Raw genomic sequence first — 72,089 nt, 5'->3', positions numbered from 1 at the left:
ACAGCGGCTGCACCTTGCTGGAGCAGCTGGGAAGAGATACTCCACGACCAAGTGGAATATAAGAATCCAGTGTTCTGGGGAGGAAGGAACAAGATGGCGGAGGGATAAGACGGAGAGACCACTTTCTCCGCCACAAATTCATCAAAAGAACATTTGAACGCGGAGTAAAGTCCACAAAACAACTTCTGAATACTGGCAGAGGACATCAAGCTCCCAGAAAAGCAGCCCATTGTCTTCTAAAGGAGATAGAGGAAATCCAGCTCCACCCACCAGAACACCGACACATGCTTCCCTAAACTAGGGAACCCAGACAAGTCACCCATCCAACCCCACACACAGCGAAGAAACTACATAATAAAGAGAACTCCACAAACTGCAAGAAGAGGGAAAGGCCACCCCAAGCAAAGCAATATAAGCAAGATGAAGAGGCAGAGAAATACCCAGCAAGTAAAGGAACAAGATAATTGCCCACCAACACAAACAAAAGAAGAAGATATAGGGAATTTACCTGATAAAGAATTTCAAATTTTGATGGTGAAAATGATTCAAAATCTTGAAAGCAAAATGGAGTTACAGATAAATAACCTGGAGAAAAGGATTGAGAAGATGGAAGAAAGATTTAATAAGGACTTAGAAGAAATAAAAAAGAGTCAATATACAATGAATAATGCAATAGATGAGATCAGAAACACTCTGGAGGGAACAAACAGTAGAATAACAGAGGCAGAAGACAGGATAAGCGAACTAGAAGATAGAATTGTAGAAATAAATGAAACAGAGAGGAAAAAAGAAAAACGAATTAAAAGAAATGAGGACAATATTAGAGACCTCTGGGACAATGTTAAACGCTCCAACATTCGAATCATAGGAGTCCCAGAAGAAGAAGACAAAAGGAAAGACCATGAGAGATTACTTGAGGAGATAATAGTTGAAAACTTCCCTAAAATGGGGAAAGAAATAATCACCCAAGTCCAAGAAACCCAGAGAGTCCCCAACAGGATAAACCCAAGGCGAAATACTCCAAGACACATATTAATCAAATTAACAAAGATCAAACACAAAGAACAAATATTAAAAGCAGCAAGGGAAAAGCAGAAAATAACACATAAGGGGATTCCCATAAGGATAACAGCTAATCTTTCAACAGAAACTCTTCAGGCCAGAAGGGAGTGGCAAGACATACTTAAAGTGATGAAAGAAAACACCCTACAGCCCAGATTACTATACCCAGCAAGGATCTCATTCAAATATGAAGGAGAAATCAAAAGCTTTACAGACAAGCAAAAGCTGAGGGAATTCAGCATCACCAAACCAGCTCTCCAACAAATGCTAAAGGATCTTCTATAGACAGGAAACACAGAAAGAGTGTATAAACTTGAACCCAAAGCAATAAAGAAAATGGCTACGGGATCGTACTTATCAATAATTACCTTAAACGTAAATGGGTTGAAATTTTCAAAAAGGCTAGGAAACAATTCTCATAGCCATCAATAGTTCAGTGTTGAGTTCATGAATAGTTTTTAAAGTTTGGGACAAACTGTAGTATTTGCTATTTGAAGTACTATTTGTAATTGGCATATTACGATGTAACATTGGTCTTCATTTCCAACTTAAAACGCCTAAAAATGCCTAACAGGTTTTTAGATTTGTGAATTTTAGTTGAAATGTATTTTATGATGTTACTAAACCTGCAGAAATATTGAAATATTTCAGAGAACTTATTCACTGTACATTTAATTTATTTTATTTATAAAAGTTATGAACTGTAGAAAGTTTTACTTGTTGGGTCAAATGCTTGTTGTTTCAAATGCTTGTTGCATTTGAAGTGCTAGTTACAAGAAAATCAAATACCTTCAATGTATAAATGCTATTAAGTTTTTAAAGGACTCTGGAGTATAAGTAAGTTTGTTTAAAGAAATTTAGTCTGTTCAACTTGAAAAAAAAATAAATAAAAATTGGATTATTTGATTTAAAAAAAATAATAATAATAGTAATAATAATAAACATGCAGTAACAGTCAAATGTTCCTGCTGCTGCTGCTGCTGAATCACCTAAGTCGTGTCCGACTCTGTGAGACCCCACTGACGGCAGCCCACCAAGCTCCCCTGTCCCTGGGACTCTCCAGGCAAGAACACTGGAGTGGGCTGCCATTTCCTTCTCCAGTGTGTGAAAGTGAAAAGTGAAAGTGAAGTCGCTCAGTCGTGTCCAACCCCCAGCGACCCCATGGACCGCAGCCTACCAGGCTCCTCCATCCATGGGATTTTCTAGGCAAAAGTACTGGAGTGGTTTGCCATTGCCTTCTCCCAAATGTTCCTAACAAGCTCAAAATTACTCCTCATAGCAAATATACAAATTAGGAATAAGAGACAGAATTGATGCTTTTGAACTGTGGTGCTGGAGAAGACTCTTGAGAGTCCCTTGGACTGCAAGGAGATCCAACCAGTCCATTCTAAAAAAGATCAATCCTGGGTGTTCATTGGAAGAACTGATGCTAAAGCTGAACCTCCAAAACTTTGGCCATCTCATGGGACGAATTGACTCACTGGAAAAGACTCTGATGCTGGGAGAGATTGGGGGCGGGAGGAGAAGGGGACGACAGAGAATGAGATGGCTGGATGGCATCACCGACTCGATGGACATGAGTTTGAGTGAACTCCGGGAGTTGGTGATGGACAGGGAGGCCTGGTGTGCTGTGATTCATGGGGTCGCAAAGAGTCGGACACAATTGAGCAACTGAACTGAACTGAACTGAACTGAATTTAAGCATCTTGTCAAGTGGCAGAGCCGAGAGGTGAATTTTGTTCTATTAGTATCTAAACTTTAGCCTAGGTCACTTGGTCACAGGAATGGGAAATAGAAAAATTGAATAACAGAGGATCAACCTTACTTTTGACCTTCCAGGCAGTAATGCAGTATATTACAAAGTAAGCAATTAGATATAAGCTGTTATCTTGAAATTTTACATCAAAAGTATCACAAGAGTAGGGCTTCGTGAAAACTTCACTCAAGTAGAACTACTGGTTCTATGTGAAAAGATTAGGGAGTGGATCTGTGTGTGTGACGAGTTGACTCACTGGAAAAGAGTCTGATGCTGGGAAAGGTTGGGGGCGGGAGGAGAAGGGGACGACCGAGAATGAGATGGCTGGATGGCATCACTGACTCTGTGGACATGAGTTTGAGTGAACTCCGGGAGTTGGTGATGGACAGGGAGGCCTGGCGTGCTGTGATTCATGGGGTCGCGGAGAGTCGGACACGACTGAGCGACTGAACCGAACTGAATGAACTGAAAAGCTGTCAGCATAAAAGTGAACAAGATTGGATTTACGCACAAGGCATATGTTTTATCAAGGAAAATCAGAACTTGATACTCACTGGTATCAACGCTTTTAGCCTTCAACCTTCTTGCTCTGCTGCTGCTGCTAAGTCGCTTCAGTCGTGTCTGACTCTGTGCGACCCCATAGACGGCAGCCCACCAGGCTCCCCCGTCTCTGGGATTCTCCAGACAAGAACACTGGAGTGAGTCGCCATTTCCTTCTCCAATGCATGAAAGTGAAAAGTGAAAGTGAAACCTAGATTTAATCATGATTTTGTTTCTTAAGTATTGCATTATCCCTGGTAGCTCAGCTGGTAAAGAATCTGCCTGCAATGCTGGAGACTTGGGTTCAATCCCTGGGTTGGGAGGATACCCTGAAGGAGGCATGGCAACCCACTCCAGTTTTCTGGAGAATCCCCATGATCAGCGGAGCCTGGCAGGCTGCAGTCCATGGGGTCACAAAGATTCAGACATGACTAAGAACAGTTCAGTTCAGTTCAGTCGCTCAGTCGTGTCCGACTCTCCGCGACCCCATGAATCACAGCACGCCAGGCCTCCCTGTCCATCACCAACTCCCGGAGTACACTCAAACTCATGTCCACAGAGTCGGTGATGCCATCCAGCCATCTCATTCTCCGTCGTCCCCTTCTCCTCCCGCCCCCAACCTTTCCCAGCATCAGAGTCTTTTCCAGTGAGTCAACTCGTCGCATGAGGTGGCCAAAGTATTGCAGTTTCAGCTTTAGCATCAGTCCCTCCAATGAACATCCAGGATTGATCTCCTTTAGAATGGACTGGTTGGATCTCCTTGCAGTATAAGGGACTCTCAAGAGTCTTCTCCAACACCACAGTTCAAAAGCATCGATTCTTCGGCGATCAGCCTTCTTCACAGTCCAACTCTCACAACCATACATGACCACGGGAAAAACCATTGCCTTGACTAGACGGACCTTGGTTGGCAAAGTAATGTCTCTGCTTTTTAATATACTATCAAGGTTGGTCATAACTTTCCTTCCAAGGAGCAAGCGTCTTTTAATTTCATGGCTGCAATCAGCATCTGCAGTGATTTTGGAGCCCAAAAAAACAAAGTCTGACACTGTTTCCACTGTTTTTCCATCTATTTCCCATGAAGTGATGGGACCAGATGCCATGATCTTTGTTTTCTGAATGTTGAGCTTCAAACCAACCTTTTCACTCTCCTCTTTCACTTTCATCAAGAGGCTTTTGAGTTCCTCTTCACTTTCTGCCATAAGGGTAGTGTCATCTGCATATCTGAGGTTATTGATATTTCTCCCAGCAATCTTGACTCCAGCTTGTGCTTCTTCCAGCCCAGCGTTCCTCATGATGTACTCTGCATATAAGTTAAATAAGCAAGGTGACAATATACAACCTTGACGTACACCTTTTCCTATTTGGAACCAGTCTGTTGTTCCATGTCCAGTTCTAACTGTTGCTTCCTGACCTGCATACAGGTTTCTCAAGAGGCAGGTCAGGTGGTCTGGGATTCCCATCTCTTTCAGAATGTTCCACAGTTTATTGTGATCCACACAGTCAAAGGCTTTGGTATAGTCAATGAAGCAGAAATAGATGTTTTTCTGAAACTCTCTTGCTTTCTCCATGATCCAGCGGATGTTGGCAATTTGATCTCTGGTGCCTCTGCCTTTTCTAAAACCTGCTTGAACATCTGGGAGTTCACGGTTTACATATTGCTGAAGCCTGGCTTGGAGAATTTTGAGCATGACTTTGCTAGCGTGTGAGATGAGGGCAATTGTCCGGTAGTTTGAGCATTCTTTGGCATTGCCTTTCTTTGGGATTGGAATGAAGACTGACCTCTTCCAGTCCTGTGGCCACTGCTGAGTTTTCCAAATCTGCTGGCATATTGAGTGCAGCACTTTCACAGCATCATCTTTCAAGACTTGTAATAGCTCAACTGGAATTCCATCACCTCCACTAGCTTTGTTAGTAGTGATGCTTTCTAAGGCCCACTTGACTTCACATTCCAAGATGTCTGGCTCTAGGTCAGTGATCACGTTATCGAGACTATCTTGGTCGGGAAGATCTTTTTTGTACAGTTCTTCTGTGTATTCTTGCCACCTCTTCTTAATATCTTCTGCTTCTGTTAGGTCCATACCATTTCTGTCCTTTATCGAGCCCATCTTTGCATGAAATGTTCCCTTGGAATCTCTAATTTTCTTGAAGAGGTCTCTTGTTTTTCCTATTTTGTTGTTTTCCTCTATTTCTTTGCATTGATCACTGAGGAAGTCTTTCTTATCTCTCCTTGCTATTCTTTGGAACTCTGCATTCAGATGCTTATATCTTTCGCGACGCGAGAGACGCCGGCCCCGGCGGCGCAGACGCGACGCGAGAGACGCCGGCCCCGGCGGCGCAGACGCGACGCGAGAGACGCCGGCCCCGGCGGCGCAGACGCGACGCGAGAGACGCCGGCCCTGGCGCAACGAACCACACAAAGAGGTGCGGCTGTGAGGAGCTACCCCACGCCTGAGGCCAGGGCCGGCGGCCGAGAGGAGCTACCCCACGTCCAACAGGCGGTGGCTGCGCTGGCGCAGGAGGGCCGAGAGGAGCTACTCCACGTTCAAGGTCAGGAGGGGCGGCCTTGAGGAGATACCCCTCGTCCAAGGTAAGGTACAGCAGCTGCACTTTGCTGGGGCGGCTGTGAAGAGATTTTCCACGACCAAGGTAAGAGAAACCCAAATAAGACGGTAGGTATTGCTAGGGGGCACCAGAGGGCAGACAAACTGAAATCATAATCACAGGAAACTAGCCGATCTGATCACATGGACCACAGCCGAATGTGGTCCACTGGAGAAGGGAATGGCAAACCACTTCAGTATACTTGCCTTGAGAACCCCATGAACAGTATCAAAGGGCAAAATGATAGGATACTGAATGAGGAATTCCCCAGGTCGGTAGGTGCCCAGTATGCTACTGGAGCTCAGTGGAGAAATAACTATAGAAGGAATAAAGGGATGGAGCAAAAGCAAAACCAATACCCAGTTGTGGATGTGACCAGTGATAGAAGCAAGGTCCGGTGCTGTAAAGAGCAATGTTGCATAGGAACCTGGAATGTTAGGTCCATGAATCAAGGCAAATTGGAAGTGGTCAAACAGGAGATGGCAAGAGTGAACGTCGACATTCTAGGAATCAGTGAACTAAAATGGACTGGAATGGGTGAATTTAACTCAGATGACCATTATATCTACTACTGTGGGCAGGAATCCCTTAGAAGAAATGGAGTAGCCATCATGGTGAACAAAAGAGTCCGAAATGCAGTACTTGGATGCAATCTTAAAAATGACAGGATGATTTCTGTTCGTTTCCAAGGCAAACCATTCAATATTACAGTAATCCAGGCCTATGCCCCAACCAGTAATGCTGAAGAAGCTGAAGTTAATCGGTTCTATGAAGACCTACAAGACCTTTTAGAACTAACACCCAAAAAAGATGTCCTTTTCATTCTAGGGGACTGGAATGCAAAAGTAGGAAGTCAAGAAACACCTGGAGTAACTGGCAAATTTGGCCTTGGAGCACGGAATGAAGCAGGGCAAAGGCTAATAGAGTTTTGTCAAGAGAATTCACTGGTCATAGCAAACACCCTCTTCCAACAACACAAGAGAAGACTCTACACATGGACATCACCAGATGGTCAACACCGAAATCAGATTGATTATATTCTTTGTAGCCAAAGATGGAGAAGCTGTATACAGTTAGCAAAAACAAGACCAGGAGCTGACTGTGGCTCAGATCATGAACTCCTTATTGCGAAGTTCAGACTTAAATTGAAGAAAGTAGGGAAAACCACTAGACCATTCAGATATGACCTCAATCAAATCCCTTATGATTATACAGTGGAAGTGAGAAATAGATTTAAGGGACTAGATCTGATAGATAGAGTGCCTGATGAACTCTGGATGGAGGTTCGTGACATTGTACAGGAGACAGGGAACAAGACCATCCCCATGGAAAAGAAATGCAAAAGAGCGAAATGGCTGTCTGAGGAGGCCTTACAAATAGCTGTGAAAAGAAGAGAAGCGAAAAGCAAAGGAGAAAAGGAAAGATATAAGCATCTGAATGCAGAGTTCCAAAGAACAGTACACATTGCATTTTACCCATCTAACTGGTCCAACAATTGACTGTGAGACTCCTTTGGGGCAATATTGATTCTGCTTAGGGAAAACAGATTTTGAAGAACTGATAGGAGGTCTTTGTCCCAGTGGGATAAGAAGATATTGGGCTCTTGAGTCTCTGGTCCCTGAAGGGCAAGCAAGGCAGTCTTCCCCTGGGGAAGTAAAAATTCAAGCATAAACTCTCTGTTCTGAAAGCCAGAGTGTAGAAGAGCCAGACAGAGGCAGAACTCTCCCTCCCTGGCAGAGATCACTGTCTCCATCCAGTAAGTCTGGCTCCAGCAGAAAATGAAGGCACCAAGTCACCACTGTGATAGTGGACCCCTTGCTAGAGCAGGGACTTCACTGGGAATAAAACTGGGCTTGCAGATGGAAGACCTGCAGGGTTGAAGTTTGAGAATAGGAGTTGAAAGGATGTGAGAGCAAAAAGCGGCATATGGCCAAGTGAAGATGAGCACGCCAAAGTTGGGTCCAGATTCTGTGCGTGCTGGGGAAAGGTTTGGTCCATGTGGGAGTTCATGAATCTGCAGCAGAGTATCATGTTGAAGAGATCCTGAACCTCTTTCATTGAACTTTTCTGGGAACATAAGGAACAACACAGATTTAGAAGAGAAAGAAAATGCCATATCACACTCCCTTGGTTATCATTACTTAGAAATCTTCACTAGTTCGCCCTTTATTGCCATTCCCATTTCATAAAAGTATCTGATCCACTTTCTGCTCTCTCCTTTATTTCTCTGACTCCCTTTGCCTTCTCTCTTCTCAATCCAATCTATTCTGTTGTAATTTCAGAATTCTCTTTTTGCATCTTCTCTCCACCATCTATTTTCTGGGCATATATGCTTGTGTTCTCCCCCACTTCTGCTCTTTCTCTTCCATTCATTTGGCCAAGAGTCACTCCACCATGTGCAACTTCCTCCAGACCAACAGAGACCCCGAGGGAAAGCAAGTTTAGAGCACCATTCCCACTCAATGCTTTTCTCACTCCTATCATTATTATTTGTCTCTGCTTATTTCCCTTTCTTGTCTCCAGATCTTGTTGAACAATATTGACAATAGACCAATACTTTTCCAAGATTAATACTAATTCCTACTCATCATTTATATACTTTAATTTAGTAAATGATATAATATGCTTAAAATTGATTCCAGAATTGTCTGAGTCACTACTAGTGTATTCTGTTATCAGCAAGAGGAGAATTGGAAGATCATTTAATCTCATCTACATATCAAGTGGGAAGGCCATTGGCTGCCTGGCAGACACTAGCTGGACAGGAACTTTTGTCCGGGGAAGCAGAGGACCAGGAGGAGTGAAGACAGGAACCCTTGGAGAAGATGCTGCTCCTTCCTCCTCTGAGAGCCAGCCCTGGTCACTAACAGGGACTCTCTGATGAGGAGAATCTGGGAGGAGACAGCTGAGAAGGACTGGAACTGCATTTGAAGACTAGAATTCATAGCTGGAAGCAAATCCACTATGTGAACCAGTACAAAACAAAGTATGTTTCTATCTTTATGAAAATATTGTTCTGTTCTGGGTTCACAGTTTGGTTAAATGTTCCTTTCCCTTGCCACCCTGCCCCTACTCCAAAGCTATTTCTCTTCTATCATTTCTAGTTTCAAAACTATTAATTTTATCACGGGCGACTTTTTTTTTAACAATATTGAGGAGGTAAGTATATTATCACAGAATTATTCATTAGGACCAAGGGTAACCTAGAAATTATTAAAATCTAACACATTGGACTAGGATTAGACAGGAGTAGGATTAGCCTAATACTGTGAGAATGGTTAAGATTTTGAGAATCAGTTTCCTTGTTTGTAATGGAGTGATAATAAAGTATATCTCACAGGAGGGTGAATGATTCAATGAAATGAAACCCTAGATATTTGATCACAGTTCCCAGTAGTGGTATGAGTTCAAAAACTAAACAATATGTGATTTTATGTTAGTGAGCCTAGTGAGAAATGAAGAGGGACGTTCTTAAATTCCTGATATAAAGTTTCTAAACCCACAAGATAACACTTTAACAGAGACATCTGTCTGTGTTGACAGATTTAAATGCAATGAGCTAAACTATTTCAAATGGCCATTGAGTTGAATCTCATAATTTTTTTACTATTCACCTATGAGACATTTAAATTATTTCCCACTGTTTCCTGGTATAAACAATGCTTCAAGAAATATATTCATGCATATTGCTTTTGCACATGCTGAACTCTTTTTTGGTGTTCAAAAAGGCTGGAATAAAGCAAATTAAAGTTCTAAAAATAAAAATAAATAAATACAATGGACTACATGATTTGAAGGATCCTAGAAAGAACAGACCTGTACATTTAGCCCACCTACAGTCTTCTCTGCACCCTCAGTCACAATTCAGGAGAAGGATAATCTTAGAATCTTTTTCATTAAAGTAAAAGAGGATACCAGTTTACTTTTTTCACAATTTTTTTTCTCCAGCCTATTCCCCGTATATGTTAGTCAGCCCTCCCCTATACAATCATAATAGTTTATGCAAGACTCTGTCATTGCTTATAGCACTTTTTCTTGTATTATCCATTGTCCTTAGAATGGCTTTCGTTTTCCCTCTTTCAAACTTAAGGACATTTCCTAATTAAGCTTTGTGACACTAGTCCTTAACAGCATGATGAGGGAATGTTTAAATGACAAGAAAACAATATTAACATTGAACAAGTGCCTGGAAGTGTATGGGGGTGGGGCGGGGAGGATGGGGACTTGTATGTGGATTACTGTATTGAAGATGGAAAGAGGAAATCCAAAGGAGATGGAAGAGCTTTAAAAGTGGACATCATCACCCTCACATTATTGCAGTCAGAAAAATTATTTTTCATCAGCCCAGCATTGGGGCTTCCCTGGTGACTCAGCAGTAAAGAATCTACCTGCCAATAGAAGAGACTCGGGTTCAATATCTGGGTCTGGAAGATCTCCTGGAGAAAGGAATGGCAACCCACTCCAGTATTCTTGCCTGGTAAATCCCATGGACAGAAGGTCCTGGCAGGCTACAGTCCCTGGGTTTGCAAAGACTTGGACATGGCTTGGAGATTAAACAACAACAGCAGTATAGCTTGGAGGATTTACTGAATCTCATGCTAAGGTTGTTTCTTCAATAAGTTAGGAATTCTACTGATACGAAGGTTAAAAAATGGAAAAAAAGCAATTTTAGGAAGAATCCATAGGAAACAAATTAAAATGATTTTTAAGGGAGAATCCAGTTAACTAACTCTGTTTTTGCAGTATAATATTTTTAAATATATAACTCAAAATAAATGTGGCTGAAAGGTCAGTTGGGGGTGGGTGGAAGTTTAAAGCTATTTATGTGAGTCCCTAGTTTGTGAAAGTCTCTGCTATTTCATTACATGCATTGTTATAGTTAAATTGTGGATGGGACACATTCTTTGTGGTCTTTTAAATAACAGGAAGAAACTTGCAGGTACAAACTTGAACAATAATTTGTCACAAAATATAGTTTTCCAAGTAATTTTCTATGTCTTTTAGTTTCTATAAAGACTTAATTAATTAAAAAATAACCTTGAAAAAATCAAGCATGTATAAACAAATCATATAACTTCATCCCCTTACATTCTCTAAAGTAATAGGAATAATTGAGTAGAACATCGAAAAGGATAACAGATAAATTCTCTTGATTCAAGATAGCCTGCTAGGACCCACAAATCACTAGGTAAAGCAAGTTATATTTTCATATACCTCAAATCAATAGCTAATTTTTAATCTTAACTTTACAGATCACTAAAAGAAGGATATAGAAATAAATGACAAAATATGACAGTACACCAAAATGGCAACATCTCCACTGAGATTTCAGACTTCCTCCTCAATTGTTTTGCTAGGTCCCCAAGCTGGCAACTCTGGTTGTCCCTGCCCCTTAGCCTCCTCTTTCTCCTGGCCATGGGGGCCAACACCACCCTCTTGACCACCATCTGGCTGGAGGCCTCTCTACATGAGCCCATGTACTACCTGCTTAGCCTCCTATCTCTGTTGGACATGGTGCTCTGTCTCACCGTCATCCCCAAGGTCCTGGCCATTTTCTGGTTTGACCTCAGTTCCATCAGCTTCTTTGCCTGCTTCTTTCAGATGTTCATCATGAATTCCTTCCTTGCCATGGAGTCCTGCACATTCATGGTCATGGCCTATGACCGTTATGTGGCCATCTGCCATCCACTGAGGTACCCATCCATCATCACTGACCAATTTGTTGTCAAGGCAGCCATTTTTATTTTGGCAAGAAATTCCCTTACTATTCTGCCCATCCCTATTCTCTCAGGACGACTCCATTATTGTGGAAGAAATGTCATTGAAAACTGCATCTGTGCCAATATGTCTGTGTCCAGGCTCTCTTGTGATAATATTACCATCAATCGTCTCTATCAGTTTGCATTTGGCTGGGCACTGCTGGGATCTGACCTCATCCTCATCTTCCTGTCCTACACCCTCATACTGCGGGCTGTGCTGAGACTCAAGTCAGAAGGAGCTGTGGCCAAGGCCATAAGCACGTGTGGCTCCCACTTCATCCTGATCCTCTTCTTCAGCACCATCCTCCTGGTCTTTGTCCTCACCCATGTGGCGAAGAAGAAGGTGTCCCCTGATGTGCCCGTCTTGCTCAATGTCCTCCACCATGTCATCCCTGCGGCCCTCAACCCCATTGTCTATGGGGTGCGAACCCAGGAGATCAAGCAAGGAATCCAGAGGTTATTGAAGAAAGGATGGTAATTAAGACAACTAGGTAGAATGGTTTTTAAGTCAGTAATATATGAGTGGACTTAAGTTCATATCTGTAAGTTTTAATCTCAAACTGGATGAACTGACTGTGTCCCCTTTAATAAAGCTGCTGGTGCATCTAGAGTTTCTCTTTCTCTCAATCCTCATCAGAAATCTCCTTGGCCCTTCTCCTTTTGTCCCACACTTACCTTATTTTGCCCAAAGTATTGAGTTTTCTTAGGCAGATTCTAAAGTGAGAAATTTATGTTCATAAATATATAACTGTTAACATGACATAAATTTTATATCTTGAGAATAAAACTGTGGATACTTTGTGAGCTGTGACGTATAATGTGTGCTGTGTTCTTATTCTTATATCCACAGAAGTGAGCAAATTGGAGACAAAGACATGAATTTGAGGCCTTAATGTTAGAAGGTTATTACTAGTCTGTAATTGGGTATTTTCTGTGGATCTTCAACCTCATTACTGGCTTTTCTCTAACTGAGTGTTCTCTCTCAACCTGCAAGCACATTGCTGACTTCCTTTGTCATTCTGTCTCTTCTCTTCTAGCAAAGATTTCCTTTGCAACGTGTATTGCAAAAAGCACTTCCCTGTAGCTCAAATGATAAAGAATCTGCCTGCAATGTAGGAGACCAGGGTTCAGTCCTTGAGTCAGGAAAATTCTCTGGAGAAGGGAATGGAAATCCACTCCAGTATTCTTGCCTGGAGAATGCCATGGACAGAAGAGCCTGGCAGACTACAGTCCATGGGATTGCAAAGAGACTAAACCAAACCACGTTACAAAAGGACAAGATGTATGCCTCTATTGTTCATGTGTGTAACAATTATCAGAGTTTTTTTATATTTCTTTAAGACTTCCCTGTAGTTCAAATGGTTAAGAATCTGCCTAGATCCTCTGGAGAAGGGAACAGCAATACACTCCAGTATTCTTGCCTGGAGAATCCCATGGACAGAAGAGCCTGGCAGACTACAGTCCATGGTACTGCAAAGAGTCAGACATGACGGAGTGACTAAACCTCTTTCTTATATTAAGAGATGCCTAATTTTTATCCCCATGAATCTACACTTGACCACTTATCTTTGTGATTCAGAGTGTTAAAGTGTAAGGTATGCAAATATAGCTTTGCTAATAAGTTAAAGATTTATAAGCATTATAATATATGATTCAGTAATAATACTGAAATATAAAACAGATTATATGATTATTGTTTCCTATGATTTGGATATCTTCTGAGCATACATCTCCTGTGTCTGAGAATTCTGTTAACTATTAAGCTACAAAGGCAAATAGGATTTTATTATTGCTATCAAGAGCTCAAAGTTTCATTTGGAGGAATATAAATATTAATTCCAGGAATATATTCTACTCAAATGAAGAGGCTGAGAAATGAAATAATGTGCCTCTATGGGTATTAAGATGCTGGGCAACCAAGGAAAGCACTGGAGAGTGTTAGAAGGTCTGAGTTGTAAGCCTTCAGTTCAGTTCAGTTCAGTCCCTCAGTCGTGTCCGACTCTCCGTGACCCCATGAATCACAGCACACCAGGCCTCCCTGTCCATCACCAACTCCCAGAGTTCACTCAAACTCATGTCCATCGAGTCGGTGATGCCATCCAGCCATCTCATCCTCTGTTGTCCCCTTCTCCTCCCTCCCCTAACCTTTCCCAGCATCAGATTCTTTTCCAGTGAGTCAACTCATCGCATGAAGTGGCCAAAGTATTGGAGTTTCAGCTTTAGCATCAGTCCTTCCAATGAACACCCAGGACTGATCTCCTTTAGAATGGACTGGTTGGATCTCCTTGCAGTCCAAGGGACTCTCAAGAGTCTTCCTTGTACAACCACAAAAAAAGTAGTTTTGGGGGAACAAATGAGGTGACGTCACTGTGCTTAACAGTATTCTATTATCTGATAACAGTGAACAGTTTTAGAAAACCCTTTCTAGATATAAACTTGTGTGCTCAATGACAACTTCAACATGTATTGTTTTGACCATGAACAGAAAATCTCCCCAAAGAGTTCAAAGCTATCCCCAAAGTCTAGTTCTTTCAGTCTTCACTGAAAGCACCAGGAATACATCCCTTGACCTACTTAAACATGCCTTCTGCAAAGCTATATCCATTTCCTTTTCTTCTTCACATCACAGTGAGAAATAATAAATTGGTATTTGCATTTTAAGTTCCTTCTGTGAACGACTACTTGAAAAGTAAGCATGCACTCACATAAAAAGCAATAAGTAATAGCAAGTTCAATATTTTAATCAAGAATAATACACTTCTTAAAAGTAAAATCAATTTTAAGATCCAAATATGTTCACACCATAGCTAATCTTTTTATTACTTAAAGAAGATATTCCAAATAAAACTCATTGACTCAAAGATTTCAATATAAGTATAATGTCTTAATTTAAAATGTGAATGCATAGATACCTGTTTCTATAGTTCCCATGTATAGCTTATCATTAAACTCATCGCATCAATTTGGAGCTATACCTCTGTTTCTTGACTCAACACCAATTTACATACATTCCTTTATCGCCAACACTCAGCACTGTGCCTAATACATATATTCAGATAGTTTTGATTAAATTAATAAATGTATAACCAAAACTAGTAAAGTATAGTTAATTGTTTGAAAATCAAAACATACATTAAAACTCTTAGGAGTGACACACAGCAAAAGGCTTAGCTAGTGTAATTTGTGCCCTCCATATACCTCAAGGGGGCTTCCTTGGTGGCTCAAATGGTAAAGAATCTACCTGCAGTGCAGGAGATCCAGGTTCAATCTCTGGGTTGGGACGATCCCCTGGAAAAGGGAATGGCAACCCACTCTATTATTCTTGCCTGGGGGAACCTGGCAGGCTGCAGTCCATGGGGTCACAAAGAGTGAGACACGACTGAGAGACTGACACATGAGAATTGTATTATTTGGGCTTCCCTGATAGCTCAGTTGGTAAAGAATTCACCTACACTGCAGAAGACCCTGGTTCAATTCCTGGGTCTGGAAGATCCCCTGGAGAAGAGATAAGCTACCCACTCCAGTTTTCTTGGGCTTCCCTTGTGGCTCAGCTGGTAAAGAATCCACCTGCAATGTGAGAGACCTGGGTTTGATCCCTGGATTGGAAAGATCCCCTGGAGAAGAGAAAGACTACCTACTCCAGTATTCTGGCCTGACTAATTCCATGGACTATATAGTTCATGGGGTCGCAAAGAGTCAGACACAACTGCGCAACTTTCACATATACCTCAAGGAAGGCTAAATCTTGGGTGTGTGCTCAGTCGTGTCTGACTCTGTGTGACCCCATGAACAGTAGCCCACCAGGCTCTTCTGTCCATGGGATTTTTCAGGCAAGCATACTGGAGTGGGTTGCCATTTCCTCCTCCAGAGTATTTTCCCAACTCAGGGGTGGAACCCACATCTCCTGGGTCTCCCCACTGAACCACCTGGGAAGCCCAACCAAATTTTACTGTTATTAAATTATGTTATTTGAGTCTTAGGTGAGTGACTCTCAAATTGTACCAGCTCTATAATTCTAATATTAGGTGTTTAGTTTTATAACAATTATCTTCTAAATGTTTAAGGGGATGTACACATGTATATGACTTCCCAGGTGGCACTAGTAGTAAAGAACCCGCCTGCCAATGTAGAAGACATAAGAGAAAGAGGTTGGATCCCTGGGTCAGGAAGATCCTCTGGAGGAGGGCATGGCAACCCACTCCAGTATTCTTGCCTGGAGAATCCCATGAACAGAGGAGCCTGGTGGACTACTGTCAGTAGGGTCGCAAAAAGTTGGACAGTGCTGAAGCAACTTAGCATGCAAGCGTGCATGCACACGTGTATACATTTTTAAATAAAATAGATTCAAAAACCATTACTATATTTATCCTGTGTGGTTTATGTATAAATACCTACAGATAATGGAGCTCTGCCCTTTCTTGGATTTTGTTCCATGATGACTTGCTTCTGGTCTGGAATCTAATCTGGAGAGAGCTCTGGTCTGGAATTTCATTGATCTGCTTTCTAATCTTGTCTTTTTCAGCTACAGCTTTTCAATGTTGAATAATTTACTTAGCCTCTTTGACTATTAGTATTTAATGGGTCAGGTCATATAACCTATTTCATAGTCTTCTTATGAAGATAAAAAAGAGGAAAAAACATACTAGTTAAATTTAAAAACTGTTCAAGTAATGTTGGTAGCAAACTCCTGGAGATAGTGAAGGACAGAGAAGCCTGGTGTGCTGCAGTTCATGCTGTCCCACAGTTGGACATGACTTAGCAACTGAACAACAATGATGGTAGAAGGAGCCATTATTTATGCCACCTCTTCTTTACCCCTCCTTAACAAATAATAAAACTGAGCCTCTTAGTGTCTTTCTGATGTTATATAGCAAGTAAGAATCTCCAGTGGAAAGGGTCTAAAAAGGAACAGCTTGCCAATTATACAAGGCATTTCTTTAAAGGGAAAGCCTCTTTTAGCTTTTTAACTCACTGGTCCTTAGCAAGACTGGCTTGACATCTTACAACTTCCAAATGTCAGGTAATGATATCCAAAAACTCTCAAAAAATACTAAATTCACCTTGCTTTTATGAGTGTCAATGATAAATGTTATAAAATCACATAAACTGAAATTTATGTAAGAAAGAATCTTAAGTGAAGGACATGATGATTACAAAATAGTTTTGGAAAGCAAGTGGTCATTTGTTTTCCTGGAACTGACTTTGATAGAGAGTTATTGGCATGAAAAGTGCTCTCACTCGTAATAATCCAACAGGATAAAAAGGAACCCTATGTCACTTAAATATTATTAAAGTAAGTATATCTTGGTTATCAATCAAATGAAAAGATCTGGACAGATTTGGGAATGTCCAACTTTAAAAGCTACCTGTATGACTTGTAAAAATTGACTGGAAGAGGTGGTGCATGAGAGGGTAAAGTCCAAGAGATAGGTGGTAATTCAAAAGTGATGACCCTGCCTTACAGTCAGAAGCACATATAACTTCTGGTGAGACCACTGTTTATTAAGATGCTATGAGCAAATAAAACTACAAAAAAGGAAATAAGCACAAAGCAACAAGTGTAAGTGAAAGTGCTCCAAATGGTAGGCACAAATCTGAGATCAAACTGATTCTGATATAGACAGTTCTGTGGAAGAGGGTCCAAGGTGAGAAGCAGTGGTTGTTTCAAGTATTATGTTAACTAATGGCTTTCCAATACAAAAGATAGTAGGGAGGCAAATAACAATGACAGTGTAATAACAGTCAAGTGCTCCTAACACGCTCACATTTATTCTTCACTACAAGTATGCAAATTAGGAATATGAGACAGGTGATTTAAGGAACTTGTCAAGTGAAAGAGATGGAAGCTGAATTTGCTTCTATCTAACCTTCAGCCCAGGACACTTGGTCACAGGAGCAGGGGCTGAATTGTTAGAAAAATTCAGTAACAGAAGGTGAACCACCCTTTTGAACAGCCACACACTAATCGCAGTATATTGCTAAGTAAGCAATTAGATAAAGAAATTATCTTTTTTACATTAAAACTGTCACAAGAATAGGGCTTCTTGAAAACTTCACTCAAGTAGAACTATTGGTCACACACATGAAAAGATTAGGGAGTGGATCTGAGTGTTTTACAGTCACTAGAAACTGTCAACATAGAAATGCACAGGATTAAATTTAAGCACAAGGCATATTTTTATCAAAAGTCAGTTCAGTCACTAAGTTGTGTCCAACTCTTTGCAACCCCATGGACTGCAGCATTCAAGGCTACGCTGTCCTTCACCAGCTCCCGGCGCTTGCTCAAACTCATGTCCATCGAGTCAGTGATGCCATCCAACCATCTCATCTTCTGTCATCCCCTTCTCCTCCCACCTTCAATCTTGCCCAGCATCAGGGTCTTTTCCAATGAGTCAGTTCTTCACATCAGGTGGCCAAAGTATTGGAGTTTCAGCTTCAGCATCAGTCCTTCCAAAGAATATTCAGGACTGATTTCCTTTAGGATTGACTGGTTTGATCTTCTTGCAGTCCAAGGTACTCTCAAGAGTCTTCTCCAACACCACAGTTCAAAAGCATCAGTTCTTCAGTGCTCAGCTTTCTTCATAGTCCAACTCTCACATCCATACATGACTACTGGAAAAACCATAGCTTTGACTAGACGGACCTTTGTCCACAAAGTAATCTCTCTGCTTTTTAATATGTTATCTAGATTGTTCGTAGCTTTTCTTCCAAGGAGCAAACATCTTTTAATTTCACGTCTGCAGTCACCATCTGTAGTAATTTTGGAGCCCCAAAAAATAAAGTCTCTCACTGTTTCCAATGTTTCCTCATCTATTTGACATGAAGTGATGGGACCGCATACCATGATCTCAGTTTTCTCAATGTTGAGTTTTAAGCCAACTTCTCATTCTCCTCTTTCACTTTCATCACTTTCACTTTAGTTCTTCTTCACTTTCTGCCATAAGGGTGGTGTCATCTGCATATCTGAGGTTCTTGATATTTCTCCCAGCAATCTTGATTCAAGTTTGTGCTTCATCCAGCTTGACATTTCACATGATGTACTCTGCATATAAGTTAAATCTATTTGTCACTTCTACTGCATAATCATAAGGGATTTGATTTAGGTCACACTTGAATGTTCTTTGTTTTTCCATACTTTCTTCAATATAAGTCTGAATTTTTCAATTAGGAGTTCATGATCTGCACTACAGACCGTTCCCCATCTTGTTTTTGCTGACTGTATAGACAGAAGATATCTCCATCTTTCGCTGCAAAGAATATAATCAATCTATATTGACCATCTGGTTATGTCTATGTGTGAGTCTTCTCTTGTATTGTTGGAATATACATTTCTGAAAAATAAAAAAGAAAAAAACGTTTTTGATAAAAAAGATACTTCTGATTTAAAAAGATATTTTCATCAATACATTTCTGAAAAATGAGAACTTGATACTCATTGATATCAAAGCTATTTGCCTTGACCCTTCTAGCCCTAGAGTTTTGTGTTCTAAAATTAATCATTCCTTTACTTCCTAAGTATCCCATTTTATCCATTTAACTGCTCCAGGAAAATTAACTCTGAGACTCTTGCTATTCTTTTGGGGCATTACTGACTTTGATTAGGGAAAACAGATCTTGAAGAATGAGAGTAAATCTTTCTCCCAGTGGGATAAGAAGATGCTGGGCTCTTGATTCTCTGAAGGGCCAGCAAGGCAATCTTTCCCTTGGGAAGTAGATACTCAAGTACACACTCTCCTTTCTGAAAGCCAGAGTGTAGAAGAGCCAGACAGAGACAGAACTCTCCCTTCCTGGCAGAGATCACTGTCTCCATCCAGTAAGTCTGCTCCAGCAGAAAATGAAGGTACCAAGTCACCATTGTGATAGTGGACCCCTCTCTAAAGCAGGAACTGCACTGGTAATAAAACTGGGTTTGTAGTTGGAAGACCTGTAGGTTTTAGGAAAGGAGTTTGAGGACAGGACTTGAAGGGACATGAGAAAGAGAAGTGGCATGGGGCCAGATGAAGATAATGATGCCAAAGTGGAGCCCAGAGTCTGTGTATGCTGGGGAGAGGTTTGGTCTTTGTGGGAGTTCATGAATTTGCACCAGAGTATCATGGTGGAGAGAACTTGATAATCCTTGGTTGACCTCATCTGAGAACACGAGGGAGAATGCAGATTTGAAAAGGAAAAATCGTTTCCTATCACACTCCCTTGATTATGGTTACTTAGGAATCTTCACTAGTTTGCCTTTTACTGCCTTTCCCATTTCATAAAAGTACCTGATCCACTTTCTGCTCTATCCTTTATTTCTCTGGCTCCCTTTGTCTTCTTTCTTCTCAATCCAATCTGTTTTGTTATAATTTCAGCATTCTCTTTTTGCATCTTCTCTCCGCAGTCTATATTTTTGGACACATGTTCTTCTGTTCTCCCCTACTTCTTCTACTCTCTCTCTCTCTCCCATTCATTTGGACTAGAGTCACTTCACAATGCACAGCTTTCTCCAGACCCACATAGATCCCCAGGGAAAGGAAGCTTAGAGTACCATTTTCACTCAATGCTCTTCTCACTCTCATCATTATTATTTATTACTCCTTATCCCTCTTTCTTGCTTCACTCAGGTCCCTTTGAAAACATGTGACAACAGACTCAATAGTTTTTTAATATTAATGAAAATTCCTATACCTTCTATATACTTTAATTTAGTACCCCAAAATAATATTGATAAAAGTCTGCAAAAGTCTCTGTAGACCAAGAACAATAATCTTATAGGACAAAGCATTAAGAAGGGTCCCTGGTGTAATGGCCTAAGAGATCACAGTTGTTGCTCCAAGGAAGCTGTCTACAGGCTTGTTGGAACAACAAAATGAGTAGTGAAGTCTTATTAACCTATGCGATGTAACCTAACAATTGGGGAAAAACAGGGATGAACGATATGAATACAGAGAGTTAAGGAGGAGAGGCATGAGGGCACTGTAGAGAAGAGATACTCTTCAAAATAGAAGAGAAACTTCAAGTTAAGGTGCAACTCGGAAGATGGACTTCTAGTGGTCTGACACTCATGGATTCTTCTGATTAAAATAGTCATACTCACCATTATGATCATCTTTTCATCTCTGGTGTTGGAAGTTAGACCATGTTCTCTAGGTGTCTACACTTAGTTATATCTTGATATATCTGCTGCTGCTGCTGCTAAGTCACTTCAGTTGTGTCCGACTCTGTGTGACCCCATAGATGGAAGCCCACCAGGCTCCCCTGTCCCTGGGATTCTCCAGGCAAGAACACTGGAGTGGGTTGCCATTTCCTTCTCCAATGTGTGAAAGTAAAAAGTGAAAGTGAAGTCGCTCAGTCGTGTCCGACCCCTAGCGACCCCATGGACTGCAGCCCACCAGGCTCCTCCATCCATGGGATTTTCCAGGCAAGAGTACTGGAGTGGCTTGCCATTGCCTTCTCCACTTGATATATCTAGGTGCACTTTATTTTTGTTTTAATCACATTTGATTTAGTGGACCTCTTGGTTCTGGTTATTGATATATTTCATCATTTCTGAAAGGCTCAAAGCCTCTATCCCTTTCTCTCTTTTCTTCAATCTGGAACTTGGACTTTATTTGTTAGACCTGCTTACTCTATCCTCAGTTCCTCGTACACTTTCTTTAGCATTTTCCAACCCCATGGACTGTAGCCCACCAGGTTCCTCTGTTCGTGGAATTTTCTAGGCAAGAATCCTGGAGGGGGTTGCCATTTCCTTCTCCAGGGGATCTTCCGGACCCAGGAATCAAACCCGGGTCTCCTGTATTGCAGGCAGATTCCTGCTTTGCAGGCTGATTCTTTACTGACTGAGCTACAAGGGAAGCCACATCTTCTACTTCGCTAATTATGTTTCAAATTGTGGTTTATATGTTATTAAGCTTATATCTTAAATTTTTTAATTATTATATTTTTATTTCTAGGAGGTAAAACTGGTTCTTTTTCTAAACATTACCTTTGCTTATATTTTCAAGACTCTCTCTCATTTCTTTTTTTAAAAAGCCATTGGAAAAAATGCTTCAATATTAATATCAAATAATGACTATCTCAAGATTTTGTAGGTTGAATTCTATGATCTATTGTTTTCTGGGGTTTTACTCCTAATCTTTTTTCATTTCAATAATTGTTTTACTGCAAACAATTTCTTCAGAAGTCTATATTGAAAGTCTTTGAGGCCTGAGATAAAAATTTGTTCCTCAAAAAGGATTTGGATTTAATCCTGTTGCTTTCTCATGCTACTGCCCATAATCCAGAATAACTTTAAATATCTTTTGAGCCAAAGAGCTGGTGTGAACTCAGGATGCAAAGTCACGTAGGAGCAGCTTGTACATCAGAATTTACAGGAAAGAATTTTCCCAAGTAATGAGATTTGAAGTAGTTGATTTCCTTAGAAGTTCCCAGTGCAGATGAGGAATGGAGATGAAGGTGGGGACTTATTTCTAGTGCACAACACCATTCAGTATGTAGTGTTGTAAAGTCCTACCATATGGGAGCTCACATAGTAGATTCCCACCCTGCTTGAAACCGGATTTTATCTTCTGTCCCTGAGTTCCATTAAGTAAGAAAACTGGTGCTGATGAAATGCCACCAGTGTTCCCAGGCTGAAAGCCAACATTGATGTTTCATTTCAATGTCTGAATTTCATCTGGTCCTTAATCTGATAAATCTTTCTTTTCTGTCTGTTCAAGGATCCATTCAAGGCATTTAAATACACATATAGACACAGGTATTTATGGGAATAGGTATATGTAAGGACATGGATGTGGGTATGGATGATGGGCATTGATAGAGACATAATATTAAAAATGTTTTTATTAATTTTCATCAGGGAGTTGCTCTTGTACCCAGTCCATCATACCTCTGCATACTTTCATCTTTTACTCCCTCAAAAACTTGATTGTGGATGCCATCTACACTTTCAGTTCAGTTCAGTTCAGTCGCTCAGTCCTGTCCGACTCTTTGTGACCCCATGAACCACAGCACACCAGGCCTCCCTGTCCATCACCAACTCCCAGAGTTCACTCAAACTCATGTCCATCAGGTCGGTGATGCCATCCAGCCATCTCATTCTCTGTCGTCCCCGTCTCCTCCCACCCCCAATCCCTCCCAGCATCAGAGTCTTTTCCAGTGAGTCAACTCATCGCATGAGGTGGCCAAAGTATTGGAGTTTCAGCTTCAGCATCAGTCCTTCCAATGAACACCCAGGATTGATCTCCTTTAGAATGCACTGGTTGATCTACACTTTAGAATGCATTTATTCATATTTAGACTTTAAACTATAATGTTTTTTCAGCCTTTGATTTTATTTGATACTTAACTAATTTCTGATCCATTAAACATCAACAGAGCAAACAGACTTGTGTGAGTGCCCTCCAACATTCACACAAGAGAAAATGGAAGATGACACACAGATGAAAGAACCATAGGAAACATTTATTTATATATTCAACGAAAATTTATCAGCTACTTCTGTATGTAAAAAATGTGCTAGACACAAGAAATGAGAGTGGAAGAGGTGGCTTGTGTCCATATCTTCAAGGATCTTATAAGTTAAATCCACATTTGCAAGAGCCTATGGTAGAATTAATACCTTCTCTCTTCTTCAGCTCCCTAAAGACATCTTTCTCCCTGAAGTCACTGCCAATGCTGCCTTATAGCAACAGCTCCCTCTCTACTGAAGTCTCTGAGTTCCTCCTGAACTGTTTTGTCAGGTCCCCCAGATGGCAGCTCTGGCTGTCCCTGCCCCTCTGCCTCCTCTTCCTCCTGGCCATGGGGGCAAACACCACCCTCCTGATCACCATCCGGCTGGAGGCCTCTCTGCATGAGCCCACATACTACCTGCTCAGCCTCATCTGCCTGCTGGACATGGTGCTCTGTCTTACCGTCATCCCCAAGGTCCTGGCCATCTTCTGGTTTGATCTCAGGCCCATCAGCTTCTCTGCCTGCTTCCTCCAAATGTTCATCATGAATAACTTCCTGCCCATGGAATCATGCACCTTCTTAGTCATGGCCTATGACCGCTATGTGGCCATCTGCAAGCCTCTGCACTACCCATCCATCATTACAGACCAATTTGTGGCAAGATCTCTTGTCTTCATCTTGGCCCGAAACACATTTCTTACTGCACCTATTCCCATCCTCTCTGCACGGCTCCATTATTGTGGAAAAAACATAATTGAGAACTGTATCTGTGCCAACCTCTCCGTGTCCAAGCTCTCTTGTGGTAACATCACCCTTAACAAAATCTACCAATTAATTTTAGCCTGGACTCTGCTGGGCTCTGACCTCATCCTCATCTTCCTCTCCTATATCTTCATCCTCCGAGCGGTCCTTAGACTCAATACAAAAGGGGCAGCTGCTAAAGCTCTGAGCACCTGTGGCTCTCACTTTATCCTTATCCTCTTCTTCAGCACCATTCTGCTGGTTTTTGTTTTTACCCATTTGGCCAAGAAAAAGGTTTCACCTGATATCCCTGTCTTACTTAATGTCCTCCACCATGTCATTCCTGCAGCTCTCAACCCCATTGTCTATGGTGTTCGAACTCAGGAAATTAAGCAGGGGATTTGGAAATTATTGAGGAAGGGTAGTGACAGCAGAAAGTAATTATGTTCTTGCTGCTCTCCATGAAGAATACTCAAAATCACAATTGAAAAGCAAGGACGGGGATGTAGAAATACAGTTCTAATCTTCTTCCTATTCTTGCCTAATGATATGAAGTTTGCAGTTTCCTCTTACTCAGAGTCACATCCTAGTTCTTATCATTCCATGGTATCCTGGCAGAGACAAAGGATAAAGATGTATAATCTCTCATCGTGCTAGCCAGACCTGGGGTCATGAATTTGACCCCTAATTTGACCTAACTGTCTGCTTCTAATTATCTCCCAAGTAGAACTCGTGGAGATGAAAAAAATCTATGCTCACTTAAAAATGTGTGGTCAAAGCAAAATAGCTCTTAAAGACTGTGCTTTGACTTTGGAAGAGTAAATATAAGATTAAAAAGCAACTGCTTAGAATTGTTTAAAATAGCTGTTACATTTTAATATTTTTCTTTAGGCATTCAAAAATATTTATAAAAGTTATTTAATATTCAACATAGTATTAGAAAATGGAAAACTAACTAAATAAATCTCGGCCTGTTATTTGAAAGCACATGACCTACCGAAAAAGACAAAAATATGTAAAATTAATTGTATTGCAATGTCGCAAGAGTTTGATTGAAACACATGAATAAGGCACTTTGGTAACCCAGAAGAGAGAGACATTTATTTCTCTAGGTGGAATTCATTTACCTCCCTGATCTCCTCTTTTAATCCACACCATCTAAGTTGCCTCCCAAGTACTTTCTCAAAAACACAAACTACATTCTACCTTTGGGACTTCTTACTTTTTGTTGCTCTGTCCACATAGCTCTTTCCCTTGGGTCCATTCAGTCTCTTTGACTGCAATATTTAAAACAGTATCCAACAATATCCCCCCAAACACAAACAATTTTCTAATCCCTTGTCTGTTTAGCATTTATCACTAAACATTTATCACTGTTCTGCATAGCATTTATCACTATCTAGTGACCACAAATTTTGCCAATTTATTTGTTTTTTAAGTCTACATTCACTAAAGTTTATTTCTTAAAAAAAGTTTCTTTAATTAATCTCAAAAATATCCAAGCAACTCCTGCAGCTCAATTACAGAAAAACAAATAACCCAATCAAAAAATGGGCCAAAGAACTAAACAGACATTTCTCTAAAGAAGACATACAGATGGCTAACAAACACATGAAAAGATGTTCAACGTCACTCATTATCAGAGAAATGCAAATCAAAACCACAATGAGGTACCATCTCACGCCAGTCAGAATGTCTGCTATCCAAAAGTCTACAAGCAATAAATGCTGGAGAGGGTGTGGAGAAAAGGGAACCCTCTTACACTGTTGGTGGGAATGAAAAATAGTACAGCCACTATGGGGAGCAGTGTGGGGGTCCCTTTAAAAACTGGAAATAGAACTGCCATATGACCCAGCAATCCCACTGCTGGGCATACACACCAAGGAAACCAGAATTGAAAGAGACACGTGTACTCCAATATTCATTGCAGCACTATTTATAATAGCCAGGACATGGAAGTAACCTAGATGTCCATCAGTAGATGAATGGATAAGAAAGCTGTGGTACATATACACAATGGAATATTACTCAGCCATTAAAAAGAATGCATTTGAATCAGACTGGAGCTTATTATACAGAGTGAAGTAAGTCAGAACGAAAACACCAATACAGTATACTAATGCATATATATGGAATTTAGAAAGATGGTAACAGTGACCCTATATGCGAGACAGCAAAAGAGACACAGATGTATAGAACAGTCTTTTGGACTCTGTGGGAGAGGGCGTGGGTGGGATGATTTGAGAGACTAGCATTGAAACATGTATATTATCATATGTGAAACAGATCGCCAGTCCAGGTTCGATGCATGAGACAAGGTGCTCAGGGCCAGTGCACCGGGATGAACCTTAGGGATGGGATGGGGAGGGAGGCGGGAGGAGGGTTCAGGATGGGGAACATATGTACACCCATAGCAGATTCATGTCAAAAACCCACTATAATATTGTAAAGTAATTAGCCTCCAATTAAAATAAATAATTTTTTTAAGTTTCTTTAGTCAGAAGGAAATGATGTCAAATGTAACCATGGATCTACACAAGTGAACAAAGAGTATCAAAATTTGTTACTACATGTGTAAATAGATTAGATTTTTTATTATATAAATGTATTTTTAATAATTGTGATTTTAAACAAAATTAATAACAATAGTTTTATAAAATGTATACAAGTAATAGTGCAAATAAGAAAGGGAGAAATGAAAGCGTATTATTGTCAGTTTCTTCTGTTTTATTCAAAATGATATACTATCACCCGAAGGCAGACTGCCATTAGTTAGAAATGGGTAGGATAATCTCTAAACTAACCCCCAAAATAAAATTTCTTTAACTCACTTGGACACAAGAAAGATAGAATAAACTTTTTTTGAATATTCAATCAGGAAGAAGGAGCAGAGAACAAATTCAAAATGATAGATTTAAGCCCAACCAAACAAAAAGGCCCAACCATAGCCATAGTCATAATCACATTGATTATAAGTAAGCAGCCCAAACACCCAATTAAAATTCAGAGTTTATCAGATTGGATTACAAAAAGGAAGACCCAATTAAATGCTGCTTACATGAAATACACTTCAAATGTAAACACAAATAAGCTAAAAGTAAAGAAACCAAAAGAAAAATTGAATGGTCATATTAATACCCAGAAAATATAATTTCAAAGCCAAAAACAACAACAGAATATACATCATTTCAAGTGTACACTGAACATTTATGACAGTTAGCCATATTCTAGGCCGTAAAATGAGTCCCATATAATTAAAAGAATTCAGGCTGTACAAAGTATGTTCTCTGATCATGATGAAATTAAATTAATACCAATAACAAAGTGATATCTGAAAAAATCGCAAAATATATGAAAACTAAACAATACACTCTTAATTCATGAGAAGAAGAAATCAAAGTAGAGGAAAGAAATGATTTTTAATCAAAAAATTTAAAATACAACATATCAAAATCTTCGGAGAAGGCAATGGCAAGCCACTCCAGTACTCTTGCCTAGAAAATCTCATGTACAGAGTAGCCTGGTGGGCTACAGTCCATGGGGTCGCTACTAGTCGGACACAACTGAGCGACTTCACTTTCACTTTTCACTTTCACACATTGGAGAAGGAAATGGCAACCCACTCCAGTGTTCTTGCCTGGAGAATCCCAGGGATGGCGGAGCCTGGTCGGCTGCCGTCTATGGGGTCGCACAGAGTCAGACACGACTGAAGTGACTAGCCAGCCAGTAGCCAGCCATATCAAAATCTTTGAAATGCCGCTAAAGTCATATTTGGACAGATATATATAGCACTATACACAGCATTAAATGTGTACTTTAGAAATGCAAAGTTTCTAAATGTGAGACTGGATACTATAGAATTCCCAGGGGAAAACATAGTCAGAACACTTAAATCACAGCAATAGTTTTTTGGATTTGTCTTCTAAAGTAAAAGAAATAAAAGCAAAGATAAATAAATATACTTTTTTTTTTACTTTTTTTTAAAAATTTTTATTTTTTGTAATTTATTTATTTTAATTGGAGGCTAAGTACTTAAATCATCAATAAAATTAAGACACACCCTGAATGGGAGAAAATACTTGAAATGATATGATAAAATAGGAACTAATATCTAATACATATAAACAACTCAACAACTCAACATCAAAAAAAAACTGAATTTTAAAAATGGACAGAAGAACTGAGTAGACAATTTTCCAAAGAAGAAATGCAAATGGTCAACAAGAACATGAAAAGATGCTTCATATGGCTATCATAGGGGAAATGCAAATCATAAACCACAGTGATGAAATATCACTTCACACCCCTCAAAATGACTATCATCAAAAGAACACAAATTGCAAATGTTGGCAAAGACATGGAGAAAAGAAATCCATGTACCCTGCTGGAGGGAATGTAAATGTGTGAAGTCACAGTGGAAAACAGTATGGAGATGTCTGAAACACTAAAAAAACAGAACTACTATATGATCCAGCAATTCCATCCCCAGATATATGTCTGGGGAAAAAAAAGGGAAACAATAATTCAAGAAGATACATGCACCCCAATGTTCACAGCAGCATTATTCACAATAGCTAAGATATGGAAGCAATCCAAGGGTCCATCAACAGAAAATGAATAAAGATGATGGACACCCAAGTGTGCTTCAGCAGATAAATACATAAAGAAGATGTGTGTGTGTGTGTGTGTGTGTGCGTGTTGTGCTATGCTAAGTCACTTTAGTCATGTCCAACTCTTTGCGACCCCATGGACAGTAGCCCACCAGGTTCCTCTGTCCATGGGATTCTCCAGGAAGAATATTGGAGTACTCTGCCATGTCCTCCTCCAGGGGATCTTCCTGACCCAGGGATCAAGCCAAGGTCTTTTGCAGCTCCTGCACTCCAGGCAGAATCTTTATTACTAGTGCAACCTGGAAAGATATACATATGTGTGTGTGCTATATATATACATATATTGCTGTTGCCCAAGAATACTGGAGTGTCTGGAGTGGGTAGCCTATGCCTTCTCTGGGAGATCTTCCCAACCCAGGAATCAAACAGTGGTCTCCTGCGTTGCAGATACTTTACCAGCTGAGCTACCAAGGAAGCCCTATATCTATCTGTCTATCTCTCTATCTACATATAAATATATATATAGTTGTTGTTCATTCACTAAGTCATGTCTGACTCCGTGACCCCATGGACTGCAGCACACCAGGCCTCCCTGTCTTTCACTATATCACTATCTATATCTATATGTACCTTGGCACACTACTCAGCGATAAAAAAGAATGAAAATTTCTAAGTTGAAGCAACATGAGTGCTTTTGGAGGATATTATGTTTAGTGAGATAAGTTAGAGAAAGAAAAATGCTATATGATATCACTTCTATATGGAATGTAAAAAATACAGCCAACTATTGAATATCACAAAGAAACAGACTCACTGATATAGAGAACTAACTACTGGTTGCCAGTGGGGAGGAGCAAGATAGGAGTAGGGGATTAAAAGGTACAATCGACTATATATAAAATAAATAAGCTACAAGGATGTATTGTACAACACATAAAATATAGTCATTATTTTATAATAACTATAAAGTATAAAAATTAAAAATTCTGAGTCACTATATTGTACACCCACGGGAAATGCACTGTACATCATTGATACCTTAATTAAATAAAGATGTGCATACAAGTGTAATATTACTCACTATTAAAAAAGAATGAAATTTTATCATGTGCAACAACATACATGGACTTAGAGGGTATTATGCTTGGTGAAATAAGTCAGAGAAAGAAGAAAAACACTGTATAATATCACTTATATATGAAAACTAAAAAATAAAAGGAACTGGTAATTATAACAAAAAGGAAACAGACCAATCAACATAGAGAACAAACTAGTAGTCACCAGTGAGGAGAGGGAAAGGAGGAGGGGAAATATGGAAGAGAATTAAGAGATACAAACTTCTATGTACAAAATAAATAAGCTACGCAGACATATTTCACAGCACGGGTAATATACCCAATATTTTATTATAGCTGTAAGTGGACTATAACTTCTAAAATTTGTGAATCGTTAATTGTATAACTGAAACTTACATAGAATTATAAATCAACTATACTTGGAAAGAACAAAAATTTAAAAATAATATGTCTATATGTCATAAGTGAAAAAGCATTCGTACCTACACATTCTTTCTAGGTCCATAGAGAGGTGTACAAGGATGTAGACAGTAGCAGGATATTTGGTAAATTAATTGCACATCATGTGAGTGTTGTTTATTTACATCAAAAAGCATAATGAGTACAATGGAAATTGAACCACAGTAAAAAATAATGAAGTCAACTCACACAGAGCAGCAGATTTTTAAAATTTTATATTTGAGCATAGTTGGTTGACAATGTTCTGTTAGTTTCATGTGTACAGCAAAGTGATTCAGTTACACATATACATGTATCTATTCTTTTTCAAATTCCTTCCTATTTAGATCATTACAGAACTGAGAAGGAAATCTTACTGTCATATTAAGCCTCTGAAAAACACATGGTATTTTCTTAGAAATATGTTTTTCAAATTCATCTTGCAATTTTATAAATAACATGATAAACATCATCATAAGGTAACATCTACCCGTGGCTCAGAGGTGAAAGCGTCTGCCTCCAATGCAGGAGACCCGGGTTCGATCCCTGGGTTGGGAAGATCCCCTGGAGAAGGAAACGGTAACCCACTCCAGTATTCTTGCCTGGAGAATCCCATGGATGGAGAAGCCTGGTAGGCTACAGTCCACGGGGTCGCAAAGAGTCGGACACGACTGAGCAACGGAGCGGAACCCGTTTAAAAGCATAATTTTGGATGTCCCTATCTATTAAGCATGTGCATGATTCCCATGAGAACTTCTGAGTGAGTTTATAGGATCAATGGAATATGTCAAATGTGAATATGCAAATACATATAAACAGGTAAGGATGTATGTAAGACCCATATGCAGGAGACAGACTAACTGCCAACAGAGCACATGTCAATGTGGGGCTAGATTCCCAGAGGTCTTTTCTTCAACAGAGAAAACGAATAATTTCTTCTACCACCTCCCAACCTTCCTGTCTCAGAATGACCTTAAGACCCAAAGGGAGCAGCTGTGGAGGAGTTCGCAGAGCACAGAATCTCTGAGGCCCAAGAGGTATACCTACCCCAGGTATTTGGGAATTATACAAGGCTCCAATATCAATGGAGTCAGACCCCGTGCTTATATCTTCAGTGAGTCTGCATGAAGGAAGATATACCAGCATTAACCAGAAGATAGGAAAAACCTGTCTCTTCATTGGAGATCTGTGCTCCTTGCCATTCCCGGGATGGTCCTGCTGAAGTAATCTGAAAACAGGCAGTAGACACGCTACTGTGTCAGGTGAGTAGGTTCAGGTGAAAGCTCTGCTCTGGGACCTTGTTCTCTCTTTTGCCCTTCTTTTCTATGATTTTTTTTTTCTTGGTGATGACAGAGATGCAGAGGAGGTGAAGTTTGTCCATAGGAGACTAACGGGTGGTGGGGAGCTTGAAAGTACAACATCTGGACCCCACTTATGAAAATTGGAAGTATGGACACTGGGCACAAAGTATTCATGCAAAAGTACTGGAATCATGGGGTAGGAATTAAATTTATTCTATATAACTTAAGAAGGTGAGAACAGAGATCACAATTGGGAGTCAGGGGGGTATCAGAAAGTAGCTCCTCAGATGCCAGTTCAATCTAAATAATATCTAAAACTACAGCTACCAAAACAACAAAGAGATGCCCAAAGATCAAAGAGGTATCTGCCACTGGATATCGTCAATAATGTCTGTAACTACATTTCAGAGACACGTCTTACAGGTCTGTCTGAGTTCTGTGGAGTTAGTGAATGCTAACAACCTTAACACTTCATGAAACGGGGCTTCCATAGTGTTATCTGTGGCCTCTCCTACAGCTTGGGGAAAAGCTCTGGTGGCTTCATATCCACTTTGGACTTGGATATCCTACTTTCCCTGCTTCATCCTACCCTTGGCTGGAACCATTAGCTCCAGGTTCTCAGCCCAAGTGCTCTTATTGGCAAGTTCTAATGGCACAGTCTGAAAGAGAACACAAGAGCAGAAATTAATGCTTCTTTATATTTAAGGCTGAGTGGGTTTTTCAATGTTTTTTGAATGACATATGCATTGAAGAACACATAGGAACGAATATTCCAGAGAAAATAAAGGTCAGAGAGTGGAGAAAAGAGACAAATTAATCTTGCTTCTTTCTTAGAAATTTCATCCTACTTCTAGAAGTAATAATTCCAAATCTCTTGAAGAAAAAAAAAGTAAACCATGCATCTTTATTCAGGTTCCCCATGGACACTCATATCTGAATCACCAGTTGTTCCAGTTAGCTGTAACCTCTTAAGGCTATTTCAACATTTTTTTCTGCTTCCATGCATGGATTTCTTGATTCTTTAAGGGAGCACTTTGAAATCTCTACCTAACAAAAGCTTCCTGAAGATAGTGAGATTTGGGGCTGTGACTTGTAAAACTTAAATGTAAAACTGTTTCAGAGGAAGAAAGGAGAAAGGATCAGTTGACAAAATCTGAAGGATGGAGGTGGTATTTAGAGGGGACATTTGGAACTGGGAAGCCTGGAGTTCTACACTGTGTGGTACAAGCAGAGTTAATAGAAGCTCAGTCATTGTGACACTGGTATGCTTGTTAGATTTTTCTTTTTGCCTCAAACTTATAAGTGAATGAGTGTATTCTAAGAGAAAGAGGCAGAGAAAGGCAGAGTTGATTGAATGTAGTGCCCAGAACATGTAGAAGGTCCTTTGGTTACAACTCAACATGTACAGATGTGAGAGTTGGACCATAAAGAAGGCTGAATGCCAAAGAATTGATGCTTTTGAACTGTGTTGCTGGAGAAGACTCTTGAGAGTCCCTTAGACACCAAGGTGATCAAACCAGTCAATACTAAAGGAAATCAACCCTGAATATTCATTGAGAAAACTGATGCTGAAACTGAAACTCCAATACTTTGGCCACCTGAAGCAAAGAGCCAATTCATTGGAAAAGACTCTGATGCTGGGAAGGAGGGCAGGAGGAGGAGGAGGCAACAGAGGATGAGATGGTTTGATGGCATCATTGACTCAATGAACATGAATTTGAGCAAACTCAGAGATAGTGAAGGACAGGGAAGCCTAGCATGCTACAGTCCATGGCGTCAAAAGGAGTCGGACACGACTGAGCTATTAAACAACAACAACACTGGATGTTATATTTATAAGGACGTTCCTCTTAAGGACATCCTATACTTCCAGTATCTCTCTCTCCCTGTGAGCGACTCCATCAGGCAAAGCCTTGAAGTACCAGACAAGATGAACTGAGTAGAAGTGAAGAGTGTGTGGTGATGAATTTTTTTTCAAAAAAGAGAATATGGCTATGGAAATTGTTTTAGAATTTTTATTGAATCCTTAGGCATTTGCCACTTAGAGGACAAACTCAAGAACCCAATAACAAGAGTCATAGTATGATACTAATTAAGAATGAAATGGGACTCCATGAGCAGTGGGAAGCAGGAGTCAGAGTTGCAACTGAAAGGAAAAAGAAGATGCCAGACAGCTGGGAAAGTGCCCTTAAGGTTAGGGAGAGAGACTGAAAATATGAAAATAATATAGCCCATAAGATATGCACTTCTACCTGACTGAGTGACACAGGGCACAGCTGTATGCATATACTCCACAGCTCTGGAGCTGACTTTTGTTTTATCTATATCTAAACCCTAGCAGTTAAGCTGCAGAAAAGACACATAATACTGCTGAAAATTTTGTCCATTTGTAAAGGTAAATTACCAAGATAGTCAACTTGACACACTTACTTCAGAGTATGGTTACGATTATGTGACATGACATGTGTACACTTCATCCCCAAATTGTTAACGTCACTAATAATATATTCTGTTATTAGCAAGAGAAAAAGAACTGGACGATCATTTCGTTTCTTCTACATACCAGGTGGGAAGGCCATGCCTGGCAAACTCCAACTGGACAGGACCGTTTGTAAAGGGAAGCAGAAGAGATGAGCGAAGAGAGAAGTCGTGGGAAGGGACAACCCCCCTCCCTCCTCTGGAAACCAGCCCTGGTCACTAACAGGGACCCCCTGATGAGGAGAATCTGTGAGGAGCCAGCTGAGGAGGACTGGAACTGCATTTGGAGACTAGAATTCATAACTGGAAACAAAAACAGTATTTGAACCACTACAGAAGCAAAGGTAGGTTTCTAACAGTATGAAAATACTTTTCACTTCCGGCTTCACAGTTTGATTAAAACGCCCTTTCTCTTGCCACCCTGCCCCCACTCCAAATGTCCTTCCCCTGTATCAGTTCTGTTTTCAGAACTATTAATTGTATCATCAGTGACGTTTGCTTACATTTCCATAATGTTGATGAGGCCTGTACATTATCATAGGATTATTTATTAGGGCCAGATGGAATCTAGAAAGTATTTGAATCTAAAGCATTGAATTAGGACTAGACAGGTACAGGATTAGCCTAATACTGTGAGAACGGTTAAGATTTTGAGATTCAGTCCCCTCCTTTGTAATGTGGTAATAATAAAACATATCTCACAGGAGGTGAAGAATTAAATGAGATGAATCCCTAAATATCTGAGCACAGTTCCCAGCAAGTGGTAAGAGTTCAACAGCTAAACAATACGTAATTTTATGTTAGTGAACCTAGTGAGAAATACAAAGGAAATTTCATAAACTCCTGATAAAAATTTTCTGAACCCACATGATAACACTCTATATGAGACTGTGTAGACAGTTTTAAATGTACTGCTTTGAAAGTCATCAGAAAGTCCTGACCTACACATTTTTTCCAAGTTACAGATTTCTTTTGACTCTCTGGTTCGATTCCTGGGTCAGGAAAATCTGCTGGAGAAGGGATAGGCTACCTACTCCAGTATTCTTGGGCTTCCCTTGTGGCTCAGCTGGTAAAGAATCCACCTGCAATGTGGGAGACCTGGGTTCAATCCCTGGGTTGGGAAGATACCCTGAAGGGAAAGGCTACCCACTCCATATTCTGGCCTGGAGAATTCCATGGACTATACAGTCCATGGACTCGCAAAGAGTCGGACATGACAGAGTGACTTTCACTTTCACAATTCATGGAGTGGAGAATCTTAAACTCATTTATCTGTAATGTAAATGAGGGTACCACATCACTTTATTCACAATTCTCTTTCTCCAGCCTATTCCCCACGCCCATTAGTCAGCCCTCCCCTACTCTCTTCTGATAGTTTGCCCAAGACCCTGTCGTTGCTTATAGCACTTATTATCTGTTGTCCCCCGAATGGCTTTAGTTTTCCCTGCTTCAGAGTAGGGATGGTTTCTAATTCAATTCTGTGATCCTAGTATCACATTAGTGACCCTAGTATCACACTAGTGACCCTAGTATTTCCATGCCAAGAAGAAACTTTAAATGATGAGACAACAATGGCAACTTTGAGCTAGCCTGGAGGAAAGAAGGAATGTCTATCTGGATTACTGTATTGAAAAAGGGAAATCAGAGATGGAAAGAATCTAAAGGTGAATCTCACCACCCTCATAAACTAATGCAATCAGAAGAATCAAGTTTCATCCTGTTTACTATTAAGTATCAGTCCTGCAGAACTGGGTGGAATTGCTCATTCTCTTTTTAAAGTTGTTTCTTCCAGCAGTTAGGAATCCAACTAATATGAAGACCTAAGAAATAGAATGAACAAAAGGCAATTTTTAGGAATAAATCTGTAGGTACCAAATTAAAATGACTTTTTAGAAAAATGTAAATTCACTAGCATTATTTTTGGTGTATTTTTTTTTAAATAAATACATCTGAAAGGTCAGATTATGGTGGCTGGAGGTCTACAGTCATTTATCTGAGTCCCTAGTTTGTGCTCTGCTACTTAATGCATGTGTTGCTCCAACTAAATTGCAGATATCTTAGTCTATGTGAAAAGTGAAAAAGTGAATGTTAGTTTCTCAGTCGTGTCTGATTCTTTGAGATGCCTGGACTGTAGCCCACAAGGCTCCTCATCCATTGAATTCTCCAGGCAAGAATACTGGAGTGGGTAGCCATTCCCATCACCAGGGGTCTTCTGGACCCAGGAATCAAACCTGGGTCTCCCTCATTGCAGCAGATTCTTTACTGTGTGAGCCACCAGGGAAACCCATAGTATATGTAATCATTTTTAAATAATGAAGAAGAAATATGAGTGCGAATTTAGACGCTTGTTATAAAGTAGCTTTCTAAGTAATTTTCCCCTTCTCTTTAGTTTCTGTAAAAATTTAGCAATTCTATTAAAAATAGAGAGCAAAGGGGTTTCCCGGGTGGCTTAGTGGTAAAGAATCGCCTGCCAATGCAGGAGACATGGGGTTAATCCTTCATTCAGGAAGATCCTACATGTCATGAAGCAACTGAGCCTGTGTGCCACACCTACTCAGCTTGTGCTCTAGAGCCCGGGAGCCACAACTGCCTAGACCACGTGCCACTACTACTGAAGCTGACGTTCCCTAGAGCCCGTGCTCCACAGTAAGAGAAGCCACCACATAAGAAGCCCATGCCCCGCAACTAGAGGAGTCCCTGCTTGCTGCAACTAGAGAAAAGCCCATGCAGCAACAAGAACCAGCACAGCCAAAAATAAAGAAAGAAAATAGTTTTAAAAAGAGTGAAGTAAGTCATAAAATGAAAAACAATCATCATATATTAATTCATACACGTGGAATATAGGGAAGTGGTACAAATGAACCATTTCCAGGACAGGAATAGAGACAAGATGTAGAGAACAGACTTTGAAATAAAAGTGGTGTGGGGGAGAGGAATCCGTAGTTTGGGACTGACATATATACACTAACATGTGTGAAATAGATAGCTAGTGGGAACCTGCACTATCTCACAGGGAGCTCAGCACAGTGCTCTGTAATGATTTGGAGGAGTGGTATGGGGGGATGGTGGGTAGAGTAGAAGGAGGACTCAAAAGGGAGGGCATATATGTTTACCTGCTGCTGCTGCTGCTAAGCCACTTCAACCGTGTCCGACTGTGAGATGCCATGGACTGCAGCCCACCAGGCTCCGCCATACATGGGATTTTCCAGGCAAGAGTACTGGAGTGGGGTGCCATTGCCTTCTCCGATATGTTTACCTAGGGATGATTAATTCTGTTGTACAGTAAGAACTAACACAATATTGTGAAATAACTATACCCCAATAAAAATTTTAAAATAAGCTTTGAACAAATCAAGCATTTACAAAGAAATCACATCATCTCACTCTTCTGTACTGTTTAAAGTAAGGTGACTATTCCCAGCAGGACACAAAAGATGCACATGTGAATTCGCTAGGCTTGGATAAATTGCCAGGATCAACAAGTCCCTTAAGTAAAGCAATTTCTTCTGTCGCTATATATCTTGAATTAGTAACTAATTTTATCCTAAAATTATAGATCACCAAAAGGAAGCTGTAGAACTAAATGACAAAATATGACAGCACACCAAAATGGCAGCATCTCCACTGAGATTTCAGACTTCCTCCTGAACTGTTTTGTCAGGTCCCCCAGCTGGCAGCACTGGCTGTCCCTGCTGCTCAGTCTCCTCTTGCTCCTGGCCCTTGGTGCCAGCATCACCCTCCTGATCACCATCCGGCTGGAGGCCTCTCTGCATGAGCCCATGTACTACCTGCTCAGCCTCCTCTCCCTGCTGGACATGGTGCTCTGCCTCACTGTCATCCCCAAGGTCCTGGCCATCTTTTGGTTTGATCTCAGGTCCATCAGCTTCTTTGCCTGCTTCCTTCAGATGTTCACCATGAATAGTATCTTTGCCATGGAGTCCTGCACATTCATGGTCATGGCCTATGACCACTTTGTGGCCATTTGCCATCCTCTACGATACCTGTCCATCATTACTGACCAATTTGTAGTCAAAGCAGCCATTTTTATTTTGGCCAGAAGCATCTTTTTGACAGTACCCATCCCCATTCTTTCAGGACGTCTCCATTATTGTCGGGAAAATGTCATTGAGAACTACCTCTGTGCCAATATGTCTGTCTCCAGGCTCTCCTCTGGTGATATTATCATCAATCGTCTCTACCAATTTGCTTGTGGATGGACTTTGCTGGGACTTGACCTCATCCTCATCTTCCTCTCCTACACCCTCATACTAAGGGCTGTTCTGAGACTCAAGTCAGAGGGAGCTGTGGCCAAGGCCCTAAGCACATGTGGCTCTCACTTCATCCTGATCCTCTTCTTTAGCACTGTCCTTCTAGTTTTTGTCTTCACGCTTGTGGTAGAAAAGAAAGTGTCCTCTGATGTGCCCGTCTTGCTCAATATCCTCCACCACGTCATCCCTCCAGCCCTCAACCCCATTGTCTATGGGGTGCGAACCCAGGAGATCAAGCAAGGAATCCAGAGATTACTAAAAAAGGGTTGGTAACTAGGACAAGTGGATCTCTGCATTCCTAAAATAGGATGGCTTTGAGTCAATAGTGGATGAGTGGATTGAAATTTGTATCTATGAATTTTAATCTCAAACTGTACAAATTGTATTTGTTTTTCCCTTTAGTAAAGCTTTAATTTCCTTTAGAGTTTCTTTTTCTCTCACTCTTCAAAAATGAATCTTCATGATTATTTATCCCCTTTTCCCACACTTTTTATCCAAAGGTGCAAAATAATAAATGTCCTTAAACAGATTCTAAAGGGAGAGATTTATGTTCCTGAATGAAAATGAAAGTGTTAGTCACTCAGTCATGTCCCACTCTTTGCAACTGCATGGACTATAGCCTGCCAAATTCCTCTGTCCGTGGGATTCTCCAGGCAAAATACTGGAGTGGGTAGCCATTCCCTCCTTCAGGGGATCTACCTGACCCAGGGATTGAACCCAGGTCTCTGGCATTGCAGGCAGATTCTTAACCATCTGAGCCACTAGGGAAGTCCTGAAAAAACAACTTTTAATATGTCATATATTTCATATTCTTGTGTAAACAATCATGGATATTCTGTGGGCTATATTATGTAATTGGTAATGTGTTCTTATTCTTATTTCCACTAAATATAACATATTAGAAACAAAGACATAGGAGCTGAAACTTTAGCCGTGAATAGTGGAAGGTTGCCATTGGTCTCTGTGTGCTTATTTGGTGACTTGTCATGTCCAACTCTTTCCGACTCCATAGACTGTAGCCCACAGGCTTTTCTGTCCATGGAATTATCCTGGAAAGAATACTGGAGTAGGTTGCCACTTCCTACTCTAACTGGTATGTAAATGGGTCTTTTTCTATCAATCTCCAACCATATCACAAGCTTCCTTCTCACTGCCTGTCTCTCCTCTTCGCTTCTGAAGCAGTGTGCATTGCAAGAGGGCACAGTTTGTTTGTTTTTTTTCTGAATGCTCTTGTGTGTAACAATTATCATAAAGTTTTAGCAGATTTAAGAGACTACTAAATTTTTCCCCAAAGTATCTGTGCTTTGGACATGTATCTTTTGCAAAAGATATGCAAAGACAGCTATGTGAATGATATGCAAACACAGCTATGTGAATGAGTTAAAAAATTGTTAAGCGATATGGTATATGATTCAGTAATAATACCTACAGATATAACAAATTATATGGAAATTACTTCTTATTAATTTTACAGTTTCTAAGCACATTTGTGTCCTGGGAATTCTGTCAACTATTAAGATACAAAAATAAATCAAACATTAGTGTTGCTTTGGGGAGTTCAAAGTTGGAAGAATACAAATAATAATTCCAGAAATATATTCTTCTCAAATGAAGAGGTTGAGGAATGGAACCATGTGCTTCTATGGGCATTAAGGTGCTGGGCAACATAGGAAAGCACTGGACAGAGTTAGAAGGTCTGAGTTTGTAAGCTTTGCACAACACACACACACAAATTAATTTCCCGGGAACAAATGAACTGGTCTCACTGTGCTTCATGTTACTCTATTACTTGAAAATAGTGAATAATTTGTTTAGAAGACCCTTTCTACATATAAGATTTGTGCCTCAGTGACAACATGTGTATTGTATCATTTTCACCATGGAAGGAAAATCTCACAAAGTTTAGCACTATCCGCAAAGTCTGGTTCTTTCAATCACCACTGAAAGCATCAGAATACATCTCTTGACCTACTTAAACTTTCATCCTGCAAATATCTATCAATTTGTTTTTCTTCTTCCTCTCATAATGAAAAAGAAAAAATTACTATTTGATTTCTCTGATCCTCTTTAGCACTAAGAGCAAATATTTTAAAAACAAGCATTCACTTACATAAGAAACAATAAGTATAAGCATATATCAGTATTTTATTGGTGAAAATGCATTCTCAAAAGTAGAAAGCAATCTGTCAAGATACTACTTGGTTCATACTATAGATAAACTTTTTCATTATTACTCGAAGATCTCCCACAAAACCCATTCACTCAAAGATTTCAATATTTTAAAATGTCATGGTTTAAAATTGTATAACTGATACCAAGGTGAAGATCTTACAGATATAATATCATCTAACTTAAATTTAAGATTTTACCTATTATGAATGAAACTGTTATGAACATGTAAGTCAAGACTTTGTGTGGATGTATGTTTTATGTCTCCTTGGTGTTACAAGTAGGTTGCAAAGATTGTATAGTAAGGGTATGATTAAATTTCTAGCAGATTGCCAAACTGCTTTGAATAACTTTGTTCCATTTTACTTTCCCACCAACAGTGAGAAACCAGTTCTTACTTCCTCCACATCATGCCAACACTTAGCGTTGTCAGTCTCTTTAAAATTCAACCATTCTAGTAGCTGTGCAGTGGCATCTCTTTGTTGTTCAGTAGCCCCGTCCTGTCTGACTCTTTGAGACCGCATGGACTGCAGCACCGTGAGGCTTCCCTGTCCTTCACCAACTCCTGGAGTTTGCTCAAAAATCTAGTTTTTGTGTTGTTCTAGTTGGCTGTTTAAATGGCTTGTTTTGAAAACAATCTATTGAAGTCTTTTATTTTTAAATTGGGTTATTCATTTTATACATAAATAATAGCATTATAAATTCTAGAAAAGGATACTTTGTAGAAATATCCATCATGAAAATTTCTCACAACTTATGGTTTGCTTGCTTTCTCATTTTCCCATGTTTTATTTTTAAAAAAGCTGTTGCTTTAAATTTTGATGAAATATATTATCAAGTCTTTAGGAAAAGACAATGGCACCCCACTCCAGTACTCTTGCCTGGAAGATCCCACGAATGGAGGAGCCTGGTGGGCTGCAGTCCATGGGGTCGCGCAGAGTCGGACCCAACTGAGCAGCTTCACTTTCACTTTTCACTTTCATGCATTGGAGAAGGAAATGGCAACCCACTGCAGTGTTCTTGCCTGGAGAATCCCAGGGACAGCGGTGCCTGGTGGGCTGCCGTCTATGGGGTCATACAGAGTCGGACACAACTGAAGCGATTTAGCAGCAGCAGCAGCATTAAGTCTTTTGGTGCACTTTTTGTCTTAATTAAGAAATATGACCAGTCTTGGGGCTTCCCAGGTGACTCAGTGATAAGGAATCCATCCGTCAGTGCAAGAGATGCAAGATCCCTGGGTCAGAAGATCTCCTGAAGAAGGAAGTAACAACCGCTCCAGTATTCTCGCCTAGGAAATCCCATGGACAGAGGAACCTGGCAGGCTACAATCCTCAAGAGTCGCAGAGTCAGACACGACTGAGCACGCACACGTGACCTATCTTAAGTTTATAAAGACTTCTCCAACAGTTTCTAATAATTTTTACTTTAAGATTTTAGGTGTAAGTCTATAGCCTAAGGTTTGTATGTGGTATTGGATAAAGACTGCTGCTTTTTTTTTTTCAAATGGAAATACATTGTTCCAGCAGCGTTGCTGAAAAGACTATAATTTCTCCCATTGAACTACCTTAGGCCCTTAGTCAAAAGGCAATATTCATTAATGTATAGGTCTATTTCTGGACCCTCCATTCTTTTCCATTATTCCAGTCTGTGTTTACTTACACATAAAACACAGTATCTTGCTTCCTTTACATTTTATGTAATGAAATGAGATAATGTGAGTGCTCCGAAGTTGTTCCTTGTTTAAATTGTCTTTACTCTTTTATGTCCTTTTTGTTTTCAAACAAATTTTAGAAAAAATTTTCCAATTTCTACAAAAAGGCTGCTATGATTTTTATTTAGGATTGCATTGAATCTACAGATCAGTTTGATGAACATTAACGTCCTGAAAATATTGCACCTTCAAACTCATGCAAATATCATATATTTACTTTTATTAAGGGTTTCCAGGTGGCAATAGCGCTAAAAAGAACCTGCCTGTCAACACAGGAGACATAACGCAGGAGACATAAGGCAGGAGACGGGAGTTCGATCCCGGGGGCAGGCATGGCAACCCACTCCAGTATTCTTGCTTGGAGAATCCCATGGACAGAGGAGTCTGGTGAGCTACAGTCCATAGGGTTGCAAAGAGTTGGACATGATAAAGCTACTTAGAACTCATGAATTCATACTTTTTTCCATTTTATTAATTTATCGCAGCAATATTTTTAGTCCCGTGCGCAGATCTCGCATATATTTTTTAAAAGTTTTCCTAAGTATTATACTGTGATACTATTTTCAATTTTTCAAGCTTATTTTCCAATGGTTAGCTTCTAGTACATAAAAATATTGATTTTTATTTGTTGATCTTGTATTCTGAGATTTTTGCAGTTTTAAACATTGAATTTGAAAGACTCCACATACTTGACATGGTCTTCTTTAAATAAGACAATTTTTCTTCATTCTTCCCAAACTATATGCTTTTTTCCTTTCATTTATTGCACTGCTTAGGAAATCTAGTACAATGTTAGCTGCAAAGGGTGCACACACAGCACACACATTATGAAAGGATATTGAATTTTGTTAAATGTTTTTCTGATTTAATTAAGATAGTTATATATTTTCCCTCTACTTTGTTGATATAAATAACTAGATCAATTTATATTTTATTGTTAGACCAATCAAAAACAGATGAATGGATAAAGAAGATGTGATATACAGATAGATAGACGGCAACAAAATTGAATGGACTTGGTAGAGTATTATGCATAGAAAAATAATTGAGATAGAGCAAGACAAATATCATGTGATATCACATATATGTGAAACCTAAAAAGTAAAACTAGTGAATATAACAAAATAGCAACAGACCCATAGATATAGATAACTAAAACAGAGTATAACATTTAAAAATTGTGAATCACTAAGTAGATCACCTAAAACTTACATATTATTGTAAATCAACTATAGGTCCATTAAAAATTTTTAAAGAATGTTTATAAGCTATAACTAAAAAAGAAATTCCAGCACTTATGCTTTTTTTAGATACGTGCAGTGAGGTGTGTGTTTTGCATGCTCAGTGGTGCCTGACTCTTTGTGACCCTCATGGACTGCTCTTCTGTCCATGGAATTTCCAGACAAGAATGCTAGAAAGGGTTGCCATTTCCTCCTCCAGGGGATCTTCCCAACCCAGGAATCAAACCTGCATCTCCCGAGTCTGTTGCATCGGCAGGCAGATTCTTTACCACTGAGCCATCTCAGTTCAGTTCAGTTCAGTCACTCAATCGTGTCTGACTCTCTGCGACCCCATGAACCGTAGCACCCCAGGCCTCCCTGTCTATCACCAACTCCCGGAGTCCACCCAAACCCATGTCCACTGAGTCAGTGATGCCATCCAACCATCTTATCCTCTGTTGTGCCCTTCTCCTCCTGCCCTCAATCTTTCCCAGCATCAAGGCTTTTTCAAATGAGGCAGCTCTTCGCATCAGGTGGCCAAAGTATTGGAGTTTCAGCTTTAACATCAGTCCTTCCAATGAATACCCAGCACTAATCTCCCTTAAGACAGATTAGTTGGATCTCCTTGCAGTCCAAGGGACTCTCAAGAGTGTTCTCCAGCACCACAGTTCAAAAGCATCAATTCTTCAGGGCTCAGCTTTCTTTATAATCAAACTCTCACATCCCTAAATGACTACTGGAAAAACCATAGCCTTGACTAGATGGACCATGGTTGACAACGTAATGTCTCTGCTTTTTAATATGCTCTCTAGGTTGGTCATAATTTTCATTCCAAGGAGTGAGCATCTTTTAATTTCATGGCTGCAATCACCATCTGCAGTGATTTTGGAGCCCAGAAAAATACAGTCAGCCACTGTTTCCACTGTTTCCCCATCTATTTGCCATGAAGTGATGGGACCAGATGTCATGATCTTAGTTTTCTGAACATTGAGCTTTAAGCCAACTTTTTCCACTCTCCTCTTTCACTTTCATCAAGAGGCTCTTTAGATCTTCTTCACTTTCTGCCATAAGGGTGGTGTCATCTGCATATCTGAGGTTATTCATATTTCTCCAGCAATCTTGATTCCATCCTGTGCTTCTACCAGCCCAGTGTTTCTCATGATATACCTGCATATAAGTTAAATATGCAGGGTGCCAATATACAGCCTTGACGTACTCCTTTCCCTATTTGGAACCCGTCTATTGTTCTATGTCCAGTTTTAACTGTTGCTTCCTGAAATGCATACAGATTTCTCAAGAGGCAGGTCAAGCAGTATTCCCATCTCTTTCAGAATTTTCCACAGTTTCTTGTGACCCACACAGTCAAAGGCTTTGGCATAGTCAGTATAGCAGAAATAGATGTTTTTCTGGAACTCTCTTGCTTTTTTGATGATCCAGCAGATGTTGGCAATTTGGTTTCTGGTTCCTCTGCCCTTTCTAAAACCAGCTTGAACATCTAGAAGTTCATGGTTCATGTATTGCTGAAGCCTGATTGGAGAATTTTGAGTATGACTTTACTAGTGTGTGAGATGAGTGCAATTGTGCAGTAGTTTGAGCATTCTTTGGCATTGCCTTTCTTTGGGATTGGAATGAAGACTGACCTTTTCCAGTCCTGTGGCCACTGCTGAGTTTTCCAAATTTGCTGGCATATTGAGTGCAGCACTTTCACAGCATCATCTTTCAGGATTTGAAATATCTCAACTGGAATTTCATCACCTCCACTAGCTTTGTTTGTAGTGATGCTTTCTAAGGCCCACTTGACTTCACATTCCAACCCTCTCCCAAAGACTGAAGAATTTTACACAAATTTTATTTTCCAAATACTAAGATCATTATATTTTTAGAAGTATTTGCTTGTTGGCTTTGCATTTCTTTCTGTTTTATGCAACTTTTACAGATATATGATTCATATCAAATCATTACTGATGGCTTCATTTGATAAACAAGGTGAACAGATTAGCAATGGCTTTATCCCTATCCAACTAAAAAAAATAAGAATTTTCTCTAAAATGATACTCTCTACTTAAATTATTTTATGACTTCCCTATTGACACAGTGGGTAGGAGTCCATCTGCCAATTCAAGGGACATGAGTTCAATATCTGGGCCAGGAAGATTCCATATGCACAGAGAAACTGGACCTATGGTCCACAACTACTGAGCCCACATGCTGCAACTACTATAGCCTGCAAACCTAGAACCCGGCTCCACAACAAAAGATCCTACTGCAATGAGAAGCCCATACACCACAACAAAGTAGCCTCCACTCACTAAACCTAGAGAAAGCCCACACACAGCAACAAAGACCCAGGGCAACCAAAAATAAAGAAAATAAACAAGTAAATACTAAAAACATGCAATTTTAAACTTTCATGTGGCCAAAGTAAAATAAAAAGTTACATTAATTTTAATAATGTATTTTATTTAATCCAATATATCTAAAGTATTATTTCTACAAATAAAATCTATAATTTAATAATGAACATTCTTTTGCTATGATCTGGATCTTTGAAATCCAGTATATTTTACATCTGAAGCATATTGCAGTTGGGACTATCTGTATTTTGAGATAACCACATGTGGCCAATGGCTGCCATATTGATCAGAACAATTTTCTTTTAAAAGGCAAATGAAAAATGTGTAGGAGAGCAATTGAGTTGGGGAAAAATGTGTCCTTGTTGGAAAAGAATTACAGTTATATTCTTTCTTTTGGCTATGGTTTTTCTCTCTTTATTACGTTTTGCCATGTGGAAAAAAAGGAAGCCAGGATTTTAGAAGATATATGATGACGTCTTCATCTTAAAATGCTGGATGACATGAACCTAGATACCAGGCATCAACATGTGAAGATTAAAATAAAAGAATGCTCATTTATTTGCTATTTACAACACATAGTCCTCAAATCCTCAAAATCTGCAGTGACAGAGTTGAAATGGAGCCATGCATAAAATTTAGAAGTCACAGAACCTAATGAAAAATGTAAATATAAATTTTACTCTTTACTCATGAAAAGTAAAATATTAAGCAATAGATGTAAATATCAAAGATTTATCAGAAGGTAGATGATAATCATCATTTGTAATTTCTAAACTTTATGCTGTTTACACATGCTTATGTATATGTATTTTAAATTAGCTATTTTGTTTTATTATTTTAATAAATATATTTTCTATGAAATGTTTAACAGTAAAAATATTATAATTTATTATTCATTCAAATATGAACAGGAGACCTGTCTTTTCAAACCAAATAAGCATTATCCATAAAATTCAGATTTTGTTGATGAAAACTTGCAGTTTACTCATACATTATCCGTAGTTAGACCTTTCCTCATATATCCAGAAAGAGTGAGATAGATAGATATTTGAGACCAGACCCAGTTGATACAGGATATTGATCTTGAGCTGGGAGAACAATGCAGAGTGCATACAGACAATGTTGATGGCGCTTCAGGCCAACATTTTAACATCACATCGTCTATCAAATATGCATTTGTGTCTAATTTAGTAAAACCCTTGTTATGGTGCTAAGTAAGGTTTCAGTAATGAGCAAATAGGCAAGGTCCATATGTATAAGAGCAAAGTCTCTGAATTTGGAAGAAACAGAAGTTCAAGTAGTGAGAAATATCGATAGGTAGGAAGAATGTCGGAGAAGGCAATGGCAAGCCACTCCAGTACTCTTGCCTAGAAAATCCCATGGATGGAGGAGCCTGGCTGCAGTCCATGGGGTCGCTAAGAGTCGGACACGACTGAGCGACTTCACTTTCACTTTTCACTTTCATGCATTGGAAAAGGAAATGGCAATCCACTCCAGTGTTCTTGCCTGGAGAATCCCAGGGACAGGGGAGCCTGGTGGGCTGCCGTCTATGGGGTCCCACAGAGTTGGACACAACTGAAGTGACGCAGCAGCAGCAGCAGCAGCAGGAAGAATGTAGTCAAGGAGAACATAAGATCTGGGTACAAAGCCATGTCCACTTGCAGAGAGAACATTATAAACAGCTTTGTGCAAATAAACTTGACAGACATTTGACAGCTAAACAAAATGAACAGATTTCTTAGTGACACAAATTATTAAAACTGAGTATGATAATTAATATTATATGTCAAATTAGCTGGGCCATGAGATGCACACATAGTTGGTCAATGTTATTCTGGCTATCATCCTGTTTCTGTGAGGGAGTTTTGAATGAGATTAACGTTTAAATCAGTGGACTTTGAGTAAAGCAGTTCATAATGTGGGTGGGCCTCATTCAATCAGTTGAAGGCCTGAATAGAACAGAAAGATAGTTGTCACTCTGAGCAAGAGAAAATTCTCCAGCTGACTGTTCAGACTTCATCTGCAACATCAGCTCTTCCTGGTTCTGCAGCAGATGGTCTTCAGATTAAAACTGGAGCATTAACCCTCCTGGGTCTCCAGCCTACCTGCTTACTCTGCCAACTTTGAGCTTTCCAGCCTCCATATTGATATGACCCAATTCTTTCATATACATAAAAGTATATATATATATATATATATATATATATATATACACACACATATATACATACACATACACTAATACAAGAAGAAATAGAAAATCTGAATAGAATAACACCTACTAAAGAAGTTCTATTTTATAACCTTTCCACAAAGAAAATTCTCGTCAAATTCCACAAATACTTCCATGATGAATTCTAGTAAACATTTAAGGAAGAACTATTATTAATTTCCAAAAACTCACAAAAATAGAACAAAGGAAAGAATTCTTGTCATTTCATAAGACCAGAATTACTCTGACAACAAAATGAGGAAAAAATATTGTAAGAGAATTTCAAATCAATTTCATTCATAAATGTACATATAGAATCTTAGCAAATCAAGCAAGTAGTATATTTAAAGGGTAATATAGTATGACCACTTTCATAGCATCATCTTTCAGGATTTGAAATATCTCAATTGGAATTCCATCACCTCCACTAGCTTTGTTCATCGTGATGCTCTCTAAGGCCCACTTGACTTCACATTCCAAGATGTCTGGTTCCAGGTGAGTGATCACGCCATCGTGATTATCTTCGTCGTGAAGATCTTTTTTGTACAGTTCTTCTGTGTATTCTTGCCACCTCTTCTTAATATCTTCTGCTTCTGTTAGGTCCATACCATTTCTGTCCTTTATCGAGCCCATCTTTGCATGAAATGTTCCCTTGGAATCTCTAATTTTCTTGAAAAGATCTCTTGTTTTTCCTATTCTGTTGTTTTCCTCTTTTTCTTTGCATTGATCGCTGAGGAAGGCTTTCTTATCTCTCCTTGCTATTCTTTGGAACTCTGCATTCAGATGTTTATATCTTTCCTTTCCTCCTTTGCTTTTCGCTTCTATTCTTTTCACAGCTATTTGTAAGGCCTCCTCAGACAGCCATTTTGCTTTTTTGCATTTCTTTTCCATGGGGATGGTCTTGGTCCCTGTCTCCTGTACAATGTCACGAACCTCCGTCCAGAGTTCATCAGGCACTCTATCTATCAGATCTAGACCCTTAAATCTATTTCTTACTTCCACTGTATAATCATAAGGGATTTGATTTAGGTCATATCTGAATGGTCTAATGGTTTTCCCTACTTTCTTCAATTTAAGTCTGAATTTGGCCATAAGGAGGTCATGATCTGAGCCACAGTCTGCTCCTGGTCTTGTTTTTGCTAACTGTATAGAGCTTCTCCATCTTTGGCTGCAAAGAATATAATCAATCTGATTTCGGTGTTGACCATCTGGTGATGTCCATGTGTAGAGTCTTCTCTTGTGTTATTGGAAGAGGGTGTTTGCTATGACCAGTGTGTTCTCTTAGCAAAATTCTATTAGCCTTTGCCCTGCTTCATTCCGTGCTCCAAGGCCAAATTTGCCTGTTACTCCAGGTGTTTCTTGACTTCCTACTTTTGCATTCCAGAAAGTGCTGCACTCAATATGCCAGCAGATTTGGAAAACTCAGCAATGGCCACAGGACTGGAAAAGGTCAGTCTTCATTCCAATCCCAAAGAAAGGCAATGCCAAAGAATGCTCAAACTACTGCACAATTGCACTCATCTCACACGCTAGTAAAGACATGCTCAAAATTCTCCAAGCTAGGCTTCACCAATATGTGAATCGTGAAATTCCAGATGTTCAAGCAGGTTTTAGAAAAGGCAGAGGCACCAGAGATCAAATTGCCAACATCCGCTGGATCATGGAGAAAGCAAGAGAGTTCCAGAAAAACATCTATTTCTGCTTCATTGACTATGCCAAAGCCTTTGACTGTGTGGATCACAATAAACTGTGGAAAATTCTGAAAGAGATGGGAATCCCAGACCACCTGACCTGCCTCTTGAGAAACCTGTATGCAGGTCAGGAAGCAACAGTTAGAACTGGACATGGAACAACAGACTGGTTCCAAATAGGAAAAGGAGTACGTCAAGGTTGTATATTGTCACCCTGCTTATTTAACTTATATGCAGAGTACATCATGAGGAACGCTGGGCTGGAAGAAGCACAAGCTGGAATCAAGATTGCTGGGAGAAATATCAATAACCTCAGATATGCAGATGACACCACCCTTATGGCAGAAAGTGAAGAGGAACTCAAAGGCCTTTTGATGAAAGTGAAAGGAGAGAGTGAAAAGGTTGGCTTGAAGCTCAACATTCAGAAAACGAAGATCATGGCATCTGGTCCTATCACTTCATGGGAAATAGATGGGGAAACAGTGGAAACAGTGTCAGACTTTATTTTTTTGGGCTCCAAAATCACTTTGGATGCTGATTGCAGCCATGAAATTAAAAGACGCTTGCTCCTTGGAAGGAAAGTTATGACCAACCTAGATAGCATATTAGAAAGCAGAGATATTACTTTGCCAACAAAGGTCCATCTAGTCAAGGCTATGGTTTTTCCCATGGTCATGTATGGATGTGAGAGTTGGACTGTGAAGAAAGCTGAGCACCGAAGAATTGATGCTTTTGAACTGTGGTGCTGGAGAAGACTCTTGAGAGTCCCTTGGACTGCAAGGAAATCCAGCCAGTCCATTCTAAAAGAGATCAATCCTGGATGTTCATTGGAAGGACTGATGCTGAAGCTGAAACTGCAATACTTTGGCCACCTCATGCAACGAGTTGACTCACTGGAAAAGAGTCTGATGCTAGGAGGGTTTGGGGGTAGGAGGAGACGGGGATGGCAGAGAATGAGATGGCTGGATGGCATCACCGACTCGATGGACATGAGTTTGAGTGAACTCCAGGAGTTGGTGATGGACAGGGAGGCCTGGTGTGCTGTGGTTCATGGGGTCACAAAGAGTCGGACACGACTAAGCAACTGAACTGAACTGATAGTATGACCAAGCAAAAATTGGCCTAGAAATGCAATATTGACTTAACATTCAGAAATCATTCATTGTAATTCTTTGAATTAAACTAAAACAATTTTGAAAAACAAAGTGAAATTCAATTTACCTTGCCAGATATTAGTATAAATCACAAAGCAATTGTAACAAAACATTGTAGAACTGATTCAAAAGTGACCAGATACTTCAACTTAGAGGATATTTTGGACAAGAGATTCTTGTACGTAAGAATATAGCAAATGTAATCACTGACAACATAAATCAGTACTACAAATATTTATTACTTAGTATATTGTGTTGATAAAATCACACCCTCATTTGCAGAAAATGAAGCTGGCTATATATGTTAGAATAACCACAGAGGCAATATTCAAAGGCTTTAATGAGTAGTACATACAGCATGAACACTAACAGACCAGAGTGAATAAGCATTTACATAACTAAAGGCCATCTGCTTGCCAAATATTTAACCCTTAATAGCTTGATCCTAAATAAATAAGATAGTAGGGCAGTAGTGGGAGGGGGTGGGAGAGGGATAGTCTCCCATGGGCTTTTGAATGGCAGTTATTTATAAACAAACAATATCTTAATGAACAAAATGAAATTACTACTAGAGTAAGCAAGTGAATATCAGCCTCATGATATACAATATAAACCATAAATAAAGACATAAAAATTAAATATAAGACTTGAGAGCTTATAGAAAATATAGAAAAACAACTTTGCAAACTTGATGGGAAACAGTTCTTAACCAATCAACCAACAGCAGAAACTACTAGGAAAGCTCTAGCTAAGACTGCCTATATCAAAACTGAAGATTTCTATTTAACAAAAATATTGTATTCAAAGTTAGACTGCTGATCAGGAGAGGCTATTAGCAATCTCTGAAGATAAAATTAAGTGTTCTAAAACTTCAGTCTTAAAATATACAAGGAATCACCAAGAAATATATAAGAGCAAGAATATACAAGAGAAGGAACACCAGAATGATTTAAATTTTTGTTTAAAAAAGCTTAACAATTCAAAACGTTAAATTAAAACAGTGAGGACTCTTTTCAAGATTATATCTATTTTTTTTTAATTGGACAACAGCTAACACTGCTGTGGCTATAAGAAATAAAGGAACTCAATCCAATTCTGGAAGGAGTGCACAGGTATCACAGAGACATCTGGTCTCCTAGGTTTATACCACAGGGAAATTTTCACACATATATTTTTTAAAAATGGTAAAGACGACATTCTTTGTCATGTAGTGATAGAAAGGCCCAAATCTAAATGTTGGCTTTGTTAATAAAAAGTATACATACAATAGAATACTACTCAGAGTTAAAAGAAATGATTTGGATTTGCATATTGTACTTTTCATAGTTTTTTTTTATATAATTGAATGAAAAAATAAGGACCAGGATGAGATTTATAACATAATATATAAAAATTAAACATCACCAATGAGAAAAATTCTTTCTTATGGATAACTTATAGATAAATAAACATTGAAGCTGAATGAGCAAGGACATATATTAATTAAATAAGGCTTATCTCTTTTGAAGGGAGCAGAAATTAGGATTGAGATTGCACAATGAAAGTAAAATAAAATGTCTCATTATTAATATTAAAAAGCAAAAACATTAGCATAAAGCTTAATCAAAGTCATGATGTAAGTGTGTCACAATGTGAAGAGATCCTCAACTCTGGGACCCAGAAATCCCAAAGGAAACCAAATAAATAAATAAAGGAAAACTTCATTTTCCATAACAATTAGAGTTAAAATCAAATCACCAGAGTTCCTTGACTGTCCAGTGGGTACAACTCTGCACTTTTGCTGCTGTGTCCTGGGTTCAATTCCTGGCTGTGGAACTAATAACCCAAGTGTCCAGCATAGCAAAAAGATAAAAAAAACTTGCAATTAAAAATATTGTATTGCATTTTGTAATCTTTCATTTCAGTAAAAATGCAATGAGAGTCTTCTCTGGAGAACACATCTTATTTCTCAATAACTAAGTTTTCATTTGTTTCATTTCACTTTTTTCATTGTAATATTACAGTTAAGGTCATAATAAGAAATCATCTATCCATTCAATAATGTTTATACGTGGGCTTAGTTGCTCAGTTACGTTTGACTCTTTGTGACCCCAAGAACTCCTCTGTCTGTGGGGATTCTCCAGACAAGAATACTGGAGTGGGTTATCATGCCCTCCTCCCGGGGATCTTCCCAGTCCAGGGATTGAACCCAAGTTTCCCACACTGCACGCAGATTCTTTTTTTTTATTTATTTTTTAAAAATTTATTTATTTTAATTGGAGGCTAATTACTTTACATTATTGTATTGGTTTAGCCCCCAGGGAAGCCCTCAATAACATTTATGGACAATACTTATTCTCCACTGAGAATGAACTTGAAGCCTACAGTGACTTGTGAACGAACTTATTGCATCTCTGGAAAGGAATGAAAGCATTCCTATATATAAGTGTGTGAATATATGTGTGTAAATATGTGAGTTCTTGATGTTCAGAGAAATAACTCATAGCATGTCTTATATACAACATAGCCAGTAGGTCTGAGCTCCCACAGGCTTTTTTTCTCAGGCTGAGACAGAACCATTATCTTCCTTAACTGCATTCTTATCTGTCCTGGAGGGACTTATGAGCTTGCTTGTCTTGATTTCTACCTCCAACTCAAGGGAAAAGGAATGGACTCTCCAAGGCAGAGTCCCTGAGGCCAGTGTGGTTATAACAATCTCAAATTATATTTGGTTAGAGTTCCAACATCAGAGGAGCCAGAACCCATGATATTGCATCCTCTGAAAGTGAGTCTGGGAAGCAAACCTGGAGTGGGGCTGAGAGGCATGGACACCAAGATTGGCCAGAAGGTAGAGGGGCTGTATGTCTTCAGTCCAGATGTGTATTCCTGTCCTTCCCTGAGTCAAGAGTGCTTGAGGGGTTTAAACAGAGGTAGTGGAAACTGGGCTTCCCTGGTGGCTCAGAGGTTAAAGCGTCTGCCTCCAATGTGGGAGACCCAGGTTCGATCCCTGGGTCGGGAAGATCCCCTGGAGAAGGAAACAGTAACCCACTCCAGTATTCTTGCCTGGAGAATCCCATGGACGGAGAAGCCTGGTAGGCTACAGTCCACGGGGTCCCAAAAAGTCGGACACGACTGAGCGACGGAACAGAACAGAACAGTGGAAACTGTGTCCTCTGTGACAAGAGGACCTTTCTTAACTGCCTTGGCACATCTGGGGCTTCATATACTAGGGATGAAGTTGGATCTTGTCCCTGGAAAATTAACTAATATCTTGGAATAGCTAACAAATAGGACCTAATAGAACAATTCAGCTGGTTTCAGTCTGAAGTCTGGAAATCTAGAAACCCGACAAGAGAAAAATCTCTGCATAAATACTTGATTAATCAGAGGGGAGAAAGATACTCTACATAGTGACAGACCAGAAGACAAGGGTGTGTATGAGAAGGAGTAGAGGGAGAATAACATATCTTTCAATCCATTCTTTCAATCCGAAGAATTTCTAGGGACTTCCCTGATAGTACAGTGGTTAAGACTCCATGCTTCTCCTGTGGGGGTATAGGTTCGATCCCTAATCAGGGAACTAAGGTGAGGGAACTAAGATCCTGCTGCTTGAGGGTTGAGTGGTGAAAAAGAATTTATTAAAGCTAAAATGCTAATACCAGAAAATCTGGTAACTTCTTTTCTGTCTCTAGATCCAGCCCATAAGTTTAAAAGACAGACTGATGGTAGTATTTCACATTTATCTAAATAATATGGAGTTGGGCAATCCTTTTCATCCTCTCCAAATTTCAAAGTCTGTGCTTCCAGGGTGCTGTGACATAGTTCCATCCTGGACTCTAAGCTTGAGTTAGTTTCCTGCATTGGTCTCCAGCTTTAGCTGGCTTCCTCAGCTTGACCCTGATGGAGACAAGAAATGATTAGCTCTGGGGTCTCAATCCTATTCTTGCCATAGGCTATCTCTGATTGCAGAGGAAAAATTGAAGAAAGGGAAAAGGTATATGCATATCTAAGTAATCCAAGTACTTTAGTCCTATAGATGAGTAGATAGATACTCAGTGCTTATTGAATAAAGCATTGGTTGAAGAGAAAAAAGAAAGAATGAGAGAGAGAAAAAGGCAAGAAATCTTTAAAAAGAAATAATAGAAAATAAAATGAGCAATTCCTCATTTCTGCTCTCTAGAAATTCTATTGTAGTGCTAGAAATAATCTTTCCAAAACCATCCAGGAATTTTTAAAATACTGCATTTCTTGTAGGTTTCCTTATGGGTCCTTGTTCCCTGTGGCTGAGATGTTTTCATGCGACTGGATCCTCCAGAAATCAGGCAGGAGTATTCAATGCATTTTAACTACGGTGAGATTTGGGATTGTGCTAAGAATAAAAATGCTGTAATGTTACTACATGAAGGTGTGAGCAACGGAAGAGCTAAACCACAAAATTCAGTACAAAATGACAAGTCCTATTTGAAGCAAAGTGTGTCTGAATTTGACATGGAAATTTGCATGTGTTGTGACAAAATTAACTGGTATAAATGCAACTCTTGGTTTGTGTACTGTCTCAGTGGCACAAATGAGACCATTTTAAAACCACTTTGAAATTTACCAAGGCTGTGTAAGCATTGCTATTCTTAAAAACTGTAAAAGAACTGAGATTTAATGTAAACTTCCAATGGATCTTGTAATTACTTTTGCCCCAGAGAGAGGGACAGTTCCTGGCAGATCATACTGACACAGACCTCCCTTGATGTTAAATCAGAACATAAAAAGAAATTAAGAGAAGAGTTGGGGAAGAGGAGGATAAAGTCCAGTATATTTGCTAACCCAGAAATTTCCCAGGGCCAATTGGTAGGAAGGGTGAAGTCTAATAAAAAGCAAAGTGAACAGGATTGGAAGTGTAGGATCAAGGACATGCATGCTGCTGCTGCTGCTAAGTCACTTCAGTCGTGTCCGACTCTGTGTGACCCCATAGATGGAAGCCCACCAGGCTCCCCCTTCCCTGGGATTCTCCAGGCAAGAACACTGGAGTGGGTTGCCATTTCCTTCTCCAATGTGTGAAAGTGGAAAGTGAAAAGTAAAAGTGAAGTTGCTCAGTCGTGTCCGACCCTTAGCGACCCCACGGACTGCAGCCTACCAGGCTCCTCCATCCATGGGATTTTCTAGGCAAGAGTACTGGAGTGGCTTGCCATTGCCTTCTCCGAGGACATGCATAGGTGGAAACTAATATGTGTTTTTAACAGTTACATCAAATTAGGTATTTTTATTGAAAAATCTTTTCAGCTTTGGGTTCATACTTCTATTAAAAATCTGTTCCTATCTACTGAGCTTTCATTCCAAAATTACCTACTACTATATTCAACTTTCAAAAATTGTATTATCCTAGAGGAATAGATTTGCTCTCTTTTGAGGACACTGAGGAACCAAATACATTATCATAGCATTTAGGTGGAGAAGGCAATGGCAACCCACTCCAGTACTCTTGCTGGAAAATCCCATGGACAGAGGAGCCTGGTGGGCTGCAGTCCACGAGGTTGCGAAGATTCAGACACGACTGAGGGACTTCACTTTCACTTTTCACTTTCATGCACTGGAGAAGGAAATGGCAACCCACTCCAGTGTTCTTGCCTGGAGAATCCCAGGGGCGGCGGAGCCTAGTGGGCTGCCGTCTATGGGGTCGTACAGAGTCGGACACAACTGAAGTGACTTAGCAGCAGCAGCGGCGGCAGCATTGTAGGGCTCATTATAATAGGAATCCTGACTGTCCAACTTATGTTCTTTAACTAATTAGATGTAGTACAGCTAAGAACTGGGTTGAAAATCAAGTAGAAATTTGCATCTAGATTGAAAGTTTTCCTGACTGTGTGGTCTTGGTATTCTCTCAACTTTTCTCCCTCTCCTTCCCCCTCATTTGTAAAGTTACATAAGACATACCTTCTGGGTCATTTTAATAATTGAGATAATGCTCCTAATATATAGAGAAGGGTTTGATCCTGGGCTTTCCAGTTTGTCTCAGTGGTAGAGAATCCCACCTGCCAATACAAGAGACTCAGCAGTCACAGGTTTGATCCCTGGGTCCAGAGGATCCCCTGGAGGAGGAAATGGCAACCCTCTCCAGTGTCCTTGTCTGGAGAATCTCATGGACAGAGGAGCATGGCAGACTACAATTCATCAGATCACAGAGTTGGACACTTCTGAGCACACACACACACATGCAAGCTCCTGTGTATTTTAGCACAATGTCTAGTAAGTATTCGAAGTCCACTTGATTCACTGCAAACAATATTTGCATTTTACCAGCTAGCTAAACAGATGTAAAACAATGAAGTTGATATACTGATGAAACAATTTATACCCATGGGATAACACTGGAGCAGGATATCTTTGTAGACAGATGCTGCTGCTGCTGCTGCTGTGTCACTTCAGTCGTGTCCGACTCTGTGTGACCCCATAGACGGAAACCCACCAGGCTCCCCCGTCCCTGGGATTCTCCAGGCAAGAACACTGGAGTGGGTTGCCATTTCCTTCTCCAATGTGTGAAAGTGAAGTCGCTCAGTCGTGTCCGACCCTTAGCGACCCCACGGACTGCAGCCCACCAGGCTCCTCCATCCATGGGATTTTCTAGGCAAGAGTACTGGAGTGGCTTGCCATAGAGGGACTATATACAACATGACTTTAAAGACTCCAGAAATGCTAATATCAGACATTTTGTAGGCATTACTCACTGCAACAAGCAGCTCATTTTTTGCAGCTTTCTTTGAACTTGCCTTTAAAATTCAGCAGGAGAGTAGTCCTGGGAACACTTTACTTTCATGTGAGTACGTTTACTCCTCATCTACTCTCAAAATATTCTGCACATTACTCTGTTATTATCATTTTGTCTTATAACCGACAATCCCAAGGGAATTTTCACCTCTCTGAGAACAAGGATAATCCTTAGTCTTTTTGTTCCCTCTCCATAAAGAGCTTTAAAAAAAAAAAAAAAAGCTAAATTAGAAGAAAGGAGTGGCAACACTGGACAGTGTATGGCATGAATGTAGGAAACATTATCTGGTCAGCTGGGCAAAGAGATTCAGAGAGGAATCACTAAAGACCTCTACACTGCTAAAATCAGAGGACCTGTTATAACAATCTTCAGTTGCAAGAACACATCTTATAGCTAACTGTTCATAACTCATTCTACTTTATAAGATGTTTTCATTGAAAAAATAGAACTATTTCATAAATGAGGAGACACAAAAATTGCAGAAGATTGAAATGAATTTATTTTCTGTGTGCAACATGAAAAATCTTCATTTAAAGCAAAATAATCTGCTAGAAACCGTAAGTTTGCTCCTGAACTTTTCTCCCATTGTTAGTACAACGTTTTTATCCCAACATTTTAGATCATAAAAGGAAGTCTATAGAAACAAAATCCACAAGATGACATCTCACAGAAATGACTCCACTGGGATTTCAGACTTCCTCCTGAATTGCTTTGTCAAGTCCCCCAACTGGCAGCTCTGGCTGTCCCTGCCCCTCTGCCTCCTTTTTCTTCTGGCCATGGGGGCCAATGCCACCCTTCTGATCACCATCCGGCTGGAGGCCTCTCTGCATGAACCCATGTACTACCTGCTCAGCCTCCTCTCCCTGCTGGACATGGTGCTCTGCCTCACCGTCATCCCCAAGGTCCTGGCCATATTCTGGTTTGACCTCAGGTCCATCAGCTTTGTTGCCTGTTTCGTTCAGATGTATATCATGAATTGCTTTCTTGCCATGGAGTCCTGCACATTCATGATCATGGCCTACGACCGCTATGTGGCCATCTGCCATCCACTGAGATACCCATCCATCATCACTGACCAATTTATAGCCAAGGTGGCCATTTTTATCTTGGCCAGAAATGCACTTCTAACTTTGTCTGTTCCCATCCTCTCTGCTCGACTCCATTACTGTGGGAGAAATGTCATTGAGAACTGCATCTGTGCCAATATGTCTGTCTCCAGCCTCTCCTGTGATGATGTCACTATCAATCGTCTCCTCCAATTTGCTGGAGGCTGGACTCTGCTGGGATCTGACCTCATCCTCATCTTCCTGTCCTACACCCTCATACTGCGGGCTGTGCTGAGACTCAAGTCAGAGGGAGCTGTTGTAAAGGCCTTAAGCACGTGTGGCTCCCACTTCATCCTGATCCTCTTCTTCAGCACCATCCTCCTGGTCTTTGTCCTCACCCATGTGGCGAAGAAGAAGGTGTCCCCTGATGTGCCTGTCTTGCTCAATGTCCTCCACCATGTCATCCCTGCGGCCCTCAACCCCATTGTCTATGGGGTGCGAACCCAGGAGATCAAGCAAGGAATCCAGAGGTTACTGAAGAAAGGCTGGTAATTAAGACAACTGGATCTCTGCATTCCTAAAATAGGAATCAGTTAATAAATCAGCTAATAAATCAGTTGATGGGAAATTTGGTTGAAATCCATAGATCACAGACATAAGTTGAAGCAGAGAATAAATTTAATTCTGAAACAATTTTCTTGACTTTATTCACTTTTTCAAACTTCAGTGCTTTCTCCCAAAAGTCTGGCATTTCTGGGACTTTTTAATTTTTTTTTTTCAAATCTTTGCCATTGTTTTATCTAAAATGTGAGAACTCTAGAGGATGAATTCTATAGTGGAGAAATAAATCCCAGTTAATATTGAATTTGCTATTTCAGTACATGTAATCTTTTATTATTTATTTTTTAATGTATTTATTTTAATTGGAGGATAATTACAATATTGTGATAGTTTTTGCCATACATCAATATGTATTGGCCATAGGTATACATGTGTCCCCTCCACCCTGAAATCCCCTCCCACCTCCCTCCCCACCTTACCCCTCTATGTTGTCACAGAGCACTGGCTTTGGGTGCCCTGATTCATGTACATGTAATTTTTAATATGTAATTGTGGATATAAATATCCTTGCATGTAGCATATTATTATTACTATTTTTGTTATTATTAGCTCAGCTGCATAATGCAATTGTGAAAAGTTCACATTATTTTAAATGTCAGTCCTGAATGATGAAAAGTAGCTGGACTCCAGTAATAAATCTCTCTCACTTACCTCTAGCTAGGCCAATAAATTTCTTCTCCACCTACTCGTTATCAAGCAAAGTTGTATCTTATTATCAGGTCCAACCCTTGAAAGGAAAGATCTCTTGCAAGAATTGCTCACATTTGAAGAAATGGAATGTACTAGGTTTAGGAAAAGGGGTTATCACATAAAGCTTCTTCCTCAATGTCTTCACACCATTGTCTGCACTTCAAACTTCACCTTTGAAATTCACAATGACTCAGTTTGTGATATGTATTTAGGGTACACACATATTTAGGCTCTGTTTTAGGATACTAATATATCACCATATCATAAGTTGTTCCAGTAATGACACTGAAATATACTAGGCTCATTATTAATTGAAGAAATATTTTCTAATTAACTGCTATAGTACAGTAACTTTGTTACAGCCCAAGGGTACAAATATGCACAGGACAGATTTGCAATCATTGAGGAACTCATATGTTGTTCAAATGGAATTAAAGCAATATGGATCCTATAATGTTGAAGGAATGTTGTCTTTTACATAGAAAGAAGTAGAAAGAAAGGAGATGCAAATAAGTACAGTAAGCTACTTGAAGAAAGAGCCTGTGCCTGTCTTAGCAGTTCTGCATTCTAGACCTTACACAATGAGATAGGTTAGGACATGGTCCCTTTCCTGGCGTGCTTCCACATGCACCTGGACAAATATCTTCTTGAGCAACAGAATACAAAGAAACTATAAGGTACTGTGCAGACACAGTTAGGACCACCATGAACAGTAAGATACAAAAGAAAACACAACTAATATTTCTCAGGTGTTAGAAGCAAAAGCAAGGAACTGGGCATGATCCCTGCAAACAGCACCATCAAGTAGGTGAGCAGATCACCCAAACCACCCCTCTGACCTGACCTCTGGACCTACCTCTATTCTCACTTCATTTAAGGGACTAGTTTGCCCCCCCCCCACCCCAATCAGAGAGCCGAGCAAGGGAACCTGTTACTTCTTTTCACTCCCTCATGCTGCAGCACGAGTTCCAGTAAAATTTTGCACCAATTTCTTGTCTTACTGTTGCAGGAAAGGGGACTCCTTCCAGGGCCCAAAACTGGGCTCTTGTCTAACACTCGGAAATGAGTTGTCCGAGGAGACACATGTGCTGACAAAGCAAGAGATTTTATTGGGAAAGGGCATCCAGGTATAGAGCAGTAGGGTAAGGGAATCTAGGAGAACTGCTCTGCCACATGGCTCGCAGTCTCGGGTTTTATGGTTATGGGATTAGCTTCTGGGTTGTCTTTAGCCAATCATTTTGACTCAGAGTCCTTCCTGGTGGTACACGCCTTGTTCAGCCAAGATGGATGCCAGAGAGAAGGATTCTGGGAGGTGGTCGGACATGTGGTGTCTCCTTTTGACCTTTCCTGAACTCTTCCGGTTGGTGGAGGCTTATTAGTTCCGTGTTCCTTACCAGGACCTCCTGTTGTAAAACAACTCATGCAGATGGTTACTGTGGTGCCTGGCCAGGGTGGGAGGTTTCAATCAGTGCGCTACCCCTAACATTACCTCTTACCAATTTCCACTGATTAGAGTGTAGGAACCCAGGTCAGTAGCACAATCACAAATAACGTGTGTGATTGGAAGCCAATCAGCAGCCTCACTGAGTGTCAGAGTCCTTATCTGTTACATAAAGACAGAGAACTGGTTATTTCAAAATACATTTCTAGTTCTAAGAGTTTATGAAACCATGTCTGCTTTAAGACAGGCATCACTCACCTTATCCAGTCTCTTTTCTTCACTTTTTCCCTTTAAGCTATTGACATGGACCTTCACACACTCCTTCATGACAGTTGAAAGGAAATGGGAAATTTAAACATCGTATCAAAGGTAACTTCCAAATACCACCATGTATGATTTTGTTCAAATCATAAGGTCAAATGATCAGGCCAAAACCCAAGATCATTTATATAGTCGCATCATTTACAGGTCGCAGCCTACATTCATCTGCCCAGAGAAACTCATGGCTTTCTCTATTGGGAGGACTCCATGTATGTTTACTTCTTGGTCTAAAAGCCAGGAGACCCTAAGAAACAAAGAGCATTTTTCCTCTGAAAGCCCAAGTCATACTATATAAATATTCATCTTTTCTTTAGGATTGACATGTTCCCAAGATTACCAACACAGGAAAATATCAATTTGATTCAGGGAAAGTCCTACTCAATCCAAAGTCCTACTTTCTGCTTTCTGACCCCAAAATAAAAATGCTTAAATTCCACTATCAGTACAGTTCCCAAAGTCTGGACCATTTAGCTTGAGGTAAAATATTAGATGAACAGTTGATCAATTTAAGGTACAGTTTTCCATACTTTGTCAATTTATTTACTCCTCCATCCAGTGATGCAAAGAAATGAATCTTGAATTTTTTCTTTGGTTTCATGACTGTTGAACTTCTATTAGTAACTATTTGAAAATGAAAATGCGTTTATATCAGCCTAAATTGGGCTTCGCAGGTAGCTCAGTGGTAAAGAATTGGCCTGCCAATGCAAGAGACACAAGAGACATGGGTTCAATCCCTGTGTTTGGAAGATTCCCTGGAGAAGAAAATGGCAGCCCACTATAAATATCAATAACCTCAGATATGCAGATGACACCACCCATATGGCAGAAAGTGAAGAGGAACTCAAAAGCCTCTTGATGAAAGTGAAAGAGGAGAGTGAAAAGGTTGGCTTGAAGCTCAACATTCAGAAAACAAAGATCATGGCATCTGGTCCCATCACTTCTTGGGAAATAGATGGGGTAACAGTGGAAACAGGGTCAGATTTTGTTTTTTTGGGCTCCAAAATCACTGTGGATGCTGATTGCAGCCATGAAATTAAAAGACGCTTACTCCTTGGAAGGAAAGTTATGACCAACCTATATAGTATATTAAAAAGCAGAGACATTACTTTGCCAACAAAGGTCCATCTAGTCAAGGCTATGGTTTTTCCCGTGGTCATGTATGGATGTGAGAGTTGGACTGTGAAGAAAGCTGAGAGCCGAAGAATTGATGCTTTTGAACTGTGGTGCTGGAGAAGACTCTTGAGAGTCCCTTGGACTGCAAGGAGATCCAACCTGTCCATTCTAAAGGAGATCAATCCTGGGTGTTCATTGGAAGGACCGATGCTAAGGCTGAAACTCCAATATTTTGGCCACCTCATGCGACGAGTTGACTCACTGGAAAAGACTCTGATGCTGGGAAGGATTGGGGGCGGGAGGAGAAGGGGACGGCAGAAAATGAGATGGCTGGATGGCATCACTGACTCAATGGACATGAGTTTGAGTGAACTCCGGGAATTGGTGATGGACAGCGAGGCCTGGCGTGCTGCGACTCATGGGGTCACAAAGAGTCGGACACGACTGAGCGACTGAACTGAACTGATAGTATTTTTGCCTGGAAAATTCCATAGACAAAGGAGCCTGGTGGGCTACATTCCAGAGAGTCACAAAAAGTTGGACACAACTGAGCATAACAAACAATAATAAACAATAATTTCAGGTGTTATTAAGTTCAAATTCCATTTTTACAATACACTCTCTATTATATAAACAAGTATGACTAACTAAAGTCTCACTCTTACAAATTTTACTTTTTCAGAAGAAGGTCTCAATTCAACATGTTTTTAACTAAATATCAATAAGAAGGGTGGGGGATCTACTTCTAAAGCAAATTTGATTAACATAATTTATTAATTATCTATTTCATAATTTATCTATTATGAAATAGATAATGCTTGCAACCTCTAACTAATTTGTTTCCAACATCTTCCCACTGATGGTCTAAAAATTTTTGAGATTTTATGACTCACATCAACTTAAAGTAAACACAGACTTTCCAATAAAATTGCAGACTGAAACTTAGATGAAATGGATTCACAGAACTAAAGAATTTACCACAAGCTATATCTACCAAAACAGAGTTTTTGAATTTTTTTGTTTTATTTAAAACTCTGTTTTGTTTTGCCTACTTACAGATTATTTTATTGTGGGAAAAGAAATTCTGTATAGCTTAAGAAATGTATGCCCAATTTCTATGTGAAAAATACAACAGAGAGTAAGAATGGCTATGTCCTATTCAAAATACATATTAAGAATTAAGACTTTTTTTCCAATCACTGATGTGAAGCTCAGGAAAGTGGATAGGAAAAGTTAGCTAATTAGACAAAGAAAAGTTTACTCTCAAAAAATGCCCATAATAATAAATGATGTTTCTGTCATTTGTTTTTGCTTTACCACAAATAGAAAAGGAAGCCAGGGAATCAGGCTTCTTTGTGCTAAAATAATGAGAGAAGATAGAATATTAGAAAATAGAGTGAAAAGACTAGAATGGGGGAAGTCTTTTGTATTAGCATTATGCATATCAGACATGCTCAACTCCTGCAGTGACAGCCTGAGGCTGAAGATAAGCTGTAAATAAATCCAGAAAATAGTTATTCCTAATTAGTTTTTATTGGTGAATAATAAGGATTATTAACATCAGGATAAGCAATGGTTGTTCATGTTTAAAGACAATTATCATAAAAAAAACATGTACTTTTATCTTGTTTAAATCTTGCTTCATCAGATTTTCATAATCTTATACATCAGTATTTGAAATTGGCTGATTTTAATTTTTTAAAAACTTTTAAAGAACATGTAAGAGAAATAGAATGTTTTATAATCTAACATTTGGAAAAAACACAAATAGGAAATGAAGTCCTTTGAACCTTAGAACAAATATCCAGGTAATGTTAAAATGAAGGCTATATTGGCAATTTTAACATTACTAATAATTAGAAGTCTTTCCCTATACTGATATATGTATCAAATGGATATCTTAGAGAATCAGTCCCTAACCTTTTTGGCACCAGGAACTGGTTTTGTGGAAAACAATTCTTCCATGGACTAAGGGATGGGAGATGGTTTCAGAATGATTTAGGCACATTATATTTATTTTGCACTTTATTTCTATTATATTTATATCAGCTCCATCTCAGATCATCAGACATTGGATCCCGGAGGTTGGGGACCACTGTCTTAAAGGACATGCCAAGTGACACTGGAGATTGATCTAAGTATATATTTCAGAATGTTTCCAGGACATGACAGTGACCATACACACCAAATTTTGAGACCAGTTTTTCCCTTATCTATGTATTCAACACCTGAAATATTGTCAGATATATCAGGATCTAGGATTTGAGGACAGGGTCATGAGCAAAAGAGACTTAAATCTAAGTATATTTAAAGGAAAATTAAAGAAATAAAGAAATAAATTCAGAAAATGATAAGTGCTATAAAGAAAAAAGGTAATACAACGCATTAGCATGATCTAAGAGAAGTATGCTACTTTGGATGTAATTATTAAGGAAGTACTCCCTGTACAGGTGGTTTTTGAATTGAGATTATAAATGTTGAAAAGTTCATCACTGGAACATAAGGAGAATACTGTTCCAGTCAGTTGGAGCAATTAGTACAGAGTACTAAGCAAAGAAAAAGCAGAAGTCTAAGAAGTAGTGGAAGTCCTAGGGAGGGATACAGCCATGGGGAGGATAAGGCAGAGGTGACAGGAAAGATCTGATCGCAAATAGCAGAACTTCTGGTTCCAAACAAACAAAGGAAGATTGACTATGAGAAGGTGACTGTCATTGTAGGCCTGTCAGAATACTGGAGATCTTTTCAAAAGTAAAGTCATTTGGAGGAATTTGGTATGGAAATAGAGTTCAGTGTTTAAAGCCAAACTTCTGATAGCTTATGTTAAAAAAAAAACTCTGCCATTAATGGCAATTCTGCTTTTCCAATTGTTCTTGCAAAAAAAAACTTTGGTGTCACCCTTTATTCTTCTCAATCTTTTATACCCGCCTTATGAACTCTCAGCAAATCTTGTGACCCATAATTTCAATTTTCACTCAACACCTTAGTTCAAATCATTATCATTTCCCACCTGGATTATTAAAGTAAAGTCCTCATTGGTTTTTCCAGTCCTACCCATACTCCTCGTGTTCTATTTGAAGCACCATTCCATCCCTGCTCTCTAAATTACATGTTAAGGTATTTGGAATGTAAAGACTGAGTAGTATGTGGAAGGTACTAAATACTTATTTAATGAATGAGTAATTGAGATATCACAATGGCAAGGGGTCAGAATGAGGAAAATAATGGATACCAAAACATATATTCAATGAGGGTTCAGTTCAGTTCAGTTCAGTCGCTCAGTCGTATCCTACTCTGCGCGACCCCATGAATCACAGCACACCAGGCCTCCCTGTCCATCACCAGCTCCCGGAGTTCACTCAAACTCATGTCCACAGAGTTGGTGATGCCATCCAGCCATCTCATTCTCTGTCGTCCCCTTCTCCTCCTGCCCCCAACCTTTCCCAGCATCAGAGTCTTTTCCAGTGAGTCAACTCGTCATATGAGGTGGCCAAAGTATTGGAGTTTCAACTTTAGCATCAGTCCTCCCAATGAACACCCAGGGTTGATCTCCTTTAGAATGGACTTGTTGGATCTCCTTGCAGTCCAAGGGACTCTCAAGAGTCTTCTCCAACACCACAGTTCAAAAGCATCAATTCTTCGGCGATCAGCCTTCTTCTGAGAGTAAATATTGTGATAGTGGTTGAGGAAGGTTTAAATAAAAGATAAGGGTAGCAGCATGGATGTTACATGCTGTTCCTTGTAGTATTCAGTTGAAACCATCACTGACACATCACTGACAAATTTCCATAATCCTTGATCTTTGACTCACATCTCTCAGCACTGGTACTTGAATAGCTTGATAATCCCTTGCTTGATTTCCTGCGTTCGTACTCCATAAACAATGGGATTCAGGGCTGGTGGGATGAGATGGTGCAAGACATTGAGAAGAATGGGTACCTCTGGTGACACTTTTTTCCCTGCTTTATTTGTGAAGATGAAGACTAGCAGCAATGTATAGAAGAAAAGTATAAGAATGAGATGGGAACCACAAGTACTCAAGGCTTTGGTGGTTGCACCTCCTGACTGCAAATGCATAACAGCACTCAAGATGAAGCAGTAGGATAGCAAGATAAGGACCAGATCAGAACCCAGTAGGCACCAAACACTCACAAATTGGTAGAGCTTATTTAAGTGAATATCTCCACAGGAGAGCTTTGCTACAGAAATGTTGGCACAGATACAGTTTTCCACTACATTGCTGGCACAGTAATTGAGTCTCGCAGCCAGAATTGGTGTAGGCAGCGTGGCCAGCAAATTACGAAAGATGATGAAGATGGCCGCATTGATGACAAACCGTTCAGTGATGATGGATGGGTAGCGCAGTGGGTGGCAGATGGCCACATAGCGGTCATAAGCCATGACAAGAAAGGTGGAGGATTCCATGGGAAGGAATGTATTCATGATGAACATCTGCAGGAAGCAGCCCATAAAGCTGATAGGCTTCATGTCGAACCAGAAGATGAGCAGGACCTGCCAGAATTATTATTTTCAAAAGTGGTGCATTCACTCCCACCCTAGGGTACCTAACCCTTGCATAATCCTTTGATGGCTTCAACCACTCATATCCCCAAACCACAATCTCATAATACTAGCGGGGACAGTGTCCTAATTTCAAATACCTTCTATGTGCATCCCAACTTCCAGAGCCAGATTTATACACTTTTCAACTATAGATCACACCCTTTTGTTTAAAAACATTTATTTCTAGTCTGTCTTCTCTTGATCTCTAGAGTTCTTACCCAAACTTCATGGACACATCTGCTCATCTAAATGTATCACAAGGACATCAAATCCAATGAGCCCAATACTTATATTTGGACACCCTCCAACCTCTCCTTATACATAAAAAACATCTTCCAATTATGCCTCTTACCTCAGTATATGACATAAATATACATCTAGTTACATTTTTTAAGTTTTTTAATGTTGATCAGTTTTAAAGGCTTTATTGAACAATAAATATTGTTACAATATTGCTTCTGTTTTATATTTTGGTTTCTTGGCCTTGAGGCACATGGGATCTTAGCTCCCCCAACAGGGATCGAACCCACACCACCTGCACTGGAAGGTGAAATCTTAAGCACTGGACTGCCAGGGAAGTCCCTAGTTATGTTTTAGAAAGAAAAGTCTTGAGCCCTTGAATATAAGGGTGGGGTGACTCAGAGTCAAGGAGAATCTCCTTAGAAGTAAAGAGAAAGTCAAAACTTGGAATATCACTGACTCAGACATTGAGAGAGGGCTTCTCAGTTTGAAAAAATAATGTGAAACCTTAAAAATCATAGGCACTGAGAATGAGAGGAGACATATCTGGAAGCTGTGATAGACCTAGTATGATATTGTTGGCAACTCATTGAAAATTTTATAGGAGTATTTACATCTGCAAAGCAAGGTAGTGTTTAGAGAAAGATGATTGAATACCCGGGAGTAAATCCAGGGAGGGTCTGACCTTAGGGATGACTGTGAGGCAGAGGATGACATCCAGCACAGAAAGGATGGCAAGCAGGTAGTACATGGGCTCGTGCAGAGATGCCTCCTGCCAGATGGCAAGTAATAACAGAAAGTTGGCCCCAATGGCTAAAACTAGGAGAGGAGCCAAGACTAGAGAGAGCCAGTGCTGGGTATCTTGCATTCCTGGAAAGCAGATCATCAGGAATTCAGTCACCTGGGTCCCTGTGTGGTTGAGAGATAGCACCATGGTTGGCAGGTAAACCTGAAACTCTGAAAGAAAAGAGATATGAATTCAGAGTTTGATTGTTACATTAGTAATCCCCTGACTGATTTATCTGCCTTCATTCTAGGCCATCAAGTTTCTCCATAATTCTATTGACATAAAATCTGTCTAAAATTTAAATTGGACAAAATCACTCTTTGTTAAAACATTTTCCTTAGCATTCATAACTTAATGAAGCAAGAATAACTCCCTTCACATGAGTATGTTCCAACTCCACACACATAGACACAGCCCCTTATAAAGTATGCTTTGTGTTGTCTCACCTCCATGTTTTCACATGCGTCATACCCTTCTCCTAGAATTAACTCTCTTGCCCTTAAATAAATAGCTTCTGTTTGCCCCATTCTATCTGCGCCATGAGTTACACCTCTTAGAAATTTAAGAAAAAATGTTTTTTCTTGTTACTCTTTTTACATACATATATAGTTAAATGCTTCTTCCACTTCTCCTTGTTCTTTGTGACCCTTAAACATCCTGAGCATGCTACTACTAAAACGTTAATAAAACTTTCTCATATTCCTTCACATTTCCTATTTGTCTTCCAAAAACTCTGTGCTCCATCTGCCAGCAGTGGAATCTTATCTGTTTATTATAGCACAAAGAAAAATACCATGTATTGGGTAACACAATAAGCACTCAATGCTGCTGCTGCTGCTAAGTCACTTCAGTCGTGTCCGACTCTGTGTGACCCCATAGATGGAAGCCCACCAGGCTCCCCTGTCCCTGGGATTCTCCAGGCAAGAACACTGGAGTGGGTTGCCATTTCCTTCTCCAATGTGTGAAAGTGAAAAGTGAAAGTAAAGTCGCTCAGTCGTGTCTGACCCCTAGCGACCCCACGGACTGCAGCCTACCAGGCTCCTCCATCCATGGGATTTTCTAAGCAAGAGTACTGGAGTGGCTTGCCATTGCCTTCTCCGAAGCACTCAATAGCACTATTCAAATAGGAGACTGACAGATTGTTGAAAGCATCATAACACCTTGCACTCGTTTAACTCATTAATACTATCTCCACTTCTTGCTCTACCATTAACCACTGGCACTGTTGCTTAACACTCATTAAAAATCTGAACAAAGCAAAATGCGTAAATATTTTAGTGCTGAGAGGAAAAAGAGAACAATAAATACAAAAGACAGCTGTGCAGTGTCTTATTTGCATGAGTCTTTGGTAAGTAACTGCTTAAAAAAAAACAAACAAATTGTTTATAATTTCCTGAAAAAAAGGAAAAATTAAAGAAATGAGGTTATAAGACAAGGGAAGAACTGAGGAATACTTAAACATGACCCAGAATAAAAGCTCACAGACAGAAGGGTCAATTCCTTTTGAGTATCTTCTTAACTATCCAGGATCCTGCTGGTAAAGTAGTTGCCAGGTTGCGCTGTGTTCTCTCCTGAAGCAATAGATGGATTTCAGAGCACACACACAAAAAGTCTCCCTATCAAGGTTTGGAGATGTTTCTTTTTCTTGATCCTGTAGTATGGGCATCACATCAGGACTCTCTTTTATCTAGACCAGTGGTTCCTCAATACTAGTGTGCGTCAGAATCACCTGGAGAGTTTGTTGACGTGCAGTTTGTTGCCTGATGCACAGAATAGTCTGCAGAGTTACCAACTTTGTAGGTCCATCTGCAGGGAAGCTCTGCTCAGCTTTAGACATCAAACTGATTGTTTCTCCCATTACCTTTTGACATTTAAGTACAATTCTGGCCAATCTCTAGTCTCCCGATTTGAAAATTATCTTCCTCCCATGCACTCTCTGGGAATTCTCTAGGTCTTTTTTATCTCTCTTCCTGGACGTACAGTTCTTAGCCACCTCTCCTGGTGGCTCATTAAGGTCATTATGATCAGGGACAATTTATCTTTAAAAATTTTTTAATTTATTTATTTTAATTGGAGGCTAATTACTTTACAATATTGTGGTGGTTTTTGCCATATATGGAGATGAATCAGCCACGGTTGTACATGTGTCCCCCATCCTGACCCCCCTCCCACTTCCCTCCCCATTCCATCCCTCAGGGTTGCGCCAGTGCACCAGATTTGAGTGCCCTGTTTCATGCATCAAACTTGGACTGGTGATCTATTTCACATATGGCAATATACATGTTTCAATTCTATTCTCTCAAATCATCGCACCCTCACCTTCTCCCACAGAGTCCAAAAGTCTGTTCTTTATATCTGTGTCTCTTTTGCTGTCTTGCATATAGGATCATCATTACCATCTTTCAAAATTCCATATATGTGCATTAATATACTGAACAGGTGTTTTTCTTTCTGACTTACTTCACTCTGTATAATAGGTTCCAGTTTCATCCACCTCATTAGAACTGATTCAAATGAGTTCTTTTTAATAGCTGAGTAATATTCCATTGTATATATGTACCACAATTGCTTATCCATTCTTCTGCCGATGGACATCTAGGTTGCTTCCATGTCCTGTCTATTGTAAACAGTGCTGCAATGAACATTGGCATACACGTGTCTCTTTCAATTCTGGTTTCCTCTATGTGTATGCTCAACAGTGGGATTGCTTGGGTCCTATGGCAGTTTTATTTCCAGTTTTCTAAGGAATCTCCACACTGTTCTCCATAGTGGCTGTACTAGTTTGCATTCCCACCAACAATGTAAGTGGGTTCCCTTTTCTCCACACCCTCTCCAGCATTTATTGTTTGTAGACTTTTTGATAGCAGCCATTCTGACTGGCTTGAGATGTTACCTCATTGTTGTTTTGATTTGCATTTCTCTGATAATGAGTGATGTTGAGCAACTTTTCATGTGTTTGTTAGTCATTTGTATGTCTTCTTTGGAGAAATATCTCTTTAGTTCTTTGGCCCATTTTTTGATTCATTTCAGTTCAGTTTAGTTCAGTCACTCAGTTGTGTCCGACTCTTTGCGACCCCATGAATCACAGCACACCAGGCCTCCCTGTCAAGCACCAACATCTGGAGGTCACTCAAACTCATGTCCATCGAGTCGGTGATGCCATCCAGCCATCTCATTCTCTGTCATCCCCTTCTCCTCCTGCCCCCAATCCTTCCCAGCATCAGAGTATTTTCCAGTGAGTCAACTTGTCGTATGAGATGGCCAAAGTATTGGAGTTTCAGCTTCAGCATCAGTCCTTCCAATGAACACCCAGGATTGATCTCCTTTAGAATGGACTTGTTGGATCTCCCTGCAGTCCAAGGGACTCTCAAGAGTCTTCTCCAGCACCACAGTTCAAAAGCATCAATTCTTCAGTGCTCAGCTTTCTTCACAGTCCAACTCTCACATCCATACATGACCACAGGATAAACCATAGCCTTGACTAGACGGACCTTGGTTGGCAAAGTAATGTCTCTGCTTTTTAATATACTATCTAGGTTGGTCATAGGTCATTTATTTTTCTGGTATTGAGCTGCTTGTATATTTTTGAGATTAATTCTTTGTCAGTTACTTCGTTTGCTATTATTTTCTCCCATCCTTAAGGCTGTCTTTTCACCTTGCTTATAGTTTCTTTCGTTGTGCAAAAGTTTTCAAGTTTAATTAGGTCCCATTTGTTTATATTTGCTTTTATTTTCACTACTCTGGGAGGTGGATCATAGAAGATCCTACTGTGATTTAAGTCAAAGAGTGTTTTGCCTATAGGAAATTTTATAGTTTCTGGTCTTACACTTAGATCTTCAATCCATTTTGAGTTTATTTTTGTGTTTGTTGCTAGAAAGTATTCTAGTTTCATTCTTTTACAGGTGGTTGACCAGTTTTCCCAGCACCACTTGTTAATGAGATGGTCTTTTCTCCATTGTATATTCT

The 72,089-nt window shown here is 39.8% G+C and overlaps 5 protein-coding genes across 5 annotated transcripts; 4 read left to right on the top strand and 1 right to left on the bottom strand.

Annotated features, from left to right (window-relative positions):
- The first annotated feature begins 11,251 nt into the window (after positions 1-11,251).
- LOC129553857 (olfactory receptor 56A3-like) lies at positions 11,252-12,199 on the top strand. The gene has a single exon (XM_055422558.2). The coding sequence runs from the start codon at positions 11,252-11,254 to the stop codon at positions 12,197-12,199; it is 948 nt and encodes a 315-aa protein (XP_055278533.2).
- Positions 12,200-23,367: 11,168 nt separating this feature from the next.
- On the top strand, positions 23,368-24,327 carry LOC129553586 (olfactory receptor 56A3-like). Its single transcript, XM_055422400.2, has one exon. The coding sequence runs from the start codon at positions 23,368-23,370 to the stop codon at positions 24,325-24,327; it is 960 nt and encodes a 319-aa protein (XP_055278375.2).
- Positions 24,328-37,382: 13,055 nt separating this feature from the next.
- On the top strand, positions 37,383-38,330 carry LOC129553856 (olfactory receptor 56A3-like). Its single transcript, XM_055422557.2, has one exon. The coding sequence runs from the start codon at positions 37,383-37,385 to the stop codon at positions 38,328-38,330; it is 948 nt and encodes a 315-aa protein (XP_055278532.2).
- A 19,630-nt stretch (positions 38,331-57,960) lies between these two features.
- LOC129553855 (olfactory receptor 56A3-like) lies at positions 57,961-58,902 on the top strand. Its single transcript, XM_055422556.2, has one exon. It carries the CDS (start codon positions 57,961-57,963, stop codon positions 58,900-58,902), a length of 942 nt encoding a protein of 313 aa, XP_055278531.2.
- A 7,447-nt stretch (positions 58,903-66,349) lies between these two features.
- Positions 66,350-68,270, bottom strand: LOC129553854 (olfactory receptor 56A4-like). Its single transcript, XM_055422555.2, has 2 exons — positions 68,022-68,270; positions 66,350-67,045 (listed from the first exon to the last, which is right to left on the bottom strand). Exons 1-2 carry the CDS (start codon positions 68,268-68,270, stop codon positions 66,350-66,352), a joined length of 945 nt encoding a protein of 314 aa, XP_055278530.2.
- Between the last annotated feature and the right edge of the window lie 3,819 nt (positions 68,271-72,089).

Source organism: Moschus berezovskii, chromosome 14 (assembly GCF_049115385.1).
Source record: "Moschus berezovskii isolate FMDL1 chromosome 14, NW_MosBer_1.0, whole genome shotgun sequence".
In the NCBI taxonomy this organism is placed as follows: Eukaryota; Metazoa; Chordata; class Mammalia; order Artiodactyla; family Moschidae; genus Moschus; species Moschus berezovskii.
This window is presented reverse-complemented; position numbering and strand designations above follow the sequence as displayed.

Coding starts and splice junctions, on each gene's coding strand:
- LOC129553857 (XM_055422558.2), top strand. CDS start 11,252: ATGACAGTACACCAAAATGGCAACATCTCCACTGAGATTTCAGACTTC.
- LOC129553586 (XM_055422400.2), top strand. CDS start 23,368: ATGCTGCCTTATAGCAACAGCTCCCTCTCTACTGAAGTCTCTGAGTTC.
- LOC129553856 (XM_055422557.2), top strand. CDS start 37,383: ATGACAGCACACCAAAATGGCAGCATCTCCACTGAGATTTCAGACTTC.
- LOC129553855 (XM_055422556.2), top strand. CDS start 57,961: ATGACATCTCACAGAAATGACTCCACTGGGATTTCAGACTTCCTCCTG.
- LOC129553854 (XM_055422555.2), bottom strand. CDS start 68,270: ATGGTGCTATCTCTCAACCACACAGGGACCCAGGTGACTGAATTCCTG. Junction 67,046..68,021: donor GCCTCACAGTCATCCCTAAG/GTCAGACCCTCC, acceptor TAATTCTGGCAG/GTCCTGCTCATCTTCTGGTT.